The sequence below is a fragment of the Prunus mume genome, linkage group LG6 (genome assembly GCF_029339155.1).
Source record: "Prunus mume cultivar Tortuosa linkage group LG6, ASM2933915v1, whole genome shotgun sequence".
Lineage (NCBI taxonomy): Eukaryota > Viridiplantae > Streptophyta > Magnoliopsida > Rosales > Rosaceae > Prunus > Prunus mume.
The window spans coordinates 6,628,995-6,699,017 of NC_142703.1; the positions used below are offsets into that span (position 1 = coordinate 6,628,995).

The 70,023-nt window shown below is 36.7% G+C and overlaps 7 protein-coding genes, 2 non-coding genes and 1 pseudogene across 12 annotated transcripts; 7 read left to right on the forward strand and 3 right to left on the reverse strand.

Annotated features, from left to right (window-relative positions):
* Window positions 1-2,489: 2,489 nt before the first annotated feature.
* On the forward strand, window positions 2,490-4,920 carry LOC148915980 (zinc finger BED domain-containing protein RICESLEEPER 2-like; annotated as a pseudogene).
* Window positions 4,921-7,433: 2,513 nt separating this feature from the next.
* On the forward strand, window positions 7,434-19,092 carry UREF (urease accessory protein F). Its single transcript, XM_089054496.1, has 2 exons — window positions 7,434-7,659; window positions 18,093-19,092. Exons 1-2 carry the CDS (start codon window positions 7,585-7,587, stop codon window positions 18,930-18,932), a joined length of 915 nt encoding a protein of 304 aa, XP_088910622.1. The 5' UTR covers window positions 7,434-7,584; the 3' UTR covers window positions 18,933-19,092.
* On the forward strand, window positions 8,181-8,261 carry LOC148915981 (small nucleolar RNA snoR118). Its single transcript, XR_016128389.1, has one exon. It is a non-coding gene; the product is annotated as a small nucleolar RNA snoR118 (small nucleolar RNA).
* On the forward strand, window positions 12,365-12,448 carry LOC148915982 (small nucleolar RNA snoR118). The gene has a single exon (XR_016128390.1). It is a non-coding gene; the product is annotated as a small nucleolar RNA snoR118 (small nucleolar RNA).
* Window positions 19,093-19,981: 889 nt separating the features above from the next.
* Window positions 19,982-21,922, forward strand: LOC103336307 (small ribosomal subunit protein uS8my). 2 transcript variants are annotated; one of them, XM_089053959.1, is made up of 3 exons: window positions 19,982-20,227; window positions 21,043-21,203; window positions 21,279-21,423. In XM_089053959.1, the coding sequence occupies exons 1-3, from the start codon at window positions 20,098-20,100 to the stop codon at window positions 21,339-21,341; spliced, it is 354 nt and encodes a 117-aa protein (XP_088910085.1). In that variant the 5' UTR covers window positions 19,982-20,097; the 3' UTR covers window positions 21,342-21,423. The 2 variants fall into 2 exon arrangements, with proteins under 2 accessions (XP_088910085.1, XP_008237573.1); XM_008239351.3 differs by having other exon boundaries at window positions 19,988-20,227; window positions 21,388-21,922.
* A 2,095-nt stretch (window positions 21,923-24,017) lies between these two features.
* On the forward strand, window positions 24,018-32,388 carry LOC103336306 (uncharacterized). Of its 2 annotated transcripts, XM_008239350.2 has the most exons (13): window positions 24,021-24,348; window positions 24,444-24,509; window positions 24,954-25,019; window positions 25,108-25,183; window positions 25,774-25,851; window positions 27,160-27,257; window positions 28,036-28,109; window positions 29,051-29,138; window positions 29,246-29,403; window positions 29,609-29,651; window positions 30,350-30,415; window positions 31,364-31,441; window positions 31,979-32,388. In XM_008239350.2, the coding sequence occupies exons 1-13, from the start codon at window positions 24,250-24,252 to the stop codon at window positions 32,096-32,098; spliced, it is 1,110 nt and encodes a 369-aa protein (XP_008237572.2). In that variant the 5' UTR covers window positions 24,021-24,249; the 3' UTR covers window positions 32,099-32,388. The 2 variants fall into 2 exon arrangements, with proteins under 2 accessions (XP_088910086.1, XP_008237572.2); XM_089053960.1 differs by lacking the exon at window positions 25,774-25,851 and having other exon boundaries at window positions 24,018-24,348.
* A 4,853-nt stretch (window positions 32,389-37,241) lies between these two features.
* LOC103336305 (protein BYPASS1-LIKE-like) lies at window positions 37,242-39,271 on the forward strand. The gene has a single exon (XM_089053961.1). The coding sequence runs from the start codon at window positions 37,758-37,760 to the stop codon at window positions 38,946-38,948; it is 1,191 nt and encodes a 396-aa protein (XP_088910087.1). The 5' UTR covers window positions 37,242-37,757; the 3' UTR covers window positions 38,949-39,271.
* A 2,082-nt stretch (window positions 39,272-41,353) lies between these two features.
* On the reverse strand, window positions 41,354-43,032 carry LOC103336304 (uncharacterized). Its single transcript, XM_008239349.3, has 2 exons — window positions 42,885-43,032; window positions 41,354-42,779 (listed from the first exon to the last, which is right to left on the reverse strand). The coding sequence occupies exons 1-2, from the start codon at window positions 43,030-43,032 to the stop codon at window positions 41,470-41,472; spliced, it is 1,458 nt and encodes a 485-aa protein (XP_008237571.2). The 3' UTR covers window positions 41,354-41,469.
* Window positions 43,033-48,981: 5,949 nt separating this feature from the next.
* LOC103336303 (Cupredoxin superfamily protein) lies at window positions 48,982-50,888 on the reverse strand. The gene is made up of 4 exons (XM_008239348.2): window positions 50,505-50,888; window positions 50,255-50,370; window positions 49,610-50,035; window positions 48,982-49,273 (listed from the first exon to the last, which is right to left on the reverse strand). Exons 1-4 carry the CDS (start codon window positions 50,632-50,634, stop codon window positions 49,202-49,204), a joined length of 744 nt encoding a protein of 247 aa, XP_008237570.2. The 5' UTR covers window positions 50,635-50,888; the 3' UTR covers window positions 48,982-49,201.
* Window positions 50,889-54,509: 3,621 nt separating this feature from the next.
* Window positions 54,510-59,793, reverse strand: LOC103336302 (Basic-leucine zipper (bZIP) transcription factor family protein). 2 transcript variants are annotated; one of them, XM_089054907.1, is made up of 5 exons: window positions 58,833-59,793; window positions 58,650-58,721; window positions 57,105-57,134; window positions 55,410-55,457; window positions 54,510-55,148 (listed from the first exon to the last, which is right to left on the reverse strand). In XM_089054907.1, the coding sequence occupies exons 1-5, from the start codon at window positions 59,595-59,597 to the stop codon at window positions 55,068-55,070; spliced, it is 996 nt and encodes a 331-aa protein (XP_088911033.1). In that variant the 5' UTR covers window positions 59,598-59,793; the 3' UTR covers window positions 54,510-55,067. The 2 variants fall into 2 exon arrangements, with proteins under 2 accessions (XP_088911033.1, XP_008237569.1); XM_008239347.2 differs by lacking the exon at window positions 55,410-55,457 and having other exon boundaries at window positions 58,833-59,790.
* Between the last annotated feature and the right edge of the window lie 10,230 nt (window positions 59,794-70,023).

Sequence of the window (70,023 nt, forward strand, 5' to 3'; positions counted from 1 at the left end):
GTATGAACTTCACCAAGTATAATTTGTAATCATTTTTAAAAATAAAAAAGGAATTAAACAGACATAAGAAGATTTGCAATTCTCTCGCATTTGTCAGCCATCTCACACCCATGGGTTAGATTTTGTTCTTCAACCATCTCTTCCCTATCGTAACTCCCGCCCCGCTAGAGGGAAGTAGCTTATCATCTTCGTCATACGGTTGGAATTTTTGATCTGTCATTGAGTGACATCTTATAAAGTTGTGAAGAGCCATTGAAGCAACAACTATTTGTATTTGTTTTTCCGTAGAAAAGTTATGCATCTATCGTATCATTCTCCGACGAGCTTGAAGCAATCGTGACCAGTGGTGCATCCAACATAAGGAGTGTCAAAAGATCATCCTATGACAGAAGTTGCGTTACGAATAAGTCAGTAAACATTATCTAGAATGTCTCCAGGATAAGTGTGTGAGTATTTATTGTAATCATCGTTCTATAGTGGATTTGTTATGGATTGAGAAGTCCCATAGATTTTCCTTAGAGGTGGGGTTTTACCACCTAAAATAATTCACATCGTGTTACTTTATTTTATGCTATGCACGTTTTAGGATTGATAAGCCATATCAATCATGCTACTGACGTTTATTTTTATTTATTGATTATAATTTTAAATTGGCCTATATATATTCACCCCCCCTCTAGGCATTTTTAGTCATCCTACAGGTAATTTCAATTGGCATAAGATCAGGTTGTTGAACACACTCAGCAAGATCTGACATACCTTAGGATGGATCGTATCGTGGGCTCAGTTGTACATCCACCATATTTCAATGGCAACAACTATGGTTCTTGGAAGGCTAAAATGAAGTCATTCTTTTGGTCTCTAGATGAACGTGTATGGCATACAGTGGTTCATAGATTTTCCAAACCTACTAAGAAAAATGGAAAAGGAGACCAAGAAAGCACAGTCCTCAAAACTAGAGAGGAATGGACTAATGCAGAAACCACACACAGTACCAATAACCAAAATTGGTTAAATGCTTTATTTACTGCCGTCTCTTCTAATCAATTTGAAGATATCTCTTGTTGTGATACTTTTAAAAAAGCTTGAGAAATTTTTCAGGTAACTCATGAAGGATCAAATACTATAAAGGACATCAAGCTTCAAATGCACACCTTATAGTTTGAGACACTCATGATAGATGAAAATGAAACTTTTTCTGAATTTTATGCTGAAGTTTGTGTCATTGTGAATGCATGTTCAAGTTTAGGTGAAAAAATTCCATAAGATAAGGTTGTCAAAAAGATTTTGAGATTCTTGCTTCAATAGTTTTAACCAAAGATCACTGGCCACTCCCAGAAAAACCAATATCATCGACAATGTGGAAATGACTGAAACCCAAACTCTTACACATTTAAAGCCCTCGATGATAGGACCCGCCCCAGATTCTCCCTTGGAACTGTAGAACCCTGTTTTTCTCCGGCATTTGCCCATTGCCAGCCCACTTACTAACATAACCCTTTCGCCTGATTCAAACAGAAATTAGGTCAAGGTTTCAACTGAAATTTCGACAGAATCTTCCCTGAAAAATGGATATTCCCAAATTAGAAACACCTGCAAACAAATGATAAATAATCCCAAATGGCTGACCTGTAACCCTCATCTCACGCGATTCTCTTCTCTCTTTCACTTAGTCTTATTTTCTCTCTTCTATTTTCTAAAACCCTAAGGGGCTGCGTATGCGGAGCCTCTCTCTCTCGACCTACCTCATCTTCAATCGACTCGGATCTTTCAAAGGACAAGATCGCATCCGATGTCACTCCTTCATCGATCTCTCATCCGCCATGTATCATCTCTCTCTCTCTCTCTCTCTCTCTCTCTCTCTCTCTCATCGACCTAAGCCTAACCCACATCACCTCTCTCTGCTTTGCACACACAAAGATGCACTGATCAATTCTAATCTTTGCACTCTTGAAGCAGCCGCCACAACCACCTCCCTAGCCGAAGGTAAATTCTCTCTCTTCTATACATTCTAGTTTTTTTGGCTTTGAAATTTATACCTATATCATATGAACTTATGCTCTGAACTTGAGAAAATATTTTGCATTTTTTTGAACTATTCTTCCATTCAATCACTGTGCTCAATCTGTCTGTGTCTCTGCTTTTTGATATAGTGAGGAAGAATAGAGAAAAACAGAGAAAAAAAAGCAAGTTTGATTTTGAGTATGAATTAGCTAGTGTGTCTGTGCTCAATCTGCTTGTGTGATGTCTGTTTTGGTTCAATTCAAAGATGATCTTTGCTAATTGGAATCTGTTCTGAAATTTTGGTTCAGTTCAAATGTTGGTTTTAATTTTAGGTTTTTTTAAGAGCAGTGGGTATTTTAGGGTATTTGGTTTGAATTTATGAAAGGAATGAAGCATGTTTGTAACCTAACCTTGTTTTTGTTTTCATCCACAGTTGTTTAGCATCTCTACTGTTGAGCTTTGAAAGTTGGGAAAATTTTGCTTAAATGGAGGTAAATATTTGCTGCTAACCTATTTTTGTTTTGTTTTAAGTTAATAAGTTTGTATTCTGTAATCTGTAATATGTTTTGTTGATTTAGTGTGTGATTTAAATCTATTTTGACTCTGTTTAAATCTATTTTTTAGATAATATATATGTTTTAATATGTTTATGGATAGGAAAGTTCTGTTTTGACTCTGTTTAAATACGTTTTTTGGATAATATATATATATATTAATATGTTTATGGATAGGAAAGTGAGAATTTTGACTGTTTAGATTTGTTAATTGGATAATATATATGTTTTAATCTGTTTATGGATAGGAAAACTATGTTTTGACTGTGTTTAAATCTGGTTTTTGATTAGGCTATATGTTTTAATCTGTTTATGGATAGGAAAACTCTATTGTGACTATGTTTAAATTTGGTTTTTGGATAGGATATATATTTTAATCTGTTTTATGGATAGGAAAATCTGCTTTGACGGATTAAATCTATTTTTTGGATATGATATATGTTTTAATCTGTTTATGGATAGGAAAACTTTGTTTGACTGTGTTTAAATATGGTTTTAATCTGTTTATGAATAGGAACCTGCTTCTAATGAGGCTCAAATGCATGGGAATGACGATTATGTACCTTGTGGTGATGCTGTTGTACCTCCTACAACAGCATCACAAAATCTAACACCATTACCATTAGAACCTAGTACTGGAAAGAGGAAACCTTGTAAGAAGGAGAGTGATGTGTGGGAACACTTTAAAAAGGGCTAAGTGCAAGTATTGTAGTGCTACTTATGCTAGACTAGCAACATATGGAAGTATCTAAACAAACAATGTTTGCATTACTCTTATAGGAACAAGGATAAGAACTTATGGACGCTCACATTTGATGCATCTAAGAGTAATGCTCTTGTTTCTAGGAATTTTAACAAAGATGATTGTTTGGATGCTTGTATTAGGATGGCAGTTCGAGATGAGCTACCTTTTAGTTTTGTGAAGGGTGAATGGTGAAAGGTTTAGGGAATTTTGTAGTGTTGCATGCCCATAATTTAATCCACTTTCTCGTAGAACTCTTGAAAGAAGATTTCTAGAAATGTACACAAAAATGAAGGAGAAGTTGAAAGTTGACCTTTGTTCACATAGAATATGCCTTACAATCGATACTTGGACATCGGTTCAAAATGTGAATTACATGGTATTGACTACCTACTTTGTTGACTCCGACTATAAAATGCAAAAAAGAATCCTAAATTTTTGTGTAATTGATAATCATAAGTGGGAGAGGATTGAGAAATTACTTGAAAATTGTTTGATTGATTGAGGACATGAGAAGATACTCACAATTACTGCGGATAATGCAGCTGTCAATACTAAGGCAATTGATTATGTGAGGAAGAAAATAAATGGGTGGAAAAATTCGAATAATGTGTTAGGAGGAGTTCACATGCATATGAGGTGTAGTGCTCATATAATCAATTTGATTGTTAAAGAGGGTTTGAAGAGATTAGAAAGCTCAATTATGGCAATCCGTAATGCAATCAAGTTTGTGAGGTCATCACCTTCTCGGTTGAGTTACTTCAAAATGTGTGTTGAGACGAAAAAATAAAGTGCAAGGGGTTGGTGGTGATGGATGTGCCCACTATGTGGAATTCCACTTATTTGATGCTTAATACGGCATTGAAATTTCGAAAAGCTTTTGATAGGATGGGGGATGATCCTGATTCTTCCTACTTAATGTACTTCAAGGAAGAGGAAAGAGATGACGAGAGAAATGAAGGCATTGAAGGAAATGGGAAAGAGAAGGGAAAGTCTAAGACTAATAAGAGAGTGGGTCCACCTAGTGATGAAGATTGGGAAAAAGCCGTGACATTTGTAATGTTTTTGAAGACTTTCTATGATGTTACTTTGAAAATTTCAGTTTCTTTTCATCCAACATCACACTCAACCTTCCATGACTTAATTGCCATAGATGGGGAGATTCGGGAGTTGTATAAATATGATGTTACAATTACTATTGAAGAACGGACAGCCATGGACACGCTTTTAAATGATATGGCAGCATCAATGAAGAAGAAATATGATAAATATTGGGGTGAACTTCATAATGTGAACCCATTCTTGATGATAGGAGTTGTGATTGACCCTCGATTCAAGCTTCGCAATTTGAAGCACATCTTTGATGAAATATTTGAAAATAATCTTACTTGTGATAGATTGGTGGCTCAAAACACAAATGAGGTGAAACAACTTCTTTTGAATATGTATGCAGTGTATAAGCCTAGTAGTAACAATATGGGTGCTACTAGTACTACCAATAAGAGTGGTGGTAGTACTAACAATGAAACTGAGTCTTCTTTGGTTTTTAGAGGTCATAAACGAAAAACCATGATGGAAAAGTGGAAAAAATTCAACAAGAAAGTGAGAAGGTGGTTATAACACATGAAGTGGATAGGTACTTGTTGGATCCACTTTAATCCATTGATGATGAGTTTATACTAGGTGGTGGAGAATAAATGGGCTTAAGTATCCTACTTTGGCATCAATTGCAAAGGATGTGCTTGCAATCCCTACTTCCACAATAGCTTCGAAGTCTTGTTTTAGCACAAGTGGCAGAGTGATTGACTCATTTCGAAGCTCATTGTCTCCTAGGATGGTTGAGGCTTTGATTTGCTCTCAAAATTGGATAAGGTCTGAATATATATCTTTCTTGCAATATGTGCCAAACATTGATGAGATGGAGTTCTATGAATCAATTGAAATGGGTAATATTTTCATTTGTATAAGTATATTTGAATCCGATTATTTTCTTATTTTTATGTGTTCTAACTCAAATCTTGTAGATTTATTTTATTATATTTTGTAGAAATGGGGAGTAAAACATCTACGACAAATTTGAATAAGACTCAACCTTCTTAGTGTGATATATTGTAATTATGATTTGTTGATCGTGAAACTCGGTGTTAATTCTTTAAGTGTTTTGTAGGTTGCTTTGTTGAGGCTTTTGGAAGAATGGATGAAGCAGATTTTTTGCATTGATATTATCTTTATGTGTATTTTTATGATAGGTTGTAATCTTTCATAAGTTTAATTTGGATTGCTTGCTTTATTTGTGTGTTATTTTTTTGCAATGGTTAGTAAGACCTTATATGTCTTTTCCTTGGTTGGTTGATGATTTTGTGAATGTGGGATTTATTTAGTTGTTTAGAAACTTAGATTGGAATGATGGATTTGTATGGGTTATACTTGAATTTGCATGATTTCAGGATTTGAAAGAGAAGTAAAAAGTGATTTGGGCATGTTAATAAGAACTTATTAGGTTTTACAATTTGACAACAAAAAAAGGGTTTGGGCTGAAAGTAAATATGATTTGGGCTTTTTTTGGCTGAAAATGAATATGATTTGGGCTTCTGAAAATGGTAGTATTGGGCTCAAGCCCAAACCGATCAAAATCCAGAACCGAGGCCCATTTACAGTTTAGCCCAATTTCGGGTTTTACCCAAGACTGACCCAACTCGAGAACTGAGTTCTTTATCAGTTCAACCCACGGGTAAGCCAAAATTTGACCCGACCCCAACCGTGCCTAGGCCTATTCCCATATGTTATGTATTCTGAATGTTGTTGGGTGTAAATTGAATGTTGTAGTTCTTTTGGTTTCCAAATTTACAAGGAATGTGGAATGGAAGCTTTATTTTGATTCAATTGGCATTTGTTTCAATACCAAACTTGACAATTTCACACTACAATAAATTTCCTGCTTACTCAATTGATATAACAAAATGCTACTAAAAACCATCTCATTCTAAACTTTAATTCTTCTAATGATATAGTGGAAAACATAAATTAGAAAAAAAGAGCATAGGGTCCTTTTGGCTTGCTTGCTTAAAAGAATAATACCTGTTTAGTAACATGAGCATCTAGAGCACTTAATAGGTCGTCAAATATGTAAACATCTGAATTAGAATATACAGCCCTAGCCATTGAGACTCTTTGCTTTTGACCACCACTAATATTAACCCTTTTTTAGCCAATCTCTGTTAGATCTCGACCCTGCAACATTGATTTGGTTGTGCAAATTTAATGCTAAGAAAATTATGTTTAACCGTTCAAATAAGCGATGACTATTCTTGAAAACAATATTTTTGTTTCAATAGAGATACTGGAAGAATAACTTCTTCAATCATTATCATAGTGGTGATAGAAATAAAGGAAATTCTGCAGCAATAACACAAATCTTGTTACAGATCTCTCAAGGTTAATACCAAAAAAGCTCACCTATTATAAAATTTAAAAAAGAACAAAAATGCCAACTATTAACCCAGTCACGCAATACATACATACATGATACAAGGGCAAGCAACCAAAGATAGTAAGCAGGGAACTTCCCAAAAAATATAACAATTAATATAGCTCCTTTTATATGCAAATTCAATATGGGCCAACACATTGCTGAACACTATCAAGTGAAATGATAGAAGTTTGAAAATAGCAAATTTCCTAGAAGAATGTAGGCTGCAGAGTATGTGCGAACTATATATTCTCATCTCTTACTAGTACCAAGAGATTGCATTATATACGATTTGGGCTTTTTTTGGGTAAAAATGAATACGATTTGGGCTTCTGAAAATGGTAGTATTGGGCTTAGGCGCAAACCAATCAAAATCCAAAACCGACTCAAGAATCGAAGCCCATTTACGGTTTAGCCCAATTTCGAGTTTTACCCAAGACCCGACCCAACCCAAAAACCGAGTTTTTCATTTATTCAATCCACAAGTCGGCCAAAATTTGACCCAATCCGAACCGTGCTCAGGCCTAGACACATGCACCATTTTGACATTTGAGCTAATGTTTTTAATAGAAAACCCGAAGGTCACTTTCGGCATTGCAGTACTCTCTTTATAATACGAGCTCCCTTTGAGGCTGAAACCCTAAAATTGCTTGTTTTTCACGCCGAGCAAAATGTTCAACTGTTTATTTCTTACAGGGTCTTTTTTTTCTTCCTTGGAAAACAAATTTAAAAATTGTTGATTCTTTTGGCTGGAAGATGGTTATTGATTTTTTATTTTTGATTTACGTTATCTTTCGGTTCAAGTATGATTCCCGATGATGAACAAATTGAAAAAGCTAAAGAGCGGTAAGCGTGGTTGTTTTCTTCATCAGCCTATACTCACCACCACTGTAACCTCTCTCTCTCTCTCTCTCTCTCTCTCTCTCTCATACATACATACATACATATATATATATATACTCAGTGCTGTTGAGTATACAGGCTGTTGATGAACGCCACTTGCTTCAAACCGTGAATGATTCGTTAAAAGCTATGAGATCTGAGGGAATTTTGATAGATCTCACTCTATACAACTACCCATTCGGGGATTTAGCCTTAAACGTGGTTAAAATTTGCAGAACTAGTTACTTTTACCCTTGCATGTTCATTTCTGTCCCAAATTTCCTTGCTTTCATAGTTATGCTTTTGCTTTGCTACTGATTGTTTATACTGCTCTACTTCTGAAATGGATTTTCGTAAGAACCCATTTTTATTACTGCGTGTTAGGCATTTGATGTTAAGTTGGCCCAAGATCTGCTAATGTCCGTGACTATGGTTTGTAAACTACAGTGGCATATTTTTTTAAGTGGATTTTTGTTTTTTCATTTTGTCATATGTAGTGGGTTCCTGGTATCGTTAAGTTGGATTCTGGGGGAATGATGATATATGCACTGGGCTCTGAGCAGTTTGTAACTGCTATTATTGATGGAAATGTAGCCTAGAAATATGACCCTTGTAGAAATCTTTAACCTTGCTGTGATACAGGTGTTCCAACTAACCCAAAGTTGATAGTAGTAATGCTGTGTTATGATCAGATATGCTGTCTTTTTGTCTGTTCTGTGTATCTCCATGATCTACTTTTAGATGGCCGTTCTTTGTCGAGTTTTTAACAATGTTTTCGAGTGTAGCTAATTTGCTGCCACAGCAAGATGGTCCAATTTTTATTAGCCTAATGATGGAAAACTCATTTTTGGAGCGGTTCTGTGGATTATTGTTAGGAGCCTTTTCTATTACTTTTTGATGTACTAGCCATTATCATCATCATAAACACCATCCTCTCTGTCTGTCTGTCTGTCTGTCTCTCTCTCTCTGTCTCTCTCTCTCTCTCTCTCTCTCTCTCTCTCTCTCTCTCTCTCTCTCTCCCCCTGGCTTGTGTGGTTGAAGATGTGAAGAGGCTCGTAGTGATAATCCAGTGGTTAACCGTCAATGACCGGATATAGCTATGAGATCTGAAGGCTTGTCCAGAGACATTTGTTCCTCCTAAGATATGGTGATTGAATCTTAAATCATTTTTGTTCCTCAGTTATTCTATTGTTGTATTTTCTTAGTTTCCACATATTTATTACATCCTTTATTTACCATTGCATCGAAGTTGCGACTGCGTTTCGTTGTAGTAGTGATGCTGTGTTAACGATGAGATCTACTCTTTTGTCTATTCTGTGTCTCCATGATATAACTGTAGATGCCCACTGGTTTTTTTTTTTAAAGCATGTTTTCTAGTGTAGCTATTTTGCTGCCTCAGTAATGTGGTTCAATTTTTATTAGCCTAATGATGGAAAACTCATTTTTGGAGCGGTTCTGTGGATTATTGTTAGGAGCCTTTTCTATCATTTTTGCTGTACTAGCCATTGTCATCATCATAAACACCATCCTCTATCTATCTCTCTCTCTCTCTCTCTCTCTCTCTCTCTCTCTCTCTCTCCGGCTTGTACAGTTGAAGATGTGAAGAGGCTCATAGTGATAATCCAGTAGTTAACCGTCAATGACCAGACATAGCTATGAGATCTGAAGGCTTGTCTGGAGACATTTGTTTCTTTTAAGATATGGTTATTGAATCTTAAATCATTTTTGTTCCTTAGTTATTCTATGGTTGTATTTTCTTGGTTTCCACATATTTATTATGCTCCTCCTTTATTATGTCCTTTATTTACCATTGCATCGAAGTTGCGACTGCGTTTCGTTGTAGTAGTGATGCTGTGTTAACGATCAGATCTACTCTTTTGTCTATTCTGTGTCTCCATGATATAACTGTAGATGCCCACTGGTTTTTGTTTTTTTAAAGCATGTTTTCTAGTGTAGCTATTTTGCTGCCTCAGGAAGGTGGTTCAATTTGTATTAGCCTAATGATGGAAAACTCATTTTTGGAGCGGTTCTATGGATTATTGTTAGGAGCCTTTTCTATCATTTTTGCTTTACTAGCCGTTATCATCATCGTAAACACCACCCTCTCTCTCTGTTTCTCTGTCTCTCTCTCTCTCTCTCTCTCTCTCTCTCTCTCTCTCTCTCTCTCTCTCTCTCTCTCTCTCTCTTTCTCTTTCTCTTTCTCTTTCTCTTTCTCTTTCTCTTTCTCTCTCTCTCTCTCTCTCTCTCTCTCTCTCTCTCTCTCTCTCTCTATGTGGCTTGTATGGTTGGAGATGTGAAGAGGCTCGTAGTGATAATCCAGTGGTTAACCGTCAATGACCAGACATAGCTATGAGATCTGAAGGCTTGTCTGGAGACATTTGTTTCTTTTAAGATATGGTTATTGAATCTTAAATCATTTTTGTTCCTTAGTTATTCTATGGTTGTCTTTTCTTGGTTTCCACATATTTATTATGCTCCTCCTTTATTATGTCCTTTATTTACCATTGCCTCAAAGTTGCGACTGCATTTCGTTGTAGTAGTGATGCTGTGTTGACGATCAGATCTACTCTTTCCTCTATTCTGTGTGTCTGCATGATATAACTGCATATGCCCACTTGTTTTTGTTTGTTGTTTTTAACCATGTTTTCTAGTGTAGCTATTTTGCTGCCTCAGGAAGGTGGTTCAATTTTTATTAGCCTAATGATGGAAAACTCATTTTTGGAGTGGTTCTGTGGATTATTGTTAGGAGCCTTTTCTATCATTTTTGCTTTACTAGCCGTTATCATCATCGTAAACACCATCCTCTCTCTGTCTCTCTGTCTCTGTCTGTCTCTCTGTGTGGCTTGTATGGTTGGAGATGTGAAGAGGCTCGTAGTGATAATCCAGTGGTTAACCGTCAATGACCAGATATAGCTATGAGATCTGAAGGCTTGCCCAGAGACATTTGTTCCTTTTAAGATATGGTTATTGAATCTTATATCATTTTTGTTCCTCAGTTATTCTATGGTTGTATTTTCTTGGTTTCCGCATATTTATTACACTCCTCCTTTATTATGTCTTTTATTTACCATTGCATCAAAGTTGCGACTGCATTTCGTTGTAGTAGTGATGCTGTGTTAACGATCAGATCTACTCTTTTGTCTATTCTGTGTCTCCATGATATAACTGTAGATGCCCATTCGTTTTTGTTTTTTTTTTTTAAACTGTGTTTTCTGGTGTAGCTATTTTGCTGCCTCAGGAAAATGTTTCAATTTTTATTAGCCTAATGATGGAAAACTCTTTTTTGGAGTGGTTCTGTGGATTATTGTTAAGAGCCTTTTCTATCATTTTTGCTGTACTAGCCATTGTCATCATCATAAACACCATCCTCTATCTATCCATCTCTCTCTCTCTCTCTCTCCCCCCCTCCCTGGCTTGTAGTGTTGAAGATGTGAAGAGGCTCATAGTGATAATCCAGTGGTTAACTGTCAATGACCAGATATAGCTATGAGATCTGAAGGCTTGTCTAGAGACATTTTTTTTCCTTCTAAGATATGCTTATTGAATCGTAAATCACTTTTGGTCCTTAGTTATTCTATGGTGTTTTGTCTTCATTTCTACATAACTATTATGCTCCTTATTTTGTCCCTTACTGACCATTGTATGGAATTTGTGACTGCATTTCGTTTTAAACATTTGCACTGAGCAATATGTATTCCCCGTGTGTGCAAATATCCTTCCCAAGGTGCCCTTGAAACGCTGATAAAATTAATGTGATGGAACTTCAGTCAACTGCAAATAGTAGAGCGTCCTGGAATGTGGTTATTTTGACATTGTCAATGGCACAGTTGAGAGTTTCAATTGGTTTGTTTTTCTTTTGGTTTGGTGTGACTATTTGGAAACTATTGTATGAAATTTTGTTTGCTAGTGCTAGTTTAGATATTTAAGGTGTATGGCTAACTGTATGAGATTCCGTAGATTAAATTGTGTTTGGTGGTAGATTCCATTTTAGTACTCCATTGATCTGATCTTTGTTGGAATTCAAATAAAAGGTGAAGTTATTATTGTAGGTTTGAGCATATGAGACTTTAAAAAACAACGCTGTACTAATGATCAGATCTAGTGTCTTTTGTTTATTCTGTGGCTTTCCACGTTCTACTTGTGGTCGTCTGAGTTTATATTTCTTGCCTTTTTTTTATTTTCTGGGATTACCTTGTAATGTAATCTAACAAATTTGTTGCCTCAGAAAATTGGTGCAATTTTTTATTAGCCTGGTGATGGAAACCTCATTTTTTTTGTTATGATTTTTATAGCACTTTATATAATAAGACTGCAGGTACCTGAATAGTTTTTTGTAACACAGTTTCTTATTACTTTCAATGAGCTTTAAAATTTAAATCTGGTTTTCATTTGTGAAGTACAGAACAGTTATGAACTGTTTGAGTACCTTTGAGCTTACTTAATGTCTCAATTTTTTTACTAGATATATTTGTATAAACTAAGATCTTTAGAATATTTAAGAATGTATATTAATTTATAATTTATATATTAATTATTTAATTTAAATGTAATTTAATGGTGTCAGGCATTTGATGTTAAGTTGGTTCAAAATCTGCCAATGTCTATGACCATGGTTTGTATTATGGCTTGTTGTGTATAATGGCATAGTTTTGAAGTGGATTTTAAAATTTTCTTTTCAGTGGTCTGGGTTAATTGCTAAGTGGGACTTTGGTGAACAATGATACATGCATTGGGCTTGGAGCAGTTTATGACGGCGGCCATTGATGGAAATGCAACCTAGAAAGCTATATATGACCCCTGTAGAAATCCTTGCATTCCTGTGATACGGGTGTTGCAATGTTAGGATGAAATTTTTATCTGCTAGTTGTAGGTGTCTGGCTGACTGCATGAGATTCCATAGAAGTAAATTGTGTTTATCTGGTATCATCGTCCTTTTATGTGAGATGGGTAAATAAGCCGCTTTATTTTCAAATTGGGTGTTCGGAACATGGTGTTGATTGACAATCTGCTCATGTTCATGGCTATGGTCGTATTTGTGGTGAATAATTTATAGCGAATTGGTATTAAAATTGAGTGATGTGTGCATGCACTGAGCTCCGAGCTGTGGTTATTGATGGAAATGCAGGCAGCTTAGAAAACTATATATGAGCCTCCATGAAATCCTTTTGCTTTTCTGTTCGCAGGTGTTGGATTTAAAATGAAATTTCTTTTTGGGCTAGATTGGATTCTTAAGGTATGGATTGGACTTTGTAGTATTAAACTGTGTATAGAATTGGATTTTGTGTGATTACAATCATCGGATCAGTTGCACTCCTTTGGCCTGATGATGGAAAACTCATTTCTGGGAGCAGTACTATGGATTATTATAAGTACGAGCCTTTTCTATCATTCTTTCCATGCTAGTCCTCATCATCATCATCATCATCATCATCATCATCACCACCACCACTCTCTCTCTCTCTCTCTCTCTCTCTCTCTCTGTGGCATGCATGGCCGAAGATGTGAAGAGGCTCATATTGATAATCCAGTAGCTAACCTTCGATGACCAGATATAGCTATGAGATCTGAAGGCTTGTGCAGAGACAAATTTTACGTTTGTAGTGATAACATCCTCTCTAAGGTGACCTTGCAACATGGATTCAATAAATTTTATAGTCAACTGGAAATAGTTGTGGTGTCCTGTGATGCAGTGATGATGCAGGAGCATCTATTAGAATTTCCTAATCTAAGTGGGCATCAGCCAAAAAGCTAAGTTTTAGTTGTATTAAATTTATAGGTTATTTTATTACTTGTTTTCCTATTCTTACTAGGATTTGGATTTAATTTCCTGTTTAGGTTTTTAATTTCCTATATCAATTAGGTTTTTTATATTCTAGTATAAATAGGCTATTAAGAGAATGTTGTATTTAGTTTTGTTGATGAATATAATTTCAGACTTTAGTCTATAGAGTTTCTATTGGTGTTTTGCCCTAGAACTCAATTATCTTCGTTCCAACTTCGATTCTACTGCTATATCCTTCTATTCTCTGTATTTTTGATATGTTTGGGTCACTGGACAGCAGCTTATAGCCGCTGCCCTGCATCAAGTGATCTTTACAATGGCACTCTGATCTCATCCATGGTTTTGTTTTTCTTTTGGTCTGGTATGTACTACAAGTGGGGAACTGCTATGTTTGATTCTTGCGTATATGCGCTTTATATGCGTAGACATTTGCCCAATGATGCATACTTGTGTTCTTTGGTGGTTGATTTGATTGTCAGTATGAGCCTTGATGCTTGTGTTTTTGAGTTGTTGTCGTTGTTGTTGTTGTTGTTGTTGTTGTTGCCATGGCAAGGCTGTAAATGAAAATCAAAGCCCACCATTATTGATACATTCAGGACATGATAAGATCTGAGGGCTTTTTTTCCTTTCTTTTCTTTTACTTGGGTAAGTGGTGTCAGGAAATGGATATTTGTTGGTTTACACGTTGAAGGTATGTTGGCAAATGTCTTTGTTGTCGGTCTTATGCGTTGTTTCTATTCTTCATCATGTTGATTCATATGTGATAACAAGTTTGTTGTATCTATATAAATTTTCCTTTGGTTTTAATGTTGAAACCTATTAGCTCTTTCAACATGACAATGTGCAGTTTTTTCTCATTATTTTTCCTACTTTCTCTCGTTTAGAACTCTGTTAAGTCTGGACTGGAGGAATTTTATAGTTGCAGTCTATGACAACTTGGGTGTCTTTTTTGCTCGTATTTTGATTGGCTCTCATTTTGACAATTATTTGCTGCCTCTTCCAGCATTAAAGGTGTATGCTCTGACTCTATGCTCTGACTCTCTGGTTAAGAGTCCCTGTAATGTTTGTGTTTGACTGGGCTGTTTAGGTATTGTTGGGTTACAGTCTCTGTTCCTATAAGTTGTTTGCTTAAGTACCTCAGCCCTGGTAGTGTTTAGTGTTTTTGCCTTTAGATTAGAGTGTGGATAACTAGGTTTTTAATTTTCCAGGGCTTGCAAACAATTATGACAGATTTTTTCTGCTTCTGTGTTTTTTTTAAGTTGATTTATGGGATTAATCAGTCTTGCGCTCACTTGGCAAATGATTTTTCCCCAGCTTTATCTGATTCTATACATCTTTTGTCTGTTATGATAGTTCATCTACCTGCACCTATTTGAGTTCACCACCCATGGTTAGCTCTATTTTTTTATTTTTTTATTTTTTTATTTTTTTATTTTTTATTTTTTATTTTTTGAAAACCCAGAACTCCACTTTGTCAGCTTCCAAACTGGGGCCCACCGGTCAAACCCTACAATCTTTGGGCGGCAAGGAAATACAAGCATAATGCTTGGTAGGTACCTTGATGAGTGTTGAACCCCTAACCTCTTTGAGGGGGCCAACTAGTCCCAAACCCACTAGACTACAATTCATTGGTCCCAAGGTTAGCTCTATGATGGATGACGAAATTTCATCGAGCAGCTGCTTGGTTTGATCTGTCATTGACCTTTATAACCCCACAACCCTCTCTTTCTCCTTTCCTCTGTGTGTGTATGTGTGTGTGTATGTATATATATCTTGGTTGTGGGGGATGGTTTTTGGTAGATCCCATTAGCATTAAGCTGTGAATGATTTGATGGAATCTATAAGTTCTGAGGGCCTTCTCACACTCTAGTTTCTCTAGTTTTCTGTATTGAAGGTTGCCGAAACTGCTGAGTTCGTGTACCCAATTTGTTGATATGAAAATAGCCGCATGTGCCCATCTGAATTTGATTGATTTTGCACATCATGGGGATTTGGATTGTTTAGGATTCAAAATTCACGCACAATTGCAATTTTTTTTCACCACTGCAGCTGTGTATCCATTTTTTTCTCTTTTTTGTTTTTTCTTTGGCTAATGAAAATACATAATGAATGTTGAAGCAAATCCATTTTCATAATTCTTGTTATCATGTTGTTTATAGCACATCTATTTCAATCAGCTGTTTATGCTTTTTTGGGTTTATGTGGATGCAGAAGTTTTGAAATTTGAACGGTTTTCTGCTAGGATATCGATTTTTATATGACAGCACCTCCTTGGGTAATTATGAGCTGTTTTTGTTTGCTCAATTATATTTCAGTTTGTAAAATTGTTCTTGTAAAAGATAGTCATCAGTTCAATTCTCACACCCTTTGCATTCATTAATTTACCCATTGACCGCCGAGTATTTACATATATTTTTTGTTAGCTGAAGTAATTTGCTATTTCCTTCATGTATAAGTTATTGTATGTGCTGTAGCTGTATGGAAATCATATATGGTTGGTTTCTTTTGGATAATGCTTTTGAGCATTCTCTGATAATATGCCCGATGATGCAAATCTGATTTCATGGATCAGTGCTTCACTGTAAGCCTCCATTTGTTACACCACTGTGACTGTCGTCAATGTCTTCTGCTGCTGCTGCTGCTGCTGCTTCTTCTTCTTCTTCATCTTCATCATCATGTTTATTATTATTATTATTATTATATGTGGCGATGATCCAGTGGTGTTACTGAATGTTGATCGGCTTTCAAAGAAGTTTCACTGTCTCAAATGTCTGAGGGCCCAAAACTTCATTTGGCAATTTAATTCATTGATAGGCCAATGGATTTTACCTGTGCTGTCTAAATGCGTCCCATCTGTTAATTAATGAAAATACATTTACAAGTTCAATAACAGAAAATTATAGTACTCTTATTAAAAGACCACAATAAAATTTTCACCAAAAAAGAAAATAGAGAAAAATAACACTTTCGGGAATATTTTTATAAAAAAGGAAAGAGAGAGACATGCTAGTTTGTGGTTAAGCTGCATTACTCGGCAAGGAGTTCCTTGGAATGGGCAAGAGGGAAGCGTCATCCAGTCTTGAACTACTGCTTGCCTTCTTTCTTTTAAGGAGATACGAGGAAGATATGCACATGCACGTCATGTAAAGAATGTAGGAACTCCTCCATTCCTACTTATATGGTGAAGGAAGTATATGAAACTAGTTTTGTTTTTGGTTAGTAGTGCGCTGTAATGGCCCATATCATTGCCAAAATTTACTAACCGGTGTCGGTATATTCGAATTGCCAACAACTGTGTGAATATTAACACGTAAAACTAAAAATTATATGAATTTCAAATTAAAATCTGAAATTTATTATCTGAAAAATTAAGAATTAGACTAATTAGAATGATAATTTCTGTGAGTTTATTAACACATAGGTATAAAAATTATATGAATCTTAAATTCAAATTTGTAATTTATTATCTGGAAAATCAAGAATTAGATTAATGAAGTGGTGAATCTCTCTTCTATTCCTTGCTAAACCCAAAGCTTTGGCACGTGGAATGACAAAAAATAAAATTAAATAAATAACTACTGCCGACGTGTCCATCCTGACGCGGACGCAGCGTCTGCTTCTCTTTTGCTTTTGTCTGTTTGTTTGCTGAGAAATGTTCTACCTTTTTTCCCCTTGATTTCTCATGGATGTTTTTTCTGTTTGATGAGAAGAAAGTATGGGAGCGAAGAGTAACCTTCGTTTCCTCGCGCATCTCTGCCATTGATTTTCTTTGTTAGAAATGTACAATTATGTTTCTCTGTGCTTTCTCTTCTCTGGGTTTTCTAATTTAACCAAGAGAACCAAAATGGGGTCTCAAATTTAGCGAAGAGAACACAGTCTTTCTCTGGTTTTCCCAATTCTCAATGGTCCTCTGCCTCAACCAAGAAAACCCAATTACGTTTAAGATTGATTTTTCACTTCTGGATTCATCTCTCTACGTCTTTCTCAGAGATTTGGATGTTTCTGTTTTTTTAGCACAGAGATTAAGGAGGCTCTTGAAATTGGCAAAAGTCTGAAGCTTTTGGCTTGAAAAGGAGGTAAAATCTTCTTATTAAAGACTTTCCGTTTTCTTTAAGCATTTTTCAGTGGCGAGCTCCTAATTTTTGCTTAGTAACTACAGACTGCTACACCAGCAGAAAATTTTGGGAGAGAGTGAATGAGTGAAAGGTCTTACATTTCCCGTGACGCTTAAATTGCTTATGTTCTAGTATTCTAGTATGTGTTGCAACTATTAGCATATACAAATGTTTTGTCTACTAAGGATTACGTAGAATACAATTACACTTGAATTAGAGTTAGATTGTATCAATAAGAAAGCTTTTCTGAGTTCTCTTTGGCTACTCTGCTACATTTTTAGAACCGTAAATTATTGTAGAGTAGATTCTGCCATTAGAGAATATAAGACCTTTTTTTTGTTACTGATATTAATACTAATATGATTGAGCCGGCAAAATTTGAAAAACAGAAGACATTTCTGATTATGTGGGTGGTTAGTCATGAACTGTGATTCATCATGTGGAAATCCCACATGCATAAGCTGTCTTGCATTAATATTTCTTTTGATTTAAGCATATGGTGTTTCCATCTAACTCTAAGCTTAATTGCTCATTGTTTCCACAGGAGGAGGAGATGGAGATAAACAAAGAAAACAGGAAACGTCCTTCATCAGACTCTCTTGTACAGCAAAGTCAATGGGAACTGCACAATTCTGACCCCCCAACAGTTGCCTTTGCTCGTTCTATGGATATAAATAGAGAAAACAAGAAACGTGCTTCATCAGACTCATTTTTACAGTGGAGCCAATGGCAACTGCTCGATTCTATCCTTCCAACAGGTGGTTTTGCTCACTCTTTTGGTCTTGAGGCAGCAATACAAGCTCGCATAGTCTCTTGTCCTGAAGATCTCCAAACTTTTGTAATCCATCTGTTGGAGAATACTGGAAGCTTACTCCTTCCTTTTGTCTATTCTACAACAATGTCGCCTGATTTTGAGACCAGGCGCAAACTCGACAAAATGTTGGATGCAATATTAACTAATGAAGTGAGTAGGAAGGCATCAATTTCACAAGGGTCGGCATTGATGAGGGTGGCTGCATCCGTGTACTCAGAAATACCATCTCTTAAATCTATGAGGGAAGCTTCTTTAAGTTCTGGGGTTGTTTCTTTTCACCATGCCCCTATGTTTGGGGTTATATGTGGTCTGCTCGGGTTGGACAGCGCTACTTCTCAAAGAGCTTACATGTTTATTACAATGAGAGATGTTATTTCTGCTGCAACAAGGCTCAATTTGGTAGGGCCCCTTGGTGCGGCTGTACTGCAGCATCAGATTGCTCCTGTTGCTGAAGCTATACTGAATCGATGGAAGGACCGTCCAGTTGAGGAAGCATGCCAAACTGTTGCTTTGCTTGACATTGTGCAAGGTTGCCATGGCTACCTGTTTTCTAGACTGTTCTGTTCTTGAAGTCCCCAAATAAATGCATCAAATGGCGGAGCCTGCTTGAACTTTTCTTAATCTTCTTTGGGAAAAGCTTCATCCAAAGACTGAGGAAGCATTTAATTCAAAATTCTCTTTTCAAGATGTGGAAGTTCCTAGTTACAAAGAGAAAATATGTATTACTCAATTTCTTTCTGGTTTTCTTTCAACTCATGGCAACAAATACAGAACAGGAAATTCAAAAATAAGACCTCCTAAAGGGAAGCGCTTAGATAGATGCACGTATTTATGGCAACATGTGGCAAACAATTCAGAACACTCATGGAAAATCATCCGCATAAAATATGTCAGTCAACATTTACTTCAGAGATTTTCTTCCTTTTCAATTTACTGCTGCTGACAGTAATTTTCCAAATTGGAACAATTCTGTCAGGTTTTGGCAATCCATAACAATGACTAGGGTTTATGGTTTTCTTTCTGGTTTTTCAAAACTTGTGAGAACCACTCCAATATCCGCCTTACTTTGCCCTCATTCTTTTTCATTCATTCTCGTTATGAATGTGACCGAACTTGGATCTTTTAACTCTAGTTACATCCAGTCACACAAAAATTTCAACATGCTATTTTTTTTATATAGAACCGATAGTGCGAGAGGGGAATTAAACCTAAGACTTCAGGTGGAGTCGCCTCTTAACCACTTGATCTACACGTCCTTTGCTTTTATCTATTTTTACATTTACTACAAGGTTTGCTAATGTTACATAAGTTAGGGGGTCTTAGTGTAATTTTTGGAACGTTACGAGTTTTTGTGTAAACATCACAAAATTCATGGGGTATCCGTTTAATTAACTTAAAAAATAAATACAAATTTATAAATAAACTCAATCCTAGACATGTATTTATAAAAACCCAAGCATTATTTAAACATAAACACATCCAAAATCAAAAAGTCAACTTTTTGGGTGTGTTTATAAATGGATTTTGAGTGTGTGTAATGATGAGTTTTGGGTGTATTTATATGTTTAAATAGTGCTTGGGTTTTTTTATAATTTCAACCCCCATTTTGAGTTTAGTGAAACTCCCAAAAATAAATCGCGGATAATCAATAAATAAATCGCAGCAATACCATGGTGTTCCTACAGAGAAACTGAGCCATCCTCTGCGTTAGGGTTTGCATTTTGCAAAGAGAAAGATGGGGAGGATGATATTGAATAATGCGTTGAGGTCAATAGTGAACGCGGAGAGAAGAGGAAAAGCCACTGTGGAATTGCAACCTATCTCCACAGTCATGTCTTCTTTCCTCAAAATCATGAAACATCGAGGTAAACACCTCCATTTTCTTCTCCTTTTCTTATACGGGTTCTGTTAATTAATGCTAAATTATCCAACTTTTCGGCATTCTTATGAATTTTCTGCTTCTGGGTTGTTGTAAAGTTAGTTTTGTTGAGAGGGTTTTGAAATTGGTAACATTGTAGTGATTAAGGATCTCTATAACTTAGCTAGTATGGCTCTAGGAACTCTTCTTTTTTTTTCTTTTTTCCAGTGCTTTCTGTCATGAATAAGATGAATTATCATATGTTTTGGAGCTACTTGGCTTGAAATAAACTGTTGATTTGGAACTGGAGTGAACTTGGAGATGATAAAGGGAAGTTTTTGTTTTTGTTTGTTTTTTCAAACATGGCGTTGCTTCAATTGGAATCTATAATCTTAAATCTTCTTTTTGTCCTGGCTTTGAAAGTAATTGGTTGTGACAAAACAAGGTTACCTTTCTAAAGATTATGCAACTGGAAAAGACATCATTTCTAAGTATACCCGTATACCTTGTATTGATAATGCTTAGGAATAGAGGAATTTCTTCTAAAGTTTGGATGACTTTCAACAGCTGTTATAAGAACTATGTTGGTAAGCAGAGGGGTTTTGTATTCTCTGTATATACTAGATGAAGGGCCTTCTTTTGGGAAGTTGTTGAACGTACAGGAGAAACATAAGTAGCTAATGAAATATTTGGCCATGTAATCATTACATTTCTTGTTTGGTTTCTTTGGAGGAGGGAATGAGAAATCCATATTGTCGCCAAATGCTATTTGTTAGTTTGTTGCATGTGTGCTGTTTCTGAGTGTGGTATCGTTTCGATCAGGTTATATCAAGGATTTTGAAGTTTTTGATCCGCATAGAGTGGGGAGGATAACAGTTCAACTACAAGGCAGGGTTAACGATTGTCGAGCTCTCACTTACAGGCAGGATGTCAAGGCAAAGGATATTGAGGAGTACAAATTCCGTACGCTTCCAACGCGCCAGGTTTGTTAACTTCCTGATCCCTAAAGATCTGGCAAAATTCTTGATTCTTATTTGTCCCTTTTATTACTGAAACAGCCCAGCTGGGAAGGTCTGTGTGTTTACTTTATGTCATGGATCAATGTGTTCAAGAAAGGTTAACATAGTATGGTTTTCTCTCCTCCTCTCCCTCTCCCTCTCCTTGCAGTGGGGTTATGTTGTGATCACAACTCCAGATGGTGTCTTGGATCATGAAGAGGCTATTCGACGTAATGTGGGTGGTCAAGTTCTTGGGTATTTTTATTAACATCCTGTGGATGGGAAGAGAGAAAAGGTTTTCCTAGTCTTCTATGATGAGAACCTGACTTCACCGATGAGATATGTGCTGTTTGGTTGACTTTAAAAATCAATCAATGTGAATCTTGCGTACTGATGATTTAGATCAATGGAAGAACATGATCTTGGTTTCTCCTCTTCAAAACCCATACATAATCACTATTGTTGCATAGAAACAGGACAGAGAATGGTTATATTTGAATCTAATGAATTGGAGAGCATGCAATGTGAGAATGAGACATAAGTTGGAAAGAAGAGAAAAAATTGTTGGACTGCATGGCATTGTCATTATTTATTTTTATGGAGGGAGATGTGAATGTCAATTGAAATACGTATAATTGTGGTAGAATGAGATGTGTACATGTTGGTGGAGGACTGATAAATTATATTATTGTGGTAGAATGAGATATGTACGTGTTGATGGAGGACTGATAAATTACAGAATCGATGAAGTTATTTTTGGTCGAAACAATCAACGAAGTTAGAACACAGTAAGAATTTTATGATCTCAGTCGCATTTCCAATGTCTTCTCTGGGCTGGTCCGATATAATGGATGAGCTCAACCTGTTCCGTTCTGTAAGAGCAGCTCCACAGCTGCAATGAAACTGGGCAAAAGCCCTGGCAAGCCCAAGCCAGCTCCAGCGCAAGAGAAGAGGCCCGGGCAATCGATGGGTCCCACCAGCCCGGGCAAGCCCAAGGACAGGTTTCACCTGGGCTTCAGTCCGAGGGCGGTGATGTCAGCACTGACGTCATACCTGATAGAATCCAACTGGCATGCGCCACGTGTCGCAACCCAGACGGTCCTCGTTTTTGGCTAAAAAAATTGCTACAAAATTCTGAAATTTTTTTTAAAAAATACCAAAAAATTCTGGATTTTTACCCTATAATTACCTATCAATATTATTCACTTTTTACACCATATCTTCATACAAATTCATCTCATTCCAATATTTTTCACTTTCCACACCAAATTATCTATTACAAAATTTCATTTGTGCAAAAATACAAATGGCCTCTTCCATCGAAGCCGGAGGGTCGTGGACAAACATTCGAAGAGGTCAAAATCTTGGCGACGAGGTAAAAAAAAAAATTTGTCGTTTTATTCAATTTAATGTCATTATATATATATATATATATATATATATTTCTTGCATTTCCAATTTCCTTTTTTTTTAAATAGATTATTCAAGAGAAAACAAAAAAGGGGAAAACCATTATACATGGCTCCTCAAGTGAACAATGCCCTCATCGGTTCCAGTAGTGCGTTTCGTGTCGAAATAATGGCACTATTACATCCTCCGAAGGAAAATACTCACCCACGTTGTGATCCGGTGGAACCGCCTCACCAATGATAGAGTTGTCCTTGTATTCCATTGTGTCGGACTATGATGACCAAAAATATTTCAATTATATGATAAGTGAGTAGGTATTTCAATTGTATGATGAGTGAGATGTGAATTTTATAATAAATATGGACACGTGGCAACCGAAAATTGTATCCGAAAAATGTTATCTTAAATTTTAAGTGAAAATTTTATAATAAATAATGTGACAACCGAAAATATAATCTAAAAGGCTTATCAAAATTAATGGTTTAAGTATAAAAAAAAATAGAAAATAAAGTAAAATGAATAGTATTTGCCTTAGCTTTGCCCTTGCCCTTGCCTTTTAGGGTGGAACCACAAATGGCAAGGCCACCACTATTCATGTGAATAGTGGCAACCCTTGCCCTAGACTTAGCCCTTATGGGTGGAGATGCTCTAAAGGGTAGGGGTTCGGCCTTAACTTTTATGCTCATGAGTAGCTTGACCTGACCTGATAATTAAGTTAATAATAATATTTTTATAAAATAAGCTAATATTAAATATAATCCCAAATAAAGTCCATAAATCCAACATAACCGAAATCCTAAATTAATTTAGTAGCCTAAATGAACCTTACCACCACCAACTAAAGAAGCATCGACACTGCCACACCCACCACCTCATAAAGTCTTGAAGCAAAAACAAAATTCATAACACATGGTTTCTTGCAATCTAACTGCACATAAAAGCAAATAAATTTGTCAAACGAACAATCCTAGCCAAAAAAAAAAAAAAAAAAGGGTGATTTGCAACCAACTCGTCAAATACGAGATAGAACTAAATTTAGAGACGATGAGTATTGCAGAGTGAATTTTGGGAAAAGTAATTTGATTGAGGACATAGCCCAAAAGAGATTATGGGGAACTTCAATTTGAGCATGACCCGAAGAAATCAATACAAAAGGCTTCTTATTCAAAACTTCCAAAAGACTTATTAACTAACCCAAAAAAAAAAACGGAAGAAGGAGAGGGGAAAAGGATAGTGACGCTTCTTCCTCCCCCTCTATGGAGTGTTTTCTTTGGGAAGAAGAGTGCTACGTTTTCTGGGTGGGCTTTTTTCTTTCTTTCTATTTTTGTGTTATTATGTTTTTTCAGTATAAGTAATAATCTAAACTATAGGGAGAGATATTTTTTTAATACACACACATCTATAATGTCATAGAAAATCTGCAAGTCAAAACTTTTTTTTACTAGACTAGACTATGTTAGCTTGGGTTAAATTTGTTTAAGCTACCTTTACGAAAAACTTCAAATAGGGTTACCCGCTAAAATCCTGAAACCCCTATTCTACCTCTATAGCCGTTATTCCAGTAGTGACAAATTCGCGCCACCTTGTATTCCCAAAGACCCTATCAATTTGCAGGAGGAAGATGTTGGAGGCCAAGAGTCTGAGCAAGGCGGTGGTGCCGTCCTCTCTCATAGAGAATCCTTCTCCTGGTAGCCTCCAGTCCACTCGCCTCGCTCTCCATGTACTCCCCAAAACTCTATAACCCTAACCCTAACTCTTTGGCTTTCTCCAAAGTTCATTTTTGGTTTTATTATGCAATTATAATTTCGTTGTCAGGTTAGCGAGGACTGCTCTTCTTGTTGGGTCTACATCGCCTCCGGTTGCCAGATTTACAAACTCCAGGTATATGCCTGCATATCATAATTTGAGTCTTTTTGTTTTTGTTTCTATTATGGTTTTGAAAGTTGGATACTTGCTTATTTTTTATTAAGTTTATTGTTGGTATAGTCTTCATGGTGGTGGAGCTCATATCTAGTACCAAATGATTTTTCAGAAAGGGTTATAAAAGAAGAATTATGCCAATTAGTGGGACTGTATAATTTGGGTGTTTTTAATTGCTTGTAGCTTTTAAATATGAGAGGCATGTCTAAAATTTGATTTGGACAATTGTGAAGAAACATGAGTTAGATAGCCAAGTTCAAGTGAGAAATGTTTGTTTATGTTCCATATGTATTAGACATTTACCAAAATGTAAGTATGACATAATTTGCTCATATATTACTAGTCAAAGTGTATGGTGGTTAGGCTAGAAGCTTTATTTTATTTATTTTCTTTGTTTTTACTAAGATTCCATTGGAAGATTCTCTGATCAGCGAAGGAAAAGAAAGCCTTCTGATCCCAGTACACACTGAGGTATGCGATCTCATGAATTCAATCACAGATATTCACTAATGAGTATATTATGTGTTAATTGTGTCATCAACCCAATGAATCCTTGAAGGTTATGAACTCTTTGATGGTTAACCGCTGCCCTCATCGTTCAGAAATTCAGAGTATAGTTCTTGCTGAAACTGAAAGTAAGTGATTGTTGCAGTCAGGTTTCATTTTTTTGTTTTGTTAGGTCGCATTCTTTGGAATATTATCTTTTCACATTTTGCGTTGGTTGTCCTTGTCCATGACATCATTGTTAAATTTTGGGACCTAACATATATAGAAGAGATGAGGGTACATGGTACTTTTGCACATTACTCCTCGTCTTTGACCTCTTATTTTTTAAGGGTTTTGTGCACTTCTTTTATTATCCCAATTGAAGAGTGGTGGTAACATTTTGTGGAATAATTTCTTAGGCCTTTGACTGTTTTGATGAAAGAGCATGACCAATTTGCACATTTTTATAGGATTAAATGTCAAACTTAGATGAGGACATTGGACAGAATTTGGCTTCTCAAAGTGTTTATCAGAATGCACAAAAGCCTTTTGAATGTAGAAAATTTTATCCTGAGGCTGACTATCTCATTTCAGATAATGGAGAAAATTCTTAAGAAAATGTACAAATATCATTTCAGAATGGTTTTGGACATGTGCTCTTTTAAAGAAAAAAATAATGGTTTTGGACATTTGTGTAATTTACTTATAGTTTGCTATCTTGATATATAAAAAAATGCAGGCACGGGCTATTCAGTGTTGGGAACTGTTGATTCTTATGGTCATCTTATTGTATCTAAACTAGATACTACTGGTACAGGTGAAATTTTGTATTTAAGTTTTGATTTGTGGTTCTATTCTTGTTCTGGGGATTTGTTGGGTTTGTGGAATGTATGCTCATAAGTTGGTGGCCTCCCGGGGAGATGATTTATTATGAGTCCTATTCAACCAAATCTCTGCCTTAAATTTTCGTAATTTTTGGAATAGTTAGCACACAGGTTTCTGCTTACCTTAAAATTGGAGAAATATTTTGTTATCTTTTTGGTAGGTTAAGTTGCTTGGTTACCAATGGCATGCTGGTCTCAAGGATGCAGGCTGGTGGGCCTTTGGTTTCTTAAGTTGCTCTCACCTATCCATTTTGTAATAAATTTTTTGAATTTAGAGTGGTGATTTTCCCACTCCTTTTTCTCCTATTTTATCCACTTACACTCCTTTTTTATAACTAAAAAAGGAGTGTAAGTGGATAAAATAGGAGTGGGGAAATCATTGCCCATTAAGAATTTCATTCACTCACATATAGGAATGTTAAATCACCCATCTTTCGAAATGATGATGCATAAAAGTGGTGGTGTCTATTCATGGTTTGACTTGATTGTCCTTTTTCTGTTATTTTGTGCTGTAAGTGATCTTTGCCTAATTTAACCATTCTGTCTTTTAGTTTTCTTCAATACTTGTTTGTTTTATGTAACTTTACTCTTATACTTTTATCCAAAAGTGTCTCTATTTTGAATCCACCTTATGAAACAAGAAATTAACCATAAATAAATAATGACTCAAAAGATACAGACAGAGAGTTTATTTTTCATGAAGACTCTGTAACTACACTTTGCTACTCTTGAGCAACTACCTAACTTCCCTTTTTGAATTTCACCTATGAAAAATTAAAAAACAACTGAAAATGAGTAACCAGAATTGCTTAAATATGGAGTAGTACGTAGTTTAAGGCAAAAGGGACTTCCCATGAAAACTTTAACCTCCCTTTCCCACTCATGAGTAACTAAATGCCTAAAATGCTTTAGCAGAAGGTAAAAAGAGTAACTACCCATTAATCATCTTGACATTGAGATAGTGTTACAAACCTGGAGCATGTGCAAGAGGCTAGTACAAAAAATGCCCAATGGTCATCAGAACAGATATTAAAATTTAAAATTGCCAATAGGGTTTACCAAATGCATCGGTTTTTTCTCCCCTTGTATTTTGACTAGATACATTCTATGCATCATTTTACCAAGAAAGTTAGGCAGAATATTACATCATCAATTGAATTATGTGAAATGGTTTAAACTATGAGCATATTTCATTTTTTGTTTGGCTTACTAATTGTAGGATTAACCTATTAAATTCTCAGATGTAGAGAGGCTTACTTATTCAGTATTGCCTCGTGACTGTGGCATTGGAGAAGGTGGTTGGGCGGGGCTTTGCTTCAGTCCAACACAATGGTCTACGGTACTGAGTGCTTACTTCTATTTTTACGCTTAATCTGAACTTTTGCATTATGTTTCATTAGTGAGTAATCAGCTGAGAATACCATAGTTGAACCATGTTCACAAATATAATATGAAGTGCACTGTCTTCATTCTTGATAATCACTTTAATATGTTGAACTCTGTTTGTCTTAGATTTTATTTTCTAGTGTTTTAGTTGTTTCTCATTTACAATCAAGATGATTGAGATTTTAAGAGTCTTTTTCAAATGAAACCTTGTTTTTTAAGGTTATTCATTTGTCTGTAAAAACCTTTCATTGTCTTTTTAATTTCTTTTTCTTTTTTTTCCAAAGGAGATATTTTTTATTTGTGTACAGACTTTTTTTGACACAGTTCCAGTATAAGCTCTTGGAATTACAAATCAAAATCATTACAGTAATGAGAATTTATATATATATATATATATATATCTATATATTTAAAAAATAAAAATAAAAATAATAATAATAAGAGGTTTGGCATTGTAGGCCCAAGTGTTATTCAGAGAAGCTGAGTTTATAAGAGACAAATGATGTGCAGACTACTATAATTTTACATTATAAATAAAAGTTGGAAGGAAACTTTTATTAGTCATATGGAGATGTCATTCCTAACGAGAAACAGGACAGATCTGCTTTTGCCTGTCCCTTCCTTTCTGAACATTTAATTAACTCAATAATTCTTGGGAGACTGTGATTTGTTCTCTGGTTAGATTTTCCTACCTGTACTTCTCTATCACTCTTAATCATCTCTTATTCCAGGCAGCTGTTGCACGTAGCTTCTGCAAAACGATTGATGTTTATGACCAGGACATCCATGTCAGGACATTATGTACGTAAGTGTTACAGGTGGTGCTGGAATAGTTTTTTTGTTATGTCTAGTGGAAATTACCATCCCTGACATTATTTATAAAAAAATTAAATTCCATATAATTGTTACCCTTGTTTTGTCAAGAACCTAGAGAGTTTGAAGAAATCACTTCAGCTGGGAAATTCATAAATGCCATCTTCTGAGCCCTCAAAGGGAGATTGGTGCCACAAAACCGAAAGTCTATTGATCCCATACAGTCAATGCTAATGGATGCTTTTCCAACATCACATAATTTTATGGTGTTGTGCATTTGTGTTCAGCATTTATTATGAACTAATCAACAAACAGAGAAATCTTTGTGACCAATATTAATGATTATACATGATTTCTCATTGCAAAAAAATTTCCCGGCTTGAATTAAATCTTAAAATTTATTTTACACTTCACTACAATCAATGTGATGGTTTAATATGCTTTCTACCAAGCAAAGAAGTGCCGAAGTTTCCTCACTGTGATTTGTAATGTTTTGAAATGTAAAATATTATCACCTCTGGTTGTTTCTAGAACTGCCATATTGTCTCAATTTACTACTGCATATTATGCCAGGATGAAAACAAAAAATTAATTAAAGAATTGAAGGTGAAATCCCTCTATTAGTCAATATTTGTTTTCTATATTTTGAATAATTATATTGTCATGAAAAGTTGTTGGCTATCCGGCTTGTATGACTAGTTAATGAAAAATGTGTCTACGTAGATTGCGTACGTGATTTGTGTGCACCTTGCCCAAAATTTTCATTTCACCTTAATGGCTGACTGATCACAGCTATATTCAATGTAGGTTCTGCAGCTATTCAGAAAACCTATATGCATTACCTAAGATCCATATAGAGCTTTCAGTCAACTTGTGTACTTTTATGTAAAAAGATCTTTGTGGACCTTTGTTGTTAACATAGCCATTTTACAGACTCTGGTACCCATCATCACTGAACTTCACAAAAAGTTCGCATTATGGGAATGAGGGCTCTATATTAGCAATCACAGAAGGTTCCCAGGTAGAACTTTTATGCTTTATGCATTTTTAGGTTTTCAAATGTTATCACGAACTTTATTCTTCAGTTATGCTTGAATTGCTCAGCTTCATCTATTGGAATAACTGTAGCTGACTATATGGGACTTGAGAATGAAAGAAAATGGTGGCTGTCTACAACGAATATGTGGTTCCCTTGGTGATGCGTTTTATGCTGTCTGCAGTTCTTCAACTGGGAATATTGCAGTCGGTGGAGCTGATCGTACAGTGACAATCTATGATCCTCGCAGGTTGGTACCATTTGGTTCAATATCATATCCAGGTTATTCAAGTTACTCTTGGTACTTTGATTCTTGTTGATTTAAGATTTTATGTTTTCCTCTTCAGAAGTTAAGGAAAAGAAATAGAGCATTAGTTGTCTTTTTGCCTTTTCTTTTCCACTCTGCTACAAACTGAGAACTGGAACCTGATATATGATATGTTCATTTGATGTAGATGGTCAGCATTATCAAGATGGGTGCACTGCTCGAAATATGAGGTCAGTTTTAACCTATGCTGCCTTGTTTTTGTTTATGCTCCATTTTACGGTTATTTCTTTACATTTTCACTCAATTTTTTCTCCTTTTTACAGTGTTATTTTTTTGCTCCTTCATGTTGGTATATGTGCATTATTGTTACAATACCTAGCTTGCAACTACAGAAATTAAGAATCCACGTAGGTTTTATTGTCTGAAAAGGATCTCAGACTCATATTCCTTGTTTTCTTCTCCATGTATCCACCCAATCATGGCTATAATATGCCCCTATGTGCACCATACATGTCTTGCAAATAAGTTGAATTTGCAATCAACAAGAAATTTGATTCTTAGAAGTGATATAGGGTTTGTTAAAGTTATTGCAATGGCAAAACTAAGGACTGGTTTTGGTTTTTGGATTGGAATTATTAATGATAATGACTGGAATTTTTGAAAATGGATTACCTATGTTACACGCAAATCTCTTACCTATAGACCTGACTGAAGGCCCTTTACCACCACATCATTCATGAATTGTTTGTATCCAGGGTAAAGAGTGCCATGGGTATGGTCAAATGCAGAGTAAATAGGCGGATGTTAATAGTTGACTCCAATCTTGAATATAGTGAACTTCCACTCTGTTTTTTCAAGCTACACAATTTCATTCTTGTTTCATTCTTTGCGTTATATATAGCTGCTGGAGATAACATTTTAACTGCAGATAACGGGGCTTGCATTCTCTTCAGTTGACTCCGACTATATCTACATACAAGGGGTTGACTATGAGGTGATTTAGGGTTTTTTTACTTGGTGGTAGTTATGTTTTTTTACATGGTAATTTGATTTTTAGGTGAATTATTTTGCTTAACTCTAGTAGTTTATTTCTTTTAGTAATCACCTTAATTATTTTTAACAGATTGGTTGGATGCATTTATCTTGTTGTAAGGAAAAGTTAGTGTTTGTATTTTGTTATGAACACGAAGATTTTTCAAACTTCTGATTAGATGGTTCTTAAATTTTTCTGGTATTTATCCATCAGCCACAAAGTGTGGAATCACGTTCACACATGTACACACTGCTATAAATTGGATCATGGTAAGGACAAGGTATCTTTTAGGTTAGTCGTTCGTAAATAATTAGATGCTATCCAAATCTGTCCTTGGGAAGTGGCGATACCATTGGCTTGCTCTTCCCAACTTATTTTGCGACATTGGTTCTTGCTGTCCAACACAGTTAGTATGTAATAACTACACTGTACCAACTTCCTGGAAGAACAATGAGATCCATTCACTAACATATAGAAACTGTCATATATATTTAGTAATGTACTTTTCAGTTATATAATTATAGCAATAATTGGAATACTAATAAAATCTATAGTTTGAAAGAAACAAAAAATGGAGACAGCCAAAGCTCAGAACTAAGTCCTCGTGGTTTTGGGCTTCCTAAGGGTGCCTAAGCAAATGGCCAAGGGAGCCCTAGGTGGCAACACCAGCCATGTCATCATGAAGATGAACCATAAGACACTCAGGGGTGACAAGCTTTATTTTCATGTGTGGGTCTGCTACAAAACGTTTTTATGATTAAGAGTTCTTCTGTAATACAAAACTTTTTTTAGTTTTGTTAGCGAAGTTCTTTTAAAATTTAAGAGAGGCATGAATGAAGTTACTTTGGTTCTTACTAGTTGACTTGTTACTCTCAATTCTCATTGCCCCACCTACAACTGTGTTTGCAGGTCTTTTGTGGACAGTGGAAAGAAAGCAGCAAGGTATTTTCATTTAGAGGAGACTCAAACTGGCTTGGATTTAGCAAGGTATTACTTCTTCTAATGTTTTGCATGGTATGTATGTAGACTACCCTTTCTTAGGCTAATTCTGTTGTCCTATCAATCAAAAGCTTAAATTGGTCGGATTACAACTTTGTTAATTGTAAATAAACTTATAAATTTTCATCTTCTGTTTAAAATTAAGTTAAAAGGTCTGATGAAATTAACCAAACCAAATTAGAGGGAATTGGTTCTCAATTGGGACCAGCAGTTATCCTTGTTATTTACTCCGTGTTATAAAATTTAAGCAACCCACAGTCCGATATCGAGTTTGAGTTTGTGTTTGCAAAGAAAATCCATATAGTAGTTACTTTTTCAAGTTACACTTAAATTATTGGTGTCTTTCTGCCAGCAAGCAAACATGTTTTTTTAACTGACCGAGGACATCCAGCAAGCAAAGAAAATCAATAAGTTCTTGGTCTACAATAAATAGTGCTCCTTCTAGTCCATCCATACAAAGACAGCGTTGCTGTGCTATATTGTATGATTGCCTTTAAAAATCTCAAACTGTATATGTTATTGCAGTGCCAAAACAAAGATGTTCTAGGTGGATGGTGCGACTCGGGGAGTATCTTTGTGGCCGATGTTGTAGCGAAAGAAAGCAAAACAAGCATGCTGCAAGGTTTTGCCAATGGATCTCCCTAATGCTTTGTTCAACTGTCATCTCTTCTATATAAGATGACTTTCACTTTCGTGTAGTACAACAGAATTGTAATAGCACAACCATGCCCCCCATTAAGCAACGATCCACAGTGGCTTCTTTTTTTTAAGTTGTGGAATTTATATTTTGTACATGGAATGTATGGTTTCAGTTTTTCTTCCTTAAAAAGGCAAGGCCAAGTGTGAACCAAATCAAGTATATGAACTGTTTCTTGATTGCGGTGGAAGCAGGGCAGGGTCAAAAGCCCATATCTAGAGCTTGGATCTTGTTTTTATAGTTTTTGTTTTTTGTAACTAGTTGAAGAGCTGTGGTGTGCATGTGGTCCTCTGTTTGAGATGAATGTGTCAAAAGTCAAGGGTCAAGATACCTGGCAAGGTTGACGGATATGGCGAATGGGCTATGCTGGTGTCTGGTTGGGGGGTATGGTTGGTCTGGGTTAGTTAGCCGACCTTAAAATATGAAAATGGGCTCCACCCCACCGTTGAGATCCTCAGCTCAGTCTCCATGAAACAGCTTTACCAGTTCCTTAAAAAGTCTCCCTTTTATATTCATCTACAAGTTGCAGAAAGATTATGTTCATAAATCAAATTGATGAAAGAAAAAAAATATATATTAGCCCATTTTGGAGACAAAATTTCAAATATAAGGATTTTATTAAATATTAGATAGATAGTTTTTCAGATTTTTAATTCGTAAAATATAGTTGTTTGAAATTCCAAATTTTACGTAAGAGTTCGCAAGTTCTAATCCTCCCTCTCTCGTTCACACAAATAAAAACCTATTTCAAAAATCTTCTGTTTATTTAAGCTTACATTCTAGTCAAAATCCAAATCCATCTTTTCTAAGCCATTCAACCCAAGTGGATGATAATTGATACTTGAATGACATCATGAAGAATTTAAATAATAAGTGAATGGCATCACCAAGAATTCAAAATTTTAAAAAAAAAAAACAATTTTAAGTGAGGAAATTGTCTCTCTCTCTCTCTCACCAACAGGAAGAAGAAGAAGAGTATTTTTCCAAACATTTCGTGAATGGCCGCATATAATTTTGACCCTCCTTGATCAAAACGACATCGGCACACACGTCCCATTCCCCAGCATCAAACTCATCTCTGGAAGCTCTTGACTCTTCTTGATCTTGAGTTTGACTCAGTCTTGAGGCCCAAGAAAGAACCATATCATATTTTTTTTTGGGTATTTTTTAACATGTGCATAGTTGTTTTATTTATTTATTTACAAAGCGATATTCTAATTATTTCAACGTATAAAAGGATAACCAAACCCAAACTCATACGCAAATGGGCAAACACACTGCCTTAATCAACTAGATTAATCCATATGCACATGTGCGTAATTGTTGAAACAGATAATATTTAATTGGGTGAATGATGGGTTCCTTTCTTGGTTTTGGAAAAGGGGCAAAAGAGAGAAAGATTGAGTTTTTCTTTGGTTATTTTGGGCAGAGAGACATATCCCAGATTTATTGTAAAAGGGAGACGTGTGAAAGAGCCAAACATGTACATTTCACAAAAGTCAGTCCCCACGTAGCGGGCCATGGTTACAATATATTCTGGCCTTTAGCTATATAAATTAATATTTCAAGGATTCGAATAAAAAAAATTAAAAAAACTTTCTTTCTTATATATATATATATATATATTTTTGAAACACAAGGGCGATAGTGTTTTATTAATGAGTGAAAAAGGGTAATAAGTACAAAAATCGGGCACAAGCCCTAGAGAATTAGGCGAGTACTCTACACCAAACTTTCTTTCTTATTATGTAAGTAGGGACTTTTATATTCTTATCAATATCAGTGTGATATGTATGTAGAATTTTTTTTTTTAATATGTATTTTTTATGAATAATTTTTGCATATCTGTCAAACTGTGATTCGTAAAAAGAAGACAAGCAGTGTCCAAAAATAATAATAATTTTGAGGACAGCAACTTGCAATTTAATACAATGGTCCACAAGTGGCTGCGTCAGATCATACGTCCACACCACACCACAAGAATATGCCTAATGTGATTATATATCCCCATGGAAGAAGAGGTTCTAATTCGAAGGAGGCCTTTCTTCTACATATGATGACTTGGTAGATTGTTTAGTCATTGGTCCTATGTTTTGTTTTGTTTTGTTGTTTCAAAAGCCCTATTGTCGTCTTAACATAATTTAATTATCACTAATAATTAACAAATTTACACATCAATTTATATGCAATTATTTGATTAACTCCTCACATCACATCAACATGATGCAACTACACAAAGTATAAAGTTCTAGGGTGTGACTATTTGAACCCAAATATTCCTCACTATATCCACCTTTTTAATGAAATATAGTTTTCCTAATTTATCCTAATATAAATTAATAATAAAGAACATAATATTTCAAGCAAGAGACAAACTAACCACAAATATATATATATATATATATATCATCACCTTAATTCTTCCTTTTCGCTATACCATTTTCCTTCCAATTTTCACTAATTTTTCTTTAACTTTAGTTAATATATTCAAGTGTAACACTTCTATAATACATGTACGCGCATATTTTTTGAACTACTTTAGTTTTTTCGTAGACTCTTTCTAAAGATACGGTAAAATACAATTTTTTTTTTAAATCAAGAACAAATGATTAGATCAAATGTTAATGGTAAATGGCTTTTGAGAAATATTTATTACTTTGTATTGTATAATGGAATTGACATCTGTTTTGTTCTTGAAAATTGGAAGCTATAACAAGTGGAGCGTTAAGCTATTAGTATTATTTTTTGGAAAGCATAGCTGGCTTTCTTCTTGGTGAATAAAAATATAAATTAGGCATGTCTTTTGTGAAGAACACTATTCACGATATTTGTAATTGTGTCATGTGAAAAAAGTGATCAATTCCAAGAACCAGTTAGGATACGGCGATATGATGTTAACTTTTTCATAAAGATTTTCGAGATTCCAAACCTTCGCACAAATACAAAATTAAAGGAAGATGAACTTTCTTGAAAATCAAGCATCCATCAACTTCTCTCAAAAATACTATTAGGACATTATTAAATCACCCAAAACCCTTTTGTTATGAGTTCTTTTTTTTTTTTCCCGGTATAAGCGATATTGGGAGAGGGAGTACACATCTGTTAAGGTGTCATGAGAATTGAACTTGAAATCACTGATGAGGCTAGACGCCGTTGGCTTCATGAGCCTTAACTATACCTTGTTTGGTATTTTATCTTTAGTCCTCAAGTATGTTTCACGAAAGAAAAGTAATAAGGTTTTGGGTTCGAGTCATAACATTTATATAGTGTGTGTGAGTTTAGTATATTATCGCTTATCTCAATAGAAAATGTCATATAAAAAAAGTAATAAGAAGAAAAACCCATTATTTGTTTACCTTTTACTTTCCTCTAAGATGCCATTACAATTTTTTATTTTTATAGTTTTGCTTGCTTGATCTCTAATTAATTATCTAAATTTCACTTTCAATGTTTATAAAAGGAAACTAAAGTCATTAGTGATGAAATTGGAGAAGAAAAAACATCCATTTTATGCATTTTTTTTCTACATGGCACATAATATATTTTAATATTATGTATTATTTAACAAGATTGATGTGCATGTTATTTTGTTTTGTAGCAAACAAGATTGATGTAGTAGTCATTTATAATGGTATTTATATAGGATTTGACTTCAACTGTCATTTTCCAATCAGAAAATAATAATAATAATAATATAAAATTAGGACGGAGCCAAAAAAAAACTTGAAATATCTGAAGAAGCCTGCCAAGTGCCAGGCTAGCTTGAGCCCAAATTCTCCGTTTTGCAATCTCCAAGATGTAATTAAAACGGGATAATTGTCATTAAAACTTGAAAACAATGCCTCATTTGAAATAAATGTTTGTTTAGAGATTTATTGTCTTTGGATAATTGAGATTATTAAAATAAATAAATAGATTTTCAGTGTCCCCTATCAATAATTTTCCTTTGCTTTTGGGAAAAATAAAATAAAAATATTATTATATTCCCTTGTGTTGTGATATAATCTGCCCTAATTCAATGAAGAGGAGACCCAGTCAGACTCAACTCCACGTCCTCGGAGAATGGGGAGCACCAAATCCACACGTGAACTCGTTTTCTTTAATCAACTCGCCTAAAGAGATTCTCCTTGTAAAGTAATTTTTTTTTTTTTTCATAGGTAATTCTCTTATAAAATATTTCTTTTTATAGGTCGAATATTTTCCTTTTTTTCTTCTTCTTGGAATGCATGGTCGGAATTATTATTTTACTGCCCCCAATATTAAGACGACTGGCAAAAAGTCTCACCAATTCACATGCCTTCTCAAGAAAGTACATAAATAGAAAAAGGCGACAAGATAAAAGAAATGGACCATTTTATCATCATTTCCTAAAGTTTGAAAATGTGATCAAGCATTATTTAATTGCTTTGTCATTAATTTAGTTTTAGCAGACGTCGTCACGTAGCTAAGATCAATTGGTCAGGATAGTACGCTTATGCTAACACTCAGGTTCCTAGTTTCCCTTTCATATTATCGGTGTTTTTGCCTATCTCGTAGTGTATGAATAGAGTCATGGTACAAAATTCTTATCTTTCTTTCTTGGTGCAATTAAATTCATCTCTTCATCTTACCTTTTCTCGTAGACTTTTATGGATATCTTGTTCTGTCTCGTTACTATATCAAGCCTGTTTTAAAAGTTAAACCTTAAAATTTGTTTAATGGTAGATCCTGTCCCTTTTGATGTTCACAATCTACTATTTACTTCAGCAGTTGATACTGGTGCGGGACCCACACAGCGAACAACATGCACACTGGACTGGAATTTGACACTTCTTTTCTTCTGCGAGAGAGGGACAATTTCGTCTGTTCAATTTTTAGACAAGGACACACGTCATTCCCGTCATCTCGTCGGGCCCACATCCCCCGGGCCCCCTCTCACTCCCTTTCTAGAAGGACCCGGTCAGTCAGTCAATCCCTCGCTCCACCTCCAATTTACGCGCCAACGAAGACCCAGCTGTACCGTCCACGTGTACACTCCCTCCGCACAACGACTTCGTCCTCATCCCCCACGTGGCACAACGTCAGCCCGTCCGTGCCCCCTCACCCTCGGCGAACAATAACACACAACCCCCACCAAGCCCAAAGTAACACGAAATCAACGGTCCAGATGCAACTTCATCTCGGATATCTGAGGAGAGAAAGATTAACATAAAAAAGTAGGTAAATAAAGAAGTTAAAAGGTTGGAGTTCCCAAATATATACATCGTGTTCAGTCCGTGTTTAGTTCGCGTTCAATAAACTTTGATTAGCAGAAAGTAAAGTAAAATTAATTACTGAGATTAAGTTTCCTAATTATGGTTTAAAAAAAAAAAACTCTTAATCTCATTTCTTCCCCAAACCCCGAACCTCATCCCACCATAAAACGCGGCACTCTCTCTCCATTTGTATCTTACTCTCTCACCTTCTTTTTCTTCTTTTTCTTCTTCTTCTTCTTCCACCTCCATTAAAGCTCTCTGTCTCTAGGGCTCGCTTCAATCCAACCAACACCCAAAACCAGAAAACCAAAAACGATTGAATTTGAATTTTATAAATTTATCAAATTTTGGGGTTGTGTGATGTGAGAGAAGAATGCCAGCGACGGAATATCAAGGGTCGTCAGCTGGGTTCAACAATATTGGCCGCTCGATCTTCAGCCTCCGACGCGATCAGTTTAATTCAATGGAAGCCCATAGCCATAGCGGTGGTCAAGGAGCTGTAGACCTCGACTCTTTCCAAACCCACGTCGCCGATTGCTTCTTCCACCTCTCCTCTTCCTCCCAAGACATCCTCTCCCTCCAATGGCTCCGAGACCTCCTCGACGCCTTCCTCCAAATCCAGCAAGAATTCAAGAACCTCCTCCTCTCCTCCATCAACAAGCCCCTCCTCTCCAAGCCCACCGTCGACCGCTTCCTCTCCGACTACTTCGAGCGCAGCGTCAAGGCCCTCGACGTCTGCAACGCCATCCGCGACGGCATCGAGCAGGTGCGGCAGTGGCTCAAGCTCCTAGAAATCGTCCTGGTCGCCCTCGACCGCGACAGGACGCTCGGCGAGGGCCAATTTCGTAGAGCTAAGAAAGCGCTCGTCGACCTTGCAATCGCAATGCTCGATGACAAGGACTCCTCCAACACCACCCTGGCCCACAGGAACCGCTCCTTCGGCCGGAACAACCCGACAAAGGATCACCAGCATCACCAGCAGCACCGCTCGCTGGGCCACTTCCGATCTCTTTCCTGGAGCGTTTCGCGGTCGTGGTCGGCCGCGAGGCAGCTCCAGGCGATCGGAAATAATTTATACGCCCCGAGGCCGAACGAGATTGTGGCCTCCAACGGGCTCGCGCCCGCCGTTTTTACGGTGAATTCGGTTTTGCTGTTCGTAATGTGGGCCCTGGTGGCGGCGATCCCGTGCCAGGACAGGGGCTTGCAGGTGCATTTCACGGTGCCGAGGAGCTTCACCTGGGCGGGGCCCATGCTGTCTTTGCACGAGCGGATTCTGGAGGAGTCGAAGCGGCGGGACCGGAGGAACGCCTGCGCGCTGCTGAAGGAGATTCATCAGATCGAACGGTGCTCACGGCTGATCGGCGATCTCGCAGACTCGGTGCAGTTCCCGATCGCGGAGGAGAAGGAGAGGGAGGTGCGACAGAGAGTGCAGGAATTGTCGAGCCTATGTGAGGGGATTAAGGAGGGTTTGGATCCTCTGGAACGGCAGGTCAGGGAGGTGTTCCATGGAATCGTGAAAAGCCGAACTGAGGGCATGGATTCTTTTGGAAGACCGAATGAATGAAGAAGATGAGAGCAATCAATTTTTGGATTTGGGGGAGGTGGCGGGGGCGGCTGCGGGCAATAAAAGTTGGGTAAGGAGGAGGAGATATGACTTTTTTTTTTTTTTCTTCTTTTTCTCTTGTAATTTAATCAGTGAAATCGATCAGCAATTACCATATATTGTGTATAGAAATTAGGATTATGCAAAGGAACCTACTTGGAGGTTCATGTTTGCTGTTTTTTCTTCTTCTTTTTTAACCCTTTTTATCTTTCTGTTGTTGCTTATTTATTTCGCCTTTGTATAATGAAATTTCTGAGCATGCTTCTGGTTGATGCTCTTTCTCATTTTGTGTTCAATTCTAGCACAAATTTTCGTTTGATCTCGAATGCATACCGACTACGACATAGGATTTAGGTATTTGAATTTGAATCCTCATATCAATGTACGAAACGAAATCATCGAAATGTCTGATAATGACTCACTCCCTATGAGGGGAGCAATCTTTTGGCTTTCTTCGTCATTGGATTGCAATTACTTATACTTTGATTGATTGGTTAATGCAAAGTGAGAAGGCCCCAAAAAAAGAAAAAGAAATGCCCTGTTGATTGTTCTTGGAATTTTCTGCTTGCCATATTGCAATAGGTAGCTTCAACCAGACAATCAGGCTCCAACTTTCTCTTTATGGAAAGGTTGTTGTCAAGACTGCTTTTGACTTCCATATGCAGTTCAGTGAGGCTTAATGCATTCTGACCACTGGTAAATTACTCTACCATTTCTAGTGCAGCTGAGATTGATTGGCTTTTTTATATATTATTTATTCTGGTTCCCTCTTATTGCAGGAATTTGACAATGATTTGGTCATATTCTGACCTTGAAAGGTGATGAAACCAGAATTTGAATTCTCTTCTGAAATTGACTGCAGGCTTCATTTTCAATTCTTGGTTTGCTTCCCATTCTTGCCAAGACAATACCCTCCTGATTACTTTGGGCTTCAATTTTTTCCTCTAATGGAAACATATCCGAAGTTCTCAAAGAGGCTTTTGCCTATTTGCCGCAGTGGGGTGTAAATTTTTAAGCTCCTTGTTTGTTCGACATAGTCCTCTGCTCTTTGGAGCTTGCCTTCTTCCCTTTGCCTCCCTCCTACGTTCAGCCCTTGTATATTTAAGTTCCCTGTCTTTCTCCGCTGTTCCGAAATTAGTGTCTTCCTTATACAACCAAAATACTAGTTTTCCTACTGATGCTACTTGGTGTATGTGGTTCTGTTTGACCTCCACCTAAATGCCAGCTCTGATACTTTGAAACAGTCACATCTTGAAGTAGCTGGAACAGTCCTGACTCTGCATCAACAGCCAGGATTCTCTCACGTAGCGTTTTTCTAACCGGAAGCCTCTGACCGAATACGTCCTTTACCACCTATTTTGACTACACCAGACATCAGAGGCATGAGCCAATCTTGTGCTTGATTTGAGCCAATTGGAATTGGTCTTTGAAGATTGCATCAAAGCTATTGTTTAGTATATTTATTTTAGATACACAAAGTTTTTGCAGATCATCCGTCGCTGTCTTATCCTCAATTAGGGTTAAGGTGAAGAGTGCAGTTGGTAGCTTATGACATCAATCAACCAAGACTGCAGTTGCAGGTTAGGCACGCAGCTTCTTCTTGCCCTACCTACCTCGTCAAAATGAGAGGCTTCCAGAGCAGTTGACCCCCCCCTATTGGGGAAAAACTCATGGTGAGCTGTTGCTTCAATGCAGGCTTTAAATGCTAAAAGCTAATTCTTGTCTTTTCTTGGTTTGGAGCTTAAAATTCCATGTTATGTGTTGACAATGTTTTGCATTTTGAAAGGTGGATTAATGCAGAGATTAGTCATTTGCAAAGCTACCCTACATGGCTTCGTGAGCTGTTAAGCCATTAATAATACCAATAGCTCTTCTTGCTTTTCACGTTCTAATTTCTGCAAGCCAGTTTCTGGGACCAGACGTAACGGCACGTAAAACTGTCCAAATTCAATGCTGGCTAAGAGTTTGTGTGGAGCAAAGGACTTAGCCAAGTTGGCTAGAGCAATGTGCTCTCCACTCTGCACCCGAGTTCGAATCTCCCTTCCCTCATCGCTTGTTTAAATAAAAATAATAAGAAGAAAGTCGCTTAAGCCTGAAAGTTTGTATAATTTTGATGTGTTGGGCATTTTATATCATGCCAATAATGAAAATAAATAACAAGAGAAAGAAAAGGAAGGAGACAAAAGGCTTTTCTAATCTCGATGATGTTAGGTTTTTTTTGTGTGGTCAATTATCTTGATGATGTTAGTTGAAGTGTGCCAGATGTATAATATGTGCGTGCACGTCCTATTGAAAACCGAATACTTGTACCTTTCGCTTGGACCAGGGAATTCAAGACTAATAATGAATTTGAAAATTACAGAACGTAAAATAACGAGATTTAACATTAACATAATGGATCATGGATTAACTTACAATCCCAAAAAAAAAGGTAAAGTTGAATATACAAGAGAGGGAGAGAGGGAGCTCTGAAACACAGAAGCTATCTTTTTCTAGTTCTAATCCTGTTAATTGCTACCATGACTAGGGAAACAATTAGTGCTGAACCTGCAATGATGAATGGAGAGCACAGCAGATTAGATTTTTCCAAACAAGGCGGTGTCTTCTCTAGATCATCACTTGATTTCTCAACTTCCTCCTCTTTCATGTGTTCTTCATTGGTTCCTGCTTCTTGAATTTCATTTCCATGGCTTCCTTCTCCTTTGACAGGTAACTGATTGCTAGCAGGACCTTCTTTGATGGGTTCTTGCTTTTGCAGCTGAGCAACATCTCCTTCTGTGCTAATTCCATCTGTAGTCTCTATCTGTTGAGCTTGAGCTTCTTGTTGTGTTGTTATTGTATCTCCTGCAGGTTTTGATGAGTCACTGCTCTCTCGTCTACTACGAATGTCATCCTCCAGCCCCGCATTTCGCTTTTCGCTTTGATCAGCTTCTGGACTTCTCTGCTTCTGCACCTGATCTTCCAATTTGGGGAGCGCAGAACCCTTCTGTTCAGTGTGCTGTATGGTTGCCTGAGTTTGTTGCGATGGCTTAGCAACTTCTTGACTTACTTGAGTGCCTGTATCTTCCTTCATTGTCTCTTTAGCATCCTCAGTCTTTGGCACCTTATAATCAGTTACAATTTGTTCTGTGCCTAATTCCTTTCTAGCAACCGTCTCTTTCTCAACGCCATCAGCTTCTTCAATCTTCGCAATCCTTGCCTTTTTTGGCTCTTCTATATTTCTCGATACAGACTTTTCTGTCTCTTGCATACTCTGTCTCTTCGAAGCTCTAGCTTCTTCCTGATTTTTCCCCCAACTCATGTCCTTCCCAAGAACTCCATCAGCTACAGTTTCTTTCTTGGCCACCTCTTCATCAACTTCTTTTCCCTTGATCTGACGATTTTCTTCCATTTTCTTTTCCTCAGCCTCAACAAATTCTACCTCAACTTTCCCCCTAGAACCATTTTTTTCAGGAACCTCTTCAGCTGCAGGTTGTGCCATCTGCTGTGTTTCCAGTCCTTTATCCACCCCATCATCTTTCACTTCCTCAATCCCAACCTCTCGAATACCTTTCTCCGATTTTGGCATGACGATGGTGAGAGTTGATTCGTGTTCCTTAAACTTGGCCTTGATTCGATCCAAAACCACTCCATCCGGAATCCGAAAGACTTTTCTGAAACTCCCTATCTCCACCTCTTTCTTGTACATTATCCATCTTATCATCACCTTCTCTTGAACTGGCTTTTTCCCACTAATGGCAATCTGAGTCCCATCTTCATTTATGTCAATTTCAATATGCTGTCTTCTATAACCTACATTTATCCAAAGAAAGTTAACAAAAAAATATATATATATATATATGCTGGCATACACACACACAGAACAAATATTATGGAATAATTGAAAATGATATTAACCTTTGAGATGACCAGTGAGGACGAAGGTAGTTTCGGTTTCTTTCGATACGAAAAGAGGATCGGAATTGTCTTTGGCAATCCGAAAGTTGGCAGAAGAAACATGATCATCCATGGTCTGGGTGATCTTGAGTCTCAATTCTAGATCCATTGGTGGGGTTGATTTTCTTATCAGAAATCAATTTTAGGAACTCCAAAATTTAAACTACTCATTTGGGTAGCAGAATGTGCACGTGTGAGAGGGGAATGTTAATAGAGTCCATATTGTCTTTTATTGAGCATATGAAACAAAGCACATATTCATTGCTTCCTTATATGGCATTCTTGAAGGCGTTTAGGACGGTTAAAATCCACTGCTTTCCGAAATGTGGGTTACCTCGGCGGGAAGTTAACGGCTCTATGTTTGATACCAAAATGAAGTTCAAGCCATGCGTGTTCAAATATGAACACACATGTTCAAGAAAAATGTGAATTTCCCAATATTATTTCATCATTATTGGGAAATTCACATTTTTCTCTTTTTGGTGATTATTTAAATAATAGGGTTTTACTTTTGACCCGTTCGAGACGTGGTGTCTCTTAATTACAATAGCTTACTTCGAGGGAATAACCTTTGATTTCATCATAAAGAAACATAACGTGTGTTTTTTATTTTGCAGCTGCTCCCAAGTCGAACCTAAGGGTGCCCACATATCCCTGTTTGGGTCTAAAAAGAGATCCACGCACGCCAACCCATATACACAAAGAAAGCCCCACAAAAACAAAAAGAACAGAAGACTGAGCTTTGACCCCAAATAGCCCAAACCACATCAAAGGCCCATGTCTTTTGCAAAGTGGTAGAGCCATAAAAACATGAAATAAATCAATAAAATGGCCAAATAAAAGACAATTGACCACCAACCAGATCGATAAAAATTCTAAAGAAGAACTGGATGGGGCCCAGCTTCTAAATTCTCACCATTTGATCTCAAGCCCAAAGTACAAAGCCAGCAAATTTTTTCTATTTCACAAAGGAACCCATATGACTACTTGACTTTGAAAAGTCAACAATTTCAACTATCACAAGAGAGTTGATAGGGAATTAATGAAGGTAGATCTTAATAGGTAAATATCTCCAATCTTTTCAGTCAAAAGAAGATCAAAATCTTTTTTTTTTATGTGTAGAAAAATTCTGCTCCAGAGCAGGTGCCATTTCCAAGGGAAAAGCAGGCTATATTTTCTAAAATGATAAGTAGGATGCAGGGAGTTGTTCATATGGAAAATCAAACTAACCATCACAAACAGATTGAATTCTCACAAGAGCAGTTAAAGATCAAAAGAGCAGAGAAGTAATCTCCAAAAAAAGAAATGATTATTGATGGTTTGTCTGCCAGAATAGATAAAATCCCCTTTTTCTTTGACATTTAAAAAGAAATATCTTGTTTTTTAGAAAATTTGCCGTCCATTTTAAAGATTAAAAATCCAACTCCAGCATTTCCTATAAATATAAGAGGAGAACAGATCCACCACAGACAAAAAAAATCAATCAAAAACATAAACTCAAAATGATCACTTGATCTCAAAAACCTTCAAAACACTGAAGCAACTAATAGCTCATTGAGCCACAAGAAACAAGTCAGCTACAAATTAGAATCTCTAACTCCAGTTCAGTTTCAGAGAAATAGTCATTTAAAGCGAGATTTCTCTCGTTACAAATTTGGTTCAGCATAAGCCAAGTCAAGCAGAGTTCGGGTTTTACAAATATGAAAACCTCAACAAGTTTATGGAGAGCCATGATCAAGCAGAACATGTGCCACAGTGCTTCTAGCTCAAGTAAATCATCAAGTCCACCACTTACGCCCATTCCGCATCAAGAGGTCCCAATTATGCCAGTTCAAAAAGCCTTCCAAGGCTTGAAATAGATTAAAGCTCTGCCAAACTCGAATATTGATATCAATTTACAGCTAAAACTTGATAGTTGAAGGTGTTGATAGTCCAATCCAAAGCACATGCATACCCAATCCAAAGCCCACTGAAGCATACATCCAGGTAGAAATTGAAGTCTAGCCTCTATTTTTGTCTTTGTTGGAGTTGGTTTTCCTTCTTGAGCTTTGTAAAAGGCAGTTCTGCCTAAAATAGTTCACTTTCTTATTATTTATTCTGGCCATAACTACCAGTTTTGTACTGTGAAAAATTATGAAGTCCTCGCCAGTCTGAGGCAAGAAAAGAACTTACTTGGGTGATATTCCTCACCCAAATTCACAATCGCTTGTTTAGAAATCAGTAACTTGGGGTTCAAGTTATCTATTTTTAAGAAGTCTGCTAGGATTTTCATTGCTAGCAGTGGCACGCTCGCACACTAAAGAAAGTTGACTTGTTGATCAGTTAATGGTTTTCGAGGCAATGATGAACTTTACCCTACTATCATAGAAACAAATCTAAAATGGGTGAACAATCCCTTGCGGGAATCAAACTACTCGTAGATCAAGGATTTGCAATGTGTTTATACCAAAATGAATAGCCAATGAGAATCGGACGCATGGACAAGATTGGGTATATGGTAGCCTTTGGAACTTTGCTTCGACACCCAACCTACCGATCCAACGATTAGGGCAACCTCCTCCTCTAGGACACGTGGCAAGCCCACAATCGATGTCTACAGTCCCACATCGAAATTCTACACAACTTGCACACTTCCCAAGGTCTATAAAAGAAGCACAATTCCCCAAAATGGAGGTAATCAGAACTCACGGCATACTGCCTATTGATCTGTAGTTCAACTTTACTAAATCCGTACTTACTCAAGCATCGGAGAGCCTTTGGCCGGTACCACATCGGTGCCCTAGGTGTTACTGAGCTTTTGTTATCTTGCAGATCACGCGCTTTACCGAGGACCATAGCATATCAAAGGCGAAAACATCACTAAGTTGAGCGGGAAAGTGCCGAACCATTTTTCTGCGTCAACACAATGAATAAGTGGCTCCTTGCAAAAAGAAGGATTTGAATGAATTTGATTGAAAAAGTGTTTGAGTGAATTCAGCTGAATAAACCAAGAATTCGATATGGAATTGTGTTTGGGCCAATTTGGTTAAGAATATACCAAAGATTCTGTTTGGATTTAAGATATGGGTGGTTGCATCTAGATTGAGTCTCTAGATTGCCTACGTACCCTTTAAAAGGGATCAAACCAACAAAGTTCGAAAATTTGAAAATTAATGGGTAAGTGTGGCCTACTAATATAGAATTTGTGTCTTTGAAATAATTTGGAGATTTTTACGATTTTCATAGGTAAATGACCAATGTGAAAAATTGGATGGTTTTGTACTATTTTTCATATTGTCAATGTCCAAGAAAATAATGCACAATTTTGATGAACCCACTAAATTTCTAAAATTGACATTTGCAATTGGAAAAGTGTTTGGGTGAATTTGGTTAGGATAAAATAGGAATTCAAATTTGGTTGCAGTTGCATCTAGTGGGATGCTAGACTGTCTGCGTACTCTTAACAGAATCAAACTGACATAGTTCCAAAAAGATTCTTTAATTTGTGTGGTTTTGTACCATTTGGGCTTGTGACATGGTTTTGTACCACTTGGGGTTTTGGCTTGGTTTTGTACCACTTGGGATTTGGGGTAGTTTTGTACCACTTGAGTCCTCACTTGAAGATTTGGGAATTAATGGGCCTTCTTAATTTTGAGGCTATTATTCCATAATTTGTGGATCTGAGACTTTGGACCAACTGTTTCCCATTTGGATTTTTAATAGATGAGTCCATTGTGCTTGAGACTTGCAATAGAACATGCCCATTGTATTTTAAACCGTTAAGTCTTGGGATGTTGGCTTGAGATATGAAGTTTGAGCTCATTGGGTCTGAAGCCCATTTTGTTATCCCTTTCTTTTTACAATTTCTTACCAGGCCTGCAATTGTCACGGTTTGAGGTGAGCACTTCTTGTTTTTGCTTTAAACCACCTTAGTCGATAAGCCCAACCCAACTTCCTTGCATTGGTATCCTTGCACTTCTTTTTGTTTTGTTTTTGTAGCGTCATAGCCCTAGAAATTGATTTCACATAAATTGATTTATGGCATGAAGGAAAACAAAGCTTTCTTCCTTGTTCTCCTTTTCGGTGGTAGAGTCCTTGAATTTATTTGATTCTAGGCTTTGATTTTGATTCAAAGCCAAAGGCAATCATGTGGTAGGCCTTCTTGGATTTCCTTCTTGCTGGCATTAGGACTGTTAGGTTGCCGCATGCCAAGAGAAGAAGAAGTGCATTTGTTTCTTTGCTTTTTGCTTGCAGCGAAATTAGACTTGGTGACAAGACTCGACCCAAATTCCACTTTGGATTTGAGTCGAACCCTGTGCATGTCTGACATTTGGCAAATGCCGGGCACATTTGACCAAAATGCCCTTCTAAGTTACCTAAATTCTTTTTCTTCAAGCTTAACTCCTGCCGAAAATTCGGCAGTCTTCCTTGACTCGAAGCCAATGAACTCCTAAAAGATCTCGTGCTAGATGAAGGTGGGCATGTACATATAAGACACATCAACCTCTCTCTGTTGGTTGATGTGGAATATTACACTTGAAGTTGTGACTTTCCCTTGTGATGGGTTTTAGATGGTTGCCACCAGCATATGAGATCAATCCTTACGGATCGTTTTGGGTGCTTTAAGCCTCGCAGTGACTTGTTTTGGATGCTTTAAGCATCGCCAAGAGAGAGGCCTTGCGGTAGGGGTGGGCATCGAAATCGAAGAACTGATAAACCAAACTAAACCAGACAGGAAAAAATTGAAAGAAATCGTGTTAATAAAAAAAAGTCAAACCCAATTCAAATAATCGAACTGAACCGATTCTAACCGATTCCCATTCCGATTCTATACCCCAACAAATCTAACCGGGCCGAACTGAACCGGCCAAATTTTATATTAAAAAAAAAAAATTAAAATCCAATACTATATTTTTAATCTCATAACTAATATTTACCCAAACTCAATTTCAAAACATCTCTCTTTTCTAGCCTCAATATTTCTTTTTGTATGAAATTGGATTATTGTTAATTTTCAAGCCTAAATAAATAAATTTTCAGTTGAAATTTGTATAAAAATAATAATTTGAAACAATAAAACAACAAAAATAAAATTTCAGTTGAAATATGCATAAACTTGTGTAGTATTGGCCCATAGACTTAATTTTTGGTTGCATTTTGGGCCTACCCGAAATATGCGTGTTCATATTAACTACTCTCCTGATCAATCTAAATTATCATTTTTCAGGTATTAAATTTCGGATTTTAATGTCAAAGCCACGCTTGTTTTGATTCTTTTTGTGTTACTAATCGCACAATTTATACTCCTTTGAACTTTGAATCAATGAAATGAATTTTAGTGCCTGGCAAAAGAAAGAGATTGAAGATCAAGACTCCTTTTCTACACTCTTTCAAGCTCAACTCGAGGTGTTTCGTTTAAGGAGATGAAAAGAAAGAAAAGAAAACAGGGGACATAGTCAAAAGTTAACAAAAAAAAAGGTTGTCACACTGAAAATTATTACTGAAACAAGTTATACTCCCAGAATAGAGTCTACCAGAAAAGGCTTCATCATTGCATTGCATCTGTAATTCTCTTCAGGGCAACAGCATAATCATTTATTTCATCATGTGAATATCAATTAAACTTGGATTCTATGTAGTTCTTCTTCTGTTCACCCTAAGTTGAGAGGTAAGGCAGGCACTATGCCCACCACTTATCCAGCCACAGGCAAACATTGAGTTGTTGAGATTCTAAATATTTTCTTTAAATTTTTCATTAAAAAAATATTTTTCTTGCAAATTTATATGGAGAAATGGATCATTTTTCTTGAAGTTTATATGGAGAAATGGATCACAGGTCATGAGAGTGATTAAAATGGATGAGAACATCATTCCTTTTCATATTGTTGGGATCCAAAGTGCATACCTCAACAACCAGCCTACCAAATTGCTTTAGGTACCAATATGATGGGTTACTTTAGTCAATTGATTGCTTTATGACTTTCAAATTTTAAATTCTTCCAAAAAACAAGAAAACAGAAAGAAGAAGAAGAGGAAAAGAGCAGGATAAAGTAGAAAAAGAGAGAGTAGCAATTGATTGCATGCCAAAATTAAAGGAGCAAAAGTGGTAATGATTTCCAAAGTAGGGACTAAGAGCATCTCAATACATGGTAAATAATCATCACTCTTAAAGTTACTTCAGACTCCACCACACTGCCTCTCTGCTCTGCCTGATCAAGATTTACCCTACACCAGATTTAATTTACTTACACATATTACAAACCATCTCTCTCTCTCTCTCTCTCTCTCTCCTTACCTTTTTACAGCATCAGGAAAAAAACCACACAAAATAGAGCCATTTCCATTTGAAGAGCAAATAACCCCACCAACACCTGCGGTTTCCACCCACAGTCAGTACAAAAGAAACCCAATCAACATCCCATCAAAACTCGAAGTAAAAAAGTAAAAATAGAACATTTACACAACATTTTTCATTATTAACTGCATGTAGATGTACATTTCCATGTATGTAAGCATATGTGCATACTTCATTATTATGTACTGTGCTAAACTTACAAATGAACAAATTTAATGAGATCAAGAACCTATAATCAATAACTTTACACATACAATACTAATCGAAATTTGAACATCTAACTCAAAATCAATTAACAACAAGTGAAATCACCTGATCGAAAATTAAAAAAAGATAAAGAAAATTGAGGTACCTGCCCCTGGTGGCCAGAAGTTGGTAAAGGGCGTATTGTAGCAGAGTCAACTTCACCAGTAGGCAGAGGAACTGCAGGGTTGCTGTTAATAAATGGCATACCACCACCACCACCTTTGTCTGGTACAGCCACTGAAGAACTCACGCTTGGTTGTGGGCTGGGAGAGAAGGAAACTTGGCGAGGGTGGAATGGCCATGGATATGATGGAGAAGATGACACTGCTCCTCCTCCACCCGAGCTTGGTGTTGGGGAAGCCATTGGAGGAAGCTGTGGAGAAGTTGTTGTTGAACTTGAACTTCCTGGTGGTGCTGCTGCTGAGGAAGAGGAGGAGACTCTGATAGCCAGCTTTTGGGTCTCTTGGCATGTTTTGAGCATAGAGCCATTGTTGAAGGCAAAGTAGAAGAAACCAGGGCGTGATGGGTGCCACTTTTGCAAATGTAACAAGAATTTTAGTTAGAAAGCCAAATATTTTAGACAATTATGACATACCCAGATGGAAACTACTTCTTTTAAGAATTTTCTTGAAAATCCAAGTTAAAAACAGAGTAAATTGACTATTTCTCAGGAAAAATCAGAAAAAAAAAAAGGTTTTGTGAGTGTGTGTTTGAGAGAGAGAGAGAGAGAGAGAGAGAGAGAGAGAGATACCGTGAAGGACGTGGAGTCAGGTTTGTTAAGAAGTGTGGCTTGAGTGAAATTGCAGATATTGAAGGCTTTTTGGTTCTGGAAAATGTAGAGGTTGTGCTGATACTTGTGCTTAAAAACTGAAATACTCAAGACAAAAGTGTTAGAAGGCAGCCTAAGTAAAACAATGCTTAATTAATTCAACCAAAAATAAATCAAAGCTTGAAGTTCTTGAATTTGTTGGGGTTTTTTCTTTTCAGTTTGAAGTACTTACTGATGGAGTCTCCTACATGAACAGTGGGATTTTTCCACTCTGAAACCCCATCTACTAGTATTGTGGTGGAGTGAGAATGCTGGAAGAGAAAAGAGAGAAAACACAGGAAGATGAGCATGGAGAGCTTCATCTTCAGGTTCTCTTTTGATTTGTTTTTTTTGTGACAGCAAAATATTAGATTAGAGTGAGGCTTTGGTCCTTTGTAGCCTTGCTATCCCTGCCTCCTGCCTGCTTCTGGGTTTTTGACAAAGAAAAAAGGGATTTTGAAAAATGTGAAAAGAGAACTGTGAGAGGAGGAGAGTGGCATAGAGACTGTTAAAATGTCAGTGGTGCTTAGCTTTTTCATGGGAAGAGTATGAATGGATGACAGACATAAATGTTGGAGATTGTGTGGTGTATTTCTCATTATTTTAAACAGTGAAAGGTTGAATCATCTTGTTGGTAGAAAAATTTACCCTTAAAGAACAAAGCTTTTAAGAATTATATATGATTAAAAAAGGAAAAGTTTGAGAAGTGATTATGAGAAGTTTGGGTGGCTCTGATTGTTGATGATGGGCATTATTATTCTAAAATGATTAGCTCAGTGATTATCAACCTGCAGTCTACATTTTCAATCCAAATAAACTGATGTCTTGGGGGGTGAGCAGTGGAAATCACTTTCTTTTATGAGGCCCTTTTTAAATTTTTATATATTTAATCCATAAATAATGTAATTAGGCTCATACTTTGATGCATAAAATAAGGTTAAGGGAATAAAATCTTTAAAGTCTCATTCTTTTCTTTCTTTTTATCTCCTCCTCCTCCTCCTTTCCCCAAATTATATAGTTGTGGTGAGAATGGAGGACCAGAGAGATGTGAGAATCCTCTTCTTGGCCTCTGGCAAAGCCAACAGCAATCTGCCATGTTATAAAGACAAACGGAAAGCAACTTCTCCTTGCCAATTATCAGAGCTTTTGGAGGCTTGATAAACTCAAACTGTCATCAATTCAAACACCCTACTTTTTCAATTTCTAATCTTTTGAACTCCAAAATATACAAAACCAACAAGGAATTTGTAGCTCCACCCAAGAGAACATTTACTCCCACTGTAAAACTTAAAATCAGCAGGATCTCTAAGGTGAGAGCAAAACTTCAATGAGTTCTTCTTATTGCGTAGACGTGCTAAGTGGCAGTACAATCCAATTAAAATGGAAGATGCATTTAAATTTTGGATACATCATCATCTTTTAATTTAATTATTTTGCCAATCAGTAGTATCGCAGAAAAAACCCTACAAAAGTTTTGGTTTTCATATGTTGTTATGGTCATCAATCACAATATTAAGTTAGTTGGATGAGTAGTTTGAGAAAAATTTAATGAAGAAATTAAAAAATTGCTAATAATTCATTATTATTGCTTCAAGTAAATTGCATTTCATACAAGTGTGTGAGATGAGTTTAAAAACTAAAATAAAATAAACAAGTGATATTACGAGAGTGAGATTTTGAACATAAGAACTCGAGAGATAATTACTCTTAATTATTTGAGTTATGAATTCATTAACGTTGTGTTTAGTTTTATTGGAAGGGCCTCATGTAATGTTAAGTTTTGTCCAAACACCTTGGCATTGCAATGCAAATTGCATAGAAAGAAGAGGAGTGGCGCGGAGGCAGAGAGAGCAACACATGCCTGCAAAAGCAAACGTTAAATTTGATTTGTATTTGTCGATGAGGCCAGTGGGCCAATTCCTACTGATGTTACCCAAAGGACGCGAAGCTACAATACAATAGCACTGGGCAGGGGACTACAAGACAAACACAACGCAGTAAGCTTCGAAAGGATAAAAGAGAAAACTATAAATAACTAAGACCCAAAACACAGAATATACCAAAAAAAACCTCTAAATAATTAAATATTTGCAAGACAATATCGAAAACATACCCCATAATTTCATATTTACAAGTAAAACTCCATGAGGTGAGGGAATGAAAATAATAAGAGAAAAAAGCCTCAATCAGTGTTTTTTTTTTCTTCCTCTATCAGCTCAGCTCAACCAGTTTTTCTTTGAAACTGTTTTTATTTTTATTTTTATTTTAATACAAGTGATGGTGTGAATTATGATACTAAATGTCATTTTTCACTCAGCTAGACCATTTTGGCACTTGTTTTCGAGTTTTTAATTTTGGGTTACAAGGATGGAAGATCAGTTTTGTGATGTTAAAGTTTTTAAATTAAACAAAGGGAAATAAGAAATACTTTTTTTAAAAAGATAAATGAAATAAGAAGTGACAGGGGCAAGGAATAAATAGATTAATCAAATATATTTGTCAGTAGTTTTATTAATTCTAATTCTTTAAAGCCACTCTTGCCTAACTCAACTGGTCTTTGGGTAGTCTTCCTCTCTCGGTTGTGAATTCTTTTTACTTGGACTTCTTTGAACCAGCGTGCCCTCGTGAGTCTATGTTCTGTTAGTCTTTTTTTTTTTTGCATTAAAAAAACAAAGGGCATTTGACTTGGTCTTTCGGAGCAAGGCCCATTGCAGACAAGAGCTGAAAAGGCAAAGCAACTCTTTCACAAATAAAGGTATGGATGAAAAGGTAATTCGAAAATGAAAATTGTCACCTAATCTAAAATATTTTTCTTGTACTAGGAGGGTTTCAAGTAAAATGAATTTAAATTTGTAGGGTGGAGCCTGGATGCATTGATGAATCTCTTGTTCCGATGTGACATGCCAATTCTGCTCCTTGTCTATTAATTCGTCTAACGCCATCTGCGTGATAAAATTTCCTGTCTACACACACGAGGATGAGCCTCTACATTTTATGTATTGCATATGGTTCATGAACTTGAGCACATAGAGTAGATGTCAAATCTTATTCTGACTAATAATGAACAAGGATATTCATTGAAACACCAGCATTCTCCACATGATGACACGATCGAGAAAGATAAAAGTAAACAAACACACAACAATTTCAATAACGCGATTGAGAAAGATAAAAGTAAACAAACACACAACAACCCAGATGGTTTGCAGCCAACTCTCCCTCATCTACTACTCTAATCTGCTAATTCTTTGTATTTATCTCTGCTATAGTTATTCTTTGCCTTTGTATTATCATTTACATGCTGATAAGACGTTTGTTTTTATCACAACATTGTACATTGTTTGTTATTATATGGGAACAAAATTATTCATGGTATCAAGAGCGTTCTGGTCAACATCTTTCTTTTTTTTTCCGATCCTATATTCTTTCCTATTCTTCCATGGCTTGTGGTAGCAACTCTGCTGCTTCCTCTCTTGCTGCTGCCTCTACTGTTCCCAATGTTACCAATCGTCTTTCTAAAATGTTGTCTTACATGAAATGGGCTTATCTACTTTATCCCAAAAACCACAAAATCACATACTTGATTTCTTGGAGTTGGATTTGTTATGGACATTGGTGGTCCCACAATCAGCTAATTTTCTGATAATATTTGCACTAATTTTTTCTTATGTAGTCTGGGGTAGCTAGCTAGGTTTGGGTTAGATTCAATGGTGATAAGTTGGAAGTTCCTGATGTGTTGTATATCAATGTCATTAAAAGACTGGAATTTAATTTTCTTAAGCACTTTCAATATAAACATATACAAGAAGGTTGCTAGCATATCATGAATTAATGGGAATCAAACAGCAATTCTTTCCTCAGGTAGTTTAGACACTTCTTCAACTTCAACCTTGAAGGGTATTGTTGCTCTCAGAGCCTTTGTACTTGTACCAATTTGCACACACCAGAAAGTAGTGGCTCCTAGAGCAGCAATCAAGTAATAGAAGTAATCCAATCTCCCCCAATTTCCAGTTGCAGTCCCCTCAGTCGTCCGATGAACTATGCTGATTAACAAGCTACCATTTCAGTGCCAAGATTTGGTTACCAACCTCACTGCCAAACCAATTGCATGAGTGACCTGTACAGGCTTTAACCTAAGACCTCAAATTTTACACATTATCAAAAAAGAAACGACAATGAAAACGGAAATTATTGGGAATTATAACAACAATAAATATATTAAAAAAGAAATTTTGCTTCCAAGTAAAAGGGCATACATACATCCAATCCCTCTCCCCTCCTTTCCTTGACAAAAAAGGAAAAGAACAAAGGGTCTCTAGTAAGGAACTAAAATGCAAGGTCTCCTTAAAGTTATAAACATAGCACTCTAGCACTACTAACCATCGATCTTTATCTATTTCCGAATAGGTATAATAAAGCCATCTAAACATAATAAACTAATTCTGGATCCTCTGCATCACCCTTGAATAAATAACCGGGGGAGACAAGGTTTTCATTACCTCTTTAACTACATACATCATAAGGCTCCCTACCTCTATCTCCCTCGTTGACTCCATCTTTTTCTTCAGTCACAAGGAATGCCCTTTCATGACTCAGGTTGCAATCTCTATGAAACCAGAGTAGCTCTTAGGAAATGATAAATCATCAGCTGTAAATATCTAATTGAGACACTCAGATTCCAAGTCCAATGTTATACTTTTTCCTCCTATGCCTTGGAACAACGTTCTTCTGTGTCACACCTCAAGCATATACATTCTTACCACTGCAACGAGTGAACTCTCCGGAGGGCACGGGCTGGTCTTCGCTTCTCCACAACTGGAATGACTTTTTCCATTAGCTGCAGCACACATACACAAGAAAGTCAACTACATGATAGTCGGTATTGTCCCTCATCTTCCAATATCCTATTCCTCTGAATCAATTTTTTATCTAACCTCACTCAGATGCATAAATGACACTGAAACCAATACTCATGGATGTCAAATATTGCCAAAACTCAAAAATTGGGAAACTATTCTTCTCTTCCCATATAAACTATATAAAGATGCAGACACATTCTTCAAAGAAATTAGTTTTAAAAAAAATACATTCAACCCACTTGATTATGATCTACTGCTGATCCATTAATCTTCAATATTTTCCCCTTCTACAATTTCATGAGGAAACAAATATCACCCACAAGTTTCTCAGAGTATAAAAGATGATTGAATATAACAGATATATCAATTTCCACAATCACACTAAGATAAAATCTCAAAGCATGTGTTTTCTTGTTTAGTTACATTAATACATGCAAACATGCATGGAAGTCTATAATAAAGTTTCTAACCAAACCATTTCCCAGTCATTATAAAGGTTCACCATAGTGATTGTCTTGACTACTCCAAACCCAAAGCTTAAATAATCTGGAGGACTGTGATCATATAATAAGAATGTTCCTTTTTATAATCATATTGACCATAGTGATACTTTCCTAGTGTCTTCCCTTGTGGACGTAGACAAGGATCCAACTGCACATATTGGTTGCACAGGTTCTTTCAATCATAAAAATATTTCTTGATCTATTTCAATTATCTCATAGCAGTGTCCCCATAAAACAAAATGCGCTCCCTCCAAAAAAGAACCCATGTTTGGAAGATGTATTTGGCTAAGGCAAAGTGTTTGGTAATATTAGACTAAACTAATACAAATTAATACACGTACATTCAAAATAACAAAGCTATCAGTCTTAAAAAATGAAACGACTGTGTAAACATTGGTCTGAGTAAAACATCCAAAACCTAAATAGTTATATATCATCAAAAGAAATGATCAACATGTCACTATGCATTCACGCTGTATGTTTGCCTCAGTCATGAAAAAAGGTGAACCAAATTTGATAGGCCAGGCTTTTGGATTAATTATTTGTTTCAATTTATTTTTTTTTGGGGAAGGGAGGGAGGAAATGACACATGATCTTCTACAGTTTTAAAGAAATTTGAATAACAAAAATGAATGTTCATATGAAAAACAATACTTAGAGGTAAATTGTTATTCAGGATTGACAAAAGATTCAGGCACACTTTGTACATTAAAGAATTTAGCTTGACAACAAAAGAGAATATCATACAGAGTCAAAAATTTATTATTATATTGGAAGCATTGAGAGATCATAGAAACCCCATTACTAATGAAAAGATATTTTGAAAAGAAACCCACGCTTCCAACAGAAAAATGATAACAGATTTCCTCTGCTAAGTAGAAACTCTAAATATCTTATCTCTAAACATCATGCTACATGAATAGATATTTTGAAAAGAAACCAATGCTTCCAACAGAAAAAAGATAACAGATTTCCTCTGTTAAATAGAAACTCTAAATATCCGATCTCTTAACATTATGCTACATCTATGCCCACAAAATATATAGTTCAAAATGAACAAAATGAAGGATTATTGGTGCAGATTTTCTAGTTTCCTCTTCCTTTTTTGAGCAGGAATTACAAAATAGTTATAATGTTTTATCATGATTTTGGCACTAGGTAATTTAAGGGTGATTATTGAATGCCAAAATCATCAGCTATTTTTTTTGGGTGCAGTGGAGATATAATTGTAACGTTTCACTTGTAATTTCTGCATTTTTCTGTTTAGGCCTAGATGGACACATTGTCTACCTCTTAACATATTTTTCATTTTATCAAAATTTTATGTTTCTTATCCTAAAAAGAATCGCTATAAGCCGAAGATCAGAGTCTGATAAAATGCAGTCCCTTGCCATATCAATAAATTACTTGCATCAGGAGCAGAATGAATACCTGCTTACGTCTTTCCTCAGTCCTCTCAGCCTGCAATAGAAAATATTTTGTTAAACAATGGAGCATGCAATAAATGTCAGGGCTACAGAAGTAAGCAAGTAAAACACAGACAACTCTGTTGAATATTTTCTGAATAATGTTTTTTCACTCTCAGTCTGGTGGCACGTTACATAATTTTAGTTAGTGATTTTTTTCTTTTTGGTGCTGGGCATCTGTTTGGCCAGCATGGCTAGGCTTCTTGGCTCTCTTTGTTATACTTTGTGGACTGCTTTGCAGTGTGTTTGTTCTTAATAAATTTCCTTCTTTCAGAAAAAAAAAAAAGAAGAAGCAAGACACAGATATGAAAGTACAAGGTCTTAACATCAACTTAAAAGCCAAACACATTACAATTAAGATAATTGAACAGTACATGACTTTGCTCCCACAAACTCATGAACCAAGTCTTTATGTACATACATTAGAATTCCAACCCCATTTCTCTTTGTATAGTATACCGAGCAAGACGAATGCAATTGAGACAACAGGCCAAGTATTAAATGTTCAATATTAGTTCACTAACTTTCAAAAGCACGCTTGAACAGGTTCACAGGCTTGATTATCTGTGTCATGGATTAAAATTATTTGTAAAATTCCGTAATGTTATAATGGAATTGAAACTCATTTGCCAGACTTGAGTTAAAATTCATGTAAACTTACTCAAATTTTCCTACTTAAATTAAATTGTCACTTAAGAACACCTAGATGACGCATGCAAGTACTTCAAATCATTTATCTGTGCACTTTGAAAAAACGTAATGAAATATAATACAGCCATTTTGTATGAATACATATGCATAACATAAATATGTAGATATCTACAAAGATTCATCTCTATAAAAAAAATTAAATAAGATCTCATAACATAAATATGTATATATATATACATATGCATAACATAAATATATATATATATATATATATATATATATCTTCAGTCAAGCCTCTTATTCAAGAGCTTGGTCATGAAACATAGCTTGACCCCGACTTAACTATCAAGCTTGAGTTTGTTCCCTTACAGCCCTGGTGACAAATGATAAATAAGTTTTCAATGGGATGAAACAGGACAGGGTAGTGGTATTTTCTGAAAGTATGACTATAATGCTTTAATGAAATACAAGTGGAACTTTGTCATAGCTGATCTTTTAATGACACAAATGAAAAATCAACAGCTTTCACCATAAAAGGCAGACTGGTATTATAAATAAGTCTTGAGATTGCCCTTCATCACCATATGTTTTTCTTTTGGAATTGTGTAGTTGTAATTGACACGGTGTTTGCAGCCTCAGAAAACGAGACAGATGAAAGAAAAACTAGTTTTGTTGCAAAAGTTTAACATTTAGTGTCAAACCACACTAACTATCCTGAATACTGATGGGGACTCAAATACAACTAATTTTGTCCCCATAACCCAGATGTTCGGTTCTGAAATCACACTACTAGAAGCACATTTGCAAACCACACAATTCAGTAGGCAACTAGAGAACAATACAATACCAATTTAATTACCTTCTCTTTCAAAAGCTGCTCGTTCTCCTCCTCTAATCTGACCGCCAATGATTCCAACTCCACTTGGTATGCCTAAAATCCAAAAAAACCCACAAACAACAAAACACAAAATAAGTAAAAATAAATAAAAATATAATCACAAACACCACAATTTAACATTTCATCAAAACCCCATTTACACACCTGCTTCCTCTCTCGGGACCTGGCCGCTGATTCACGGTTCTTGATCATCCTTCGCTGTCTCTGCTGTGCCACCTTATCCATAGGCTCCAAAACGGCGCGCCCTCTCTTCCCTCTCCCCACTCCTCCACTCCCAACCATCTCAACCCCATTCCCAAACCCAATTATCGACCCTTCAACCTTATCAATCGAACTGAACGGGCTGAGCTGCGGCATCGGATCAAACGAAAATACACCGCCGCTCAATCTCTCCGTCTCCGGAGGCGGCATTGCAAGCGGCATATCCTTAATGTCGTCCTCCTCCACGGCCCCGGCCCGAGCCAAAAAGTCCTCCAGAGTCATCAAATCATCCGGAACCTCCTCTTTACACCCCTTCCGAGCCTCGCCGGACACAATTTCCCGCCAGACCTCATCGACGGTCTTCTGCGGCACCGCCGCAGAGGAGGTGCTCATTTCTGCGGCGGAGGCAGTGTTGATTAGGGTTATTTGGGCGTCGAGGAGGGTTGCGTCGGTCATGGGGGTGGGGTTCGGGTCATAGAGGAGGCCGTCGATGGTCATCGAGCCGATTGGCATGGACGACGTCGTATTGGTGCTGTGATAATCACTGATGCCGTTGCTGTGGTTGTTCAGGGTTTGGGGGTGAGCGGAGGAGGAAGATGGGGTTGCTGAGGGTTTGGGTTTTGTAGCGGGGGAATTGGAAGAAGGGCGTTGCGAGAGATCCGAGTTTCGTGATCTTGACGACGACGACACTAGTTTTGAAGACGCCATCTTTTCCGTCGCGGATTTGTAAGGCCTCTCTCTCCCCTCTACACTCTACACTGCCGACTCTGTCCACTCTCTCTCTCTCTAGAAAATGAAGTTTTTAGGGTTTGGTTTGTTTTTTCTGTTGGGATCAGGAACGAAAGAAGGCGCAGCAGAGCAGCAGCCTTTTTCAACGAGCGAGCAGTTTCACTTTCCAGAACCTGGTTTTTATTTATTTTGAATTTTTCGATGGGACCGACCAAACAGAATCATATAGTACCGCCGAGTACCGAGATTTATGATTGCGTTGTGTTGTGGGTCCTACGGAGTACCCACGCGGGCCCCACAGAATAGCGAAATCAAACAGGCGGGTGCAGTGAGTACGTAGGTGGTATCGTTGTAGGTGAGCATAGCCTGTTGGCCGAATTTGAATGCGTGTCCGAGTATACTGTTGATTGGAAAAAAAGAAACGAGTAATGTTGTTGGCTGGGGCTAGAGTTCGGGAAATCCTAGCTGTACGGGCGGCTGAGACGGCTGTGAGCAACCCTTGGAAAGAGCATCACTGAAAACCCCAGCAATAATTTTTAGAGATTTTCTATTTAAACCCCACACTTCTCTTAGTTCACCCCATGTTCTAAGTTCACCTCAACTTTTAATTTAAATTTTCACAATTTCTAAGTAAACCCCATTATCTTCCCAAACTACCCTTAAATACACCCCAAGCTGAAAAAATAAGAAATAAAAGAGATTTTCTATTTAAACCCCACAAGCCTAATCGTAGTAGAAATAAGAAATATATAAACTTCATGCTCATCAAATTAAAAGGTACAAAACAAATTTGATATCTTTCCATACAATGGTTATCCCAAGCCTAATCGTAGTAGAATCAATATTCAATTCATTCTTATATACACTTGGAATGACTAAGAACTTTCATCTTCAGTCCTCGCTCCAGTCATGAACAGGAGCAGTTACATTCCACTCGGTCATGGAGCGAAGCAATTCATTAACTGGAGGCGTTGTCGTATTTAAGGGGAGAACATAAGCTTTTCCAGCTCCTTTCACTTGCTTAAATCTGTTTGGTACTTGCACTTTTTCAAACATCACCAAAGCAAACATTGCCGACTCTTCATGAAATAAAGAGAGAGCAACAGAAAGAAAGATGCAACAATTTTATTTTCCAAGGTTCAATTATAATAACCAACGACAATCTTATTAGTTCCCTCAAGAAAATTTTAGGCCAGAAAACGTAAATGTAAGAAAGAATGTTCTTTCTTTTGGACTTGCACAGGCAGACTTATGTAATGTACTGTACCCAAAAAAAAAAAACACAGCTGCATCAATATCAAAACACAACTGTATCAATACCAAGGAAAGATATCAATCCATTGCTCATAGCCAAAGTAGATGTACTTGTCTTTTGATATACGACGCACCTAGCAAATTGTAGGACCATTGTCAAAGCTTGGGCTTCTCTCCCCCTTCTCCGCAGGATAATAAAAACCCAACTTAACAATATTCCCATGAATCTCTTGGTTTCGTGCCTTTTGAATGTGTATGTCAATTAATATAATATGAACATACTTTCTAGAGAAAGAGAACAGTTTTACCAAAACATCAAGTATAAATTTTAAATCAAAAATCAAAACAATCAAGCAATCAACAGCCAAGAGTACCAAAAAAAAAAAAAAAAAAAAATCAACAAAGGGAAGAGAATAAGATCATTATAGCGAAACAATCAACAAGTCTTTCCATTAGCTTTTGCGCAGATTTCAAAGTGGTAGGCTTGTCAATGTTCAACATCTTTAAAAGAGAAAAGTAATCTGGCATAGGATGTAGAAGAGTTTGTATTTTTTTTAAACTTAATTTGAAGAGTTGTGGGGTGTGTGGGGTGTGTGTATAGATGTATTAGGGTTAAGTATTAAGTTGGATGACCTTTTTTGTCTTTTTACACAATAATAAAACTTACAGCTTAATGATTTAAATATTGGGGTGAACTAAGAGAAGTGTGGGGTTTAAATAAAAAAATCTAATTTTTATTTGATATATTTAAATCGAGGAATGCTAGCAACCTTCTTTCTAACCTTCTGTTTTAGACTTTCTTTTTTTTACTCATGACAAGTGTCACTTCTCTTTCACTTAAATCAATATTTTAATTACACAAAAGAACATTAATTGCATTTCCGTATTTGCCCTTTTTATTGTTTAAAATAATCAACAATAAAAAAAGGGGTTCTTCAATCACTCTATCCCCACCCCAACTCGCCCTCGCCCCACCTCTTCCTCCTCCTCCGGTAAAACCTAACAGTCAACAGGACGATCACACCCACAACTCATCTCTCCTTCTCTCACCTGCGCAGCCACCCCCACCTCCCAACCCAGCCACTAATTTCGTTTTTCCACCCACCCAGCAGCCACATACATTTTCCAACCCACCCATGTTTGGTATTTATTTTATTTTATTTTACAATACCTACTTCTTCACACATCTCTGCACAAAAATATGAATATGATGATTTTGTCATCTTTGTATTTTGTTATTTCGCAAAAACCCAAATTTCAGGGAGGATGGTGGGCTAGAACCGATACATAGAGATTGGGGAGGAGGTAGGGGTGGGTGTGGTGAGAAATTGCAGGGAGGGTGGGTGGGGTATGAGGGCAGGGACGATGGAGAAGGGAGGAAGGGACGATGAGGTCTTCCAAATGGTTTTGAATTTGGGTTAAGGGGAGGGACCTGGAAATTTTTTTTTTCTGCAAAAGCAGCAAGCTTGCAAAGACTCAAGAGGTGCTGTGAAGTTTCATTTGTTGACTTTGCCAAAGCAAAAGAGTCAGTTTGCTTAATCAATGGAGTCCAAGTGTGAGGATGGGTCTAGGAGGAGTGGTGGGTTGTGAAGATGAGAGAGAGAGAGAGAGAGAGAGAGAGAGAGAGAGAGAGAGAGAGAGAGTGATAGTGGGAGAGTAATAAAAAAGTTGAAATATTTTTTGAATAAAAATACTCAATAAGGGTACATTTGGAAAAGAAAAGTTAGCTTCTTTTAAGTGTAAGGAGAATGACACATGTCAAACAAAAAAGAGAGAAGGTCCAAAAGAGAAGGTTGGAGAGAAGTTTGCTAGCATTCCCCTTAATCATATACTCATTTTCAATCCGTCTTTGCTCAGCTCTCATTGTCGATCTTTCTCAGTCTCTCTCTCTCTCTCTCTCTCTCTCTCTCTGACGCAGTAGTCTTCCTCCCTTAACGGTGTCTGTTCATCAAAGCTTAACTCCACTGTTTACATCCAAAAGGTACTGTTCATCATCATTTTCTTTGGGTTTAGGGGTTTCTTCGAAATTGATTTAGGGTTTAGGTGTTTGTCTGAAATTGGTTTAAAGGTTTGTCTAAAATTGGTTTAGGGTTTATGGGTTTCTATGAAATTGGTTTAGGGGTTTCAAGGTTTAAGGATTTCTCTGAAATTGTCTGATTATGATGATTCCTTGTTTGAAACAGTGAAGGAGTGTGTTCTTTGTTCTTCATTTGAAACTGCTATTGTTTTATTGATGTTGGATTGCCATTTTAGTGGTATTATATTGGCATCATAGTGTTGTGTTATTGCTAGTTTATTATTGTTTTATTCCCGTTCCATTGTGGTTTTAATGGTTTTGGCGATTTATGCAATTGGATTTTGTGTTTGTTTGTTGTTTTTGTTTCATCCAAAGAAGGGAAATTGTAGGTGTTCATTTATAGTCTCTACATTAGGCACATGAATCTTTATAGTTTGTTTTTACAGTTGCTGACAAGACTTGCCCCAATTTCTCGAAACTGAACAGAGCTGTGGAATTCCCAACATCAAACCTATGTCGGGCCCACTCACTAAAACTGTAACCTCCTTTTTCAAAAAGGAGTAAGGGCACGAGACTTTATGCCCAAAATTGGCAGAGTCTCCCCTGTAAATCGAATATTTCCCAAAAATTTCAACCTGCATAAAACATATTTAATATCACCAACTGGCAGCATGCATAAGATGATTTCATGCAATTCACATAATCGGCCTCCGGCCTTCAAATACTTCAAAACAAACTACCAACACAGTCCTTAAGCCAAAATAATAAATTCAAACGCACTTATGAATGCCAAAAGTAATTTATATAATTTAACTTTCCCAACTATCCAATATGCGAGGTTTTAACCTCCTAATGCCAACACAAATAGTTTAAGGTCTTAGCCCAAATCATACAACAATCCAAATGGGTCTTGCCCCTAATTCATCCACAGCATACTAACCCCACCCTCCTATAGCCAAGTAGGAGTACGAATAATCATCTAATCACACCTCGGTCTCATTCAAGTTTCAGGACCAAAGACAAGGTTAGAACCCAACTCAAAAAAAGCACTTAAATAAAATCTAGTCTGCAGCTGCACCTAGGCACTACCCTAGGCTGCCTACGTACCCCTTGAGAGGGATCAAGCCATACGTAGTTCTTTTAACAACAATCCTGTTTCCAATAACATAAAAACCATTACAGCCACACAAATTCACACATTCTAGAATTTACTCCATTCCCTTTTTAATTTAAATCATAACTCACCAAATACAATCTTTTTCAAACCTCTTTCTAATAATCACATATACTCCCCATAAGCCGGAATATCCAACGCCACATATGGGGTCTGTCATGCCGAAAAATCCTACGCCACGTGGGACCTAGCCATCATATCACATAATCTCCCCATACGCCGGAAAATCCAATGCCATGTATGGGGTCTGTCAACACGCTGAAAAATCCTACGCCATGTGTGACCTCTCATCTCATATCACATACTCTCCATACGGGAACATCCAACGCCACGTATGGGGTCTGTCAACACGCCGGAAAATCCTACGCCACGTGTGACCTATCATCTCATGTTACATAATCTCCCCATACGCCGGAACATCCAATGCCACGTATGGGGTTTGTATCAACTCTGGAAAATCCTACGCCACATGAAACCTCACAATCACAGGATGGTACTTACAGTGTAATCAAACATCTTTATATCTTTGTAATATATTTATATATTAATTTTCAATATTGCATAAACCTCAACCATAATATAGCATCCGATAATCCCCCCCAATTAAAAATAATAAATTAATATCCTAAACCCACATAATTCACAAAACTCAACTAACGATCAAGACCTGTCTCTATGATCATTCTAACCCTCATGGGAAGGTAGAACTATCTCAGAAGTCTCACAGTCAACCCAAGGTCAAACTATCCAACTTTGGTCAAAAGGGCCCACGGGGCCCATGACCTCCAAATTCCGCTCTAAAAGTTCCTATAGGCTATACAAAGCTTGGGACACACGTCCTGCAAGTTTGGTCCAAATCGGATGGTCGGATCGCTCACGATCGCATGATCGGACGGTTATTATAACCTTAGCCCTAGGGTTGGCATTTCCGGAGTATCCGGGACTCAGTTTTACGATCCGTCGAATCCTACACAATCCTAAGGATATCCAGATTGACATATAATGAATTCAAGAGCATCCAACGGTTCAAACCTATCGAACTCGGATAACGCGCAATAGGCGATGTCCGTTGGAGACTCAAACGGTATCCAAATTGAAATCCGAGTACACCTACGCACTCGTGAGGACCAGGAGATTACATTAGGACACAATGCCCTTTTTCTACAGTGCTCATGCGCCGCCACACGTAAAATCTAAAAATTACAGCTCAAGACTCCTATTCTAGGTATAACACCCTATTTGGAACCACTTTTGTTCTTGGACCTACCCCAAAAAGTGACCGGAAGTGGCTGGAATTGCGATCCCAAAACTGGCAGAAATCCCATTTGAAAATCGGACAACCTAGGTTCAAACTTGATATAATCCTACCCAACCATCAGCTAGATTATAAAAAATGGATGAATTTCCATACCTTGAGCGCCAAAAATGGCAGTCGAAGGAAAGAGATTGGAGCCGGCAAAGTTTCGAGTGAAATCCGCCTAATAACCACATTTTCGCGTGATGTCGGGAAGGGAGAGAGAGAGAGCCGTGGTCGAGGACTAAGCCGGTCCTTTTGGCACGATCCGTCCGCAGCTGTGGCTATTGGCCGAGATTCAGAGAGAGAGAGAGAGAGAGAGAGAGAGAGAGAGAGAAATCAGATTTATCAAACTCTTTTCGCCAAAATTATGGTTATGCCACTGAGGGTATTTTGATCGTATATATCTCGTTACAACTCCGATTCGAGCCCACTACGTGTCTACGGACTCATCTCCTTATGCTCTACGCAACGGTACAGTCGAAATTCCCAAATTCCTTGCTGGTCAAAAAGTCAATTTTAAAACTAATAAAATATTATAGGGGCAAAATGGTCTTTTATCTTGTTTAATTAATAATTAAACATTTATTTAGGACCGGGTCGTTACAATTGCAGTAGCTTTTGTTGAAATTTTAATATTAAGCAATATTTATTTTCCTATTTCAATGGAAATTAATAGAGTTCATTGGACGATGGTGTCCTTTGTCAATTTGTAGGAAGATGTATCAAAGCACCTGTTTATTCAATGGATGCATTAGTTGATTTTTATTATTATTATATGGTTTGTAGTATTGGAGATGTGCCACAACAATGTGATGGGTAAGTTATGTGAATTTAGTGCAGTTTATTGATATTGTATATAACTGCAGTTCTTTATACTTATTGGTCTGACAATACCTCGTGCGGAATCATAATGGTCAAATTCATTGAGCATCTTAGTGCCGACATTTCGTTGGATAAAGTTGACCCTTCAAAGATTACATATTACCAACTCAAACTTGCAATTGAGGCTTTAAGGGGGGAGGCATATATATGAGGTAAATATGATAATGTCAGTGAATTGAGTTCAGTCTTCACTTATCACTTGGGAATTCACTGTGCTCCTTAATTATGTCATGAAATCCTTTACATGAAGATGCAGACATCGAAGCTGTGCTGGAGGTGCTTTATATGGTCATCCATACATTTTAATAGAGCTATTTGGTTTAGGTATTCTATGTAGCAAGGTGAAATGTAATATTGTATAGTCGGTAGTAGTGGCTAATTGCCTTACATGTCACATACATTGATTCCATTTTTGGGTTTTGTTTTCGAGTTGCAATCATGGTTAGCATACTTATTATTTAGATTGTGAAGTTCAACTATTTCGTACTGCTTGATATATAAGCATACTTGCTCTTTATGGAGGTATGACAGTTTACTTGTTTGAAATGACTTGTTCATTTCCACTGACTTCTACTCTTTTTTGTATCGTTTTTTGACATTTGGTTCGTGTAGTTTTGTTTATTTTTCTGTGCTCAATCCAATCATACACATAACACAAAATTTGCATACTGGGTAGAAAACAGAGGAAAGTGCATAATTCATTTATGCATAAAATGCAATAAACTGGTGATACAGTGGCGATATAGTGGCAATAAAAGGGTGTTGAAAATTGTTGTTTGTGTTTATTTTGGGTTTCTTGTTTTGTTTCATTTCATTTATTCATCTTGACCCATTACTAGTTAATAATGGGATGATACGAGAATAATTTGTGTCACTTATTAATACAACAATTACATATATGAAGATTAAGCCAAACAACATATCATATCACCAAACACAATCGTACCACCAAATACAATCATGCTTTTCTTCAACCCATCACCAAGCATTTGCATATTTATTCATACCTTCCTTTTTTTTTTTTTCTAAATAATTTTTTCATACTTATAATTTTTAATAGTATTTCTTACAATGCCTTACGATGTAATTATGATGCAGCTAAGTGCCTCTTTTTGATAGGCACGTTGTTCCTTTCTCCTCTTCTTCTTGTTTTCGAATAAAGTAGGCAATATACATATAATAGAACCACAATATTTGCCCATATACATATAATAGAACCACAATATTTGGGCAATATACAGACAATCTAGTGACAATATAAGGGCAATATAATTGTAATAGGGTAGCAATAACTATCGCTGGGATACACGCAATAGGGTGGCAATTGGAGTCAGAGGTGGAGATGGGAACGGCATATGCCACGGCTGGTCCCCGGGTAACTGACATCTTCGTTTGGAGGCCGTACGTCCGACATCTTTAACTATTGCTGGGGACAATTGACAACTGCAGTCTGCAAAAACAAATTTCAAAGGTACATTCAGTCTCACAATTGTATTTATTGAAAACTTGTAAACAAAAATATGGTCAGCTTTACTGGAGAATGTTTGTCTTTGAGTAAGTGCAGAATAATGACCTTTTCCAAACCTCATATTAAAAAGCTGCCTATGCTTCAGTTATGTATAGGAACTTGTCTATTTTATATTGTGTTCAAGGAGTTAGTTGCATGTCTATATATGACGAAATTGGGTATGTAGTTGGTGCCTTAAATTGATTGGATTGAAATGTACACCATTTACTCATTGGCTGTAATTTAGAGCATTACAATAATAGAAATAAAATTGGATTTCAGGCCAAAAATGGATTTTGTAACTAAGCAATTTTTGGAAATTTTAAAAGCATAGAAAACGAAATTGCCAAATTGGAAAATCAGAAAATTACCTTATTGGGAAATGCCCAATTTCCGAATATACTCAAATCACAGAAAGATTGAAAATGACAAAATATGAAGAACAAAAAAATATAGAAACATGATACGGCCGAAAAACAAATACAAAGCACTGCATATAAAATTGGAAATTTGGGAAAATACCAAATTTGTACTACCAATATGATGCACACGATCCAACAGTTCAACAAATGTGATGGTCCGTGGAACTATTAAGCCTTTTGAGTCACCCCCTTCGTATTTGCACATCTTCTTTGAGGTTACCCATTTTCCATTGTAGCAAACCAGAATAACAATTGTCTCCATTTCTGACCATGACAAAACAACATTTTATTACCACCGTACAACCACAATAACCAAGCAATAAGAAGACAATACTACAACAATATAACCAAAATATAATAACAACATAACAACAATACAACTACAAAATAACATGAACACAACAACATCCACTACATCAAATGGAAAATCCCAAGTTTCCAGATTCACATATCCAGATCAATCTAATGCAATTGGTCAAACCTAGATGGATGAGCATGAAGATTCAAAAAACATAACCGAAAACAATTAAACCCAAAACTAATTTAACAGAATCTCAAGCAATCAAACAAAACCTATTTCAAATAATCCCACAGATATTAAGAAAATAACCATCAACCCTACTTTTCAAGGTCGCCGATCCAGTAGAGCTTCAAGGTTGCAAGCACCTATTCAGAAGACATATACGAGGTCAAGGGAAGGGTTCGCGATTCATAAGAAAGAGCGAGACAGAGCTGCGAGAGAGAGAGAGAGAGAGAGAGAGAGAGAGACATATAGCTGCGCTAGAGAGAGAACAAGAGGAGTGAGATAGACCAAATTTTTGGAAAAAAGTGATATGTGTGCAACCAGTGAACAATAAAAATGTATTTACAGTTAATAGTTTTAAAATTTTAGGGGAGGGGTGGTATTTTAACAAAAAATTATAAAATGGGTGGCATTTGAGCTATTTCCCATCTTTTTTTATATTTAAAATAGTATAGCCGCATGGCTATACTCGGTTTTGAATTTTTTAAGAGATATATGTGTTGACACGTAGTGCCTAATGGTTGGGGTCCCTTTTTATTTAAAAAAAATAGTACAGCCGCACGGCTACATTCAGTTTCGGATTTTTTTTAAAACACGTGTTGACAAGTGGGACTTAATGGTTGGGTTAAAAATAGTATAGCCGAACGGCTATACTCAGTATTGATTTTTTTTATAGAGAGAAATGTGTTGACACGTGGGGTTTAACGGTTGGGGGTCCTTGTTTATATTTAAAAATTGAATAGCCGCACGGCTATACTTAGTTTCCCATTTTTTTACGCCAGAAATATGTTGACACGTGGCACCTAATGGTGGGGTCTATTTTAAAATAAAAAATTAGTATAGCCGCATGGCGATACGCAGTTCTGAATGTTTTTTTCAAAGAGAAACGTGTTCACTAGTGGTACCTAATGGCTGGGGACCTTTCTTATTTCAAGAATAGTATAGCCGTACGGCTATACTCAGTTTCGAAATTTTTTTGAAGAAGACATGTGTTCACACGTGGGGCTTAATGGTTGGGGTCTTTTTTAATATCCAAAAATAGTATAACCGAACGGCTATACCCACTTTTGAATTTTTTTTTAGGAAGACGTGTTGACACGTGGGATTTAATGGTTGAGGGTCTTTTTTATATTTAAACATAGTATCGCCGCACGGCGATACTCGAGTTTTCAATTTTTTTTAAGAGAGAAATGTGGTTACACGTGGCACCAAATGGTTGGGTCCTTTTTATATAAAAAATTAGTATAGCCGGCCTCAGTTTTGAAATTTTTTGAAAAAGACATGTGTTGACACGCGGGGTTTAATGGTTGTGAGTCTTTTTATATCAAA

Bases quoted from the DNA above. Each gene is read 5' to 3' on its own strand.
- LOC103336306 (XM_008239350.2), top strand. From the start codon at position 24,250: ATGTTGGAGGCCAAGAGTCTGAGCAAGGCGGTGGTGCCGTCCTCTCTC. The intron at 24,510-24,953 runs GTATATGCCTGC...GTTTTTACTAAG, and splicing joins GCCAGATTTACAAACTCCAG to ATTCCATTGGAAGATTCTCT. The intron at 27,258-28,035 runs GTACTGAGTGCT...CTCTTATTCCAG, and splicing joins GTCCAACACAATGGTCTACG to GCAGCTGTTGCACGTAGCTT.
- LOC103336307 (XM_008239351.3), top strand. From the start codon at position 20,098: ATGGGGAGGATGATATTGAATAATGCGTTGAGGTCAATAGTGAACGCG. The intron at 20,228-21,042 runs GTAAACACCTCC...CGTTTCGATCAG, and splicing joins CAAAATCATGAAACATCGAG to GTTATATCAAGGATTTTGAA. The intron at 21,204-21,387 runs GTTTGTTAACTT...CTCTCCTTGCAG, and splicing joins GTACGCTTCCAACGCGCCAG to TGGGGTTATGTTGTGATCAC.
- LOC103336305 (XM_089053961.1), top strand. From the start codon at position 37,758: ATGCCAGCGACGGAATATCAAGGGTCGTCAGCTGGGTTCAACAATATT.
- LOC103336302 (XM_089054907.1), bottom strand. From the start codon at position 59,597: ATGGCGTCTTCAAAACTAGTGTCGTCGTCGTCAAGATCACGAAACTCG. The intron at 58,722-58,832 runs GTGTGTAAATGG...TTTGGATTTTAG, and splicing joins GGTCCCGAGAGAGGAAGCAG to GCATACCAAGTGGAGTTGGA. The intron at 55,149-55,409 runs GTGGGTTGAATG...TGTGTGCTGCAG, and splicing joins CAGCAGTAGATCATAATCAA to CTAATGGAAAAAGTCATTCC.
- UREF (XM_089054496.1), top strand. From the start codon at position 7,585: ATGATGAACAAATTGAAAAAGCTAAAGAGCGGTAAGCGTGGTTGTTTT. The intron at 7,660-18,092 runs GTAACCTCTCTC...TTGTTTCCACAG, and splicing joins AGCCTATACTCACCACCACT to GAGGAGGAGATGGAGATAAA.
- LOC103336303 (XM_008239348.2), bottom strand. From the start codon at position 50,634: ATGAAGCTCTCCATGCTCATCTTCCTGTGTTTTCTCTCTTTTCTCTTC. The intron at 50,036-50,254 runs GTATCTCTCTCT...CATTTGCAAAAG, and splicing joins CTGACTCCACGTCCTTCACG to TGGCACCCATCACGCCCTGG. The intron at 49,274-49,609 runs GTACCTCAATTT...TGGAAACCGCAG, and splicing joins CTTCTGGCCACCAGGGGCAG to GTGTTGGTGGGGTTATTTGC.
- LOC103336304 (XM_008239349.3), bottom strand. From the start codon at position 43,032: ATGGATCTAGAATTGAGACTCAAGATCACCCAGACCATGGATGATCAT. The intron at 42,780-42,884 runs GTTAATATCATT...GGATAAATGTAG, and splicing joins CCTCACTGGTCATCTCAAAG to GTTATAGAAGACAGCATATT.